The following is a 67,454-nucleotide window of genomic DNA, read 5'->3' as shown; positions in this document are numbered from 1 at the left end:
TGCCTGAGTAAGGGAGTGATCCAAGCTGGATGCAGAAGAGTCATCTTGATTTCTCTCCTATTTTACTTCAGATGACACCTATTGGGTGTTGGTTTCTTAAAATTTGGATCTAGGAGGTGGCCTCTCCCTTTGCTTCTGGTGAAAGCACAGTAGTGCAGCAGGAGTAGAAGACAAAGAGGTTTTCTTGGTGACAGCAACACCAATTATTTGATTCAAATGTAGAACTGTGATGAAGATGGTGAAGAACAGATCCGCCTCAAAGACATGCTTGATCACATAAGGAATGAGCATGTGATCCAAGACAGTCAGCGTGGCTTTAGCAGGGGAAGGCCATGCGTAACCAATCTGGTGCTCTTCTATGATGGAGTGACGGCATTTGTGGACAAAAGGAAGGAAACTGATGTCATTGACCTGGACTTGAGCAAGATCTTTTACATGGCCCTCCACCACATCCTTATCTCTAAACTGGAGGGATGTGGATTTGACAGGTGGACCACCTGGTGGATAAGGGATTGGTTGAAAGGCCACAGAGAGAGGGTGGTGATTCATGGTTCGATGTCCAGGTGGAGGCCAATAACAAGTGGTGTCATCCAGGAGTCTGTCTTGGGACCAGTGCTTTTTTACATGGTTATCAGTGACACCAATGATGCAATGGAGTGCACCCTCTGCTGTTTGCTGAGTGGTGCGGCTGATGCAGTGGAAGGAAGGGATGCCATTCAGAGGGAGCTCAACCGAGAGGTTGGCCTAGGTGAATCTAATGAGGTTGAACACAGCAAAGTGCAAGGTTTTGCACTTGGGCTGGAGGAATCCCAGGCATCTGTACAGCCTGGGAGGAGCAGTCCTTAAGAGAAGCCCCGCAGAGAAGGACCTGGGGGTCCTGGTGGATGAAAAACAGAACGTGAGCCATCAGCGTGCTCTTGCAGCTCAGAGAGCAAATGGTCCCCTGGGCTCCATCAGAAGAGGGGATGGCCAGCAGGGACAGGGAGGCGATTGATCTTCATGATCCTTGAGGTCCCTTCCAGCCCGGGCCATTCTATGATTCTGTGATTACACTCGCTGTCAGAAATAACGGCAGCTGTACAGAAGCTTGTTTTTTCTTTCTTTTTCTGGCTTTGAAAGAGAAGGGGTGGAGCAAGGGGAGACCCACTGGTCATTTGTCACCTCATGAACAGGATGGATTCTGCATTGACTGTGAAAAACCTGGGCTAGTAGCATGGGCATGTTTCAGGCTGGACTCTTCTTTTGCTGCTTGGTTTCCTTTTGGCTACAGGGAGACAGCTGTCTAAAGGTGTGTTTTCAAACCCACTCTCCAAAACCATGTTTCATTGTTGCAGGTGGTTCAATGAGCTCTTGCAGTGCAGATGCTGTAGTTTGCTGTAGAATCTGAATGGTTTCTGTTCCTAGGGGAGGACTGGGAGGAGGTAGTGAGAAGAGAATTCAATGCCTAAGGGGAGGGGAGATCGGGGATTGGTGGGAGAGGGAGTCAATAGGAGGGAGAGAGGAGTTGGGCGCAGGGTGATGGTAACACCCCTTTGTGATGTCATAATGCCCCTTTGTGACGTCATAATGCTTCTTTGTGATGTCATAATGCCCTTTGTGATGTCATAATGCTCCTTTCTGACATCACAATGCCCCTTTCTGACGTCACGATGCCCCTTTGTGATGTCATAATGCCTCTTTGTGACGTCATAACGATCCTTTGTGACGTCATGATGCCCCTTTGTGATGCCATAATGCCCTTTGTGACGTCATAATGCTTATTTGTGATGTCATAATGCCCCTTTTTGACATTATAGTGCCCCTTTGTGACATCATAATGCTTATTTGTGACGTCATAATGCTTATTTGTGACATCATATCACCCCTTTGTGATGTCATACTGCCCCATATGAAGTCCAGGCAGAGTCAAAACTTATGGACCTGCACGAGGATCACTTTCAAGACAGTGGCTCTGTTGCTTCAAGCTTATTTGCTTCGTCCTGCCACCACTCTGTTACCAAGTATCAACAACCTCTTGCATGATTCAACTTGCAAACGTTTGACACTAACCCTTGTGTTTCTGTGCCTTCCTAGATAATTCGAGCCTTTGTCAACCCCAAAGATCCAAACCAAGTAGTGATGTGCAGTGTGTTTCCATCAATGGAGAGTTCTTATTAAGCACAAATCGCTGCAATTCGGGTGACAGCCTTCCACATGGTAACAGTGATGGACACAAGGGGCTCATCCACGTTCATGCTCTCATATCTCCTGGCTCTGCTGAAGCTCCTGACCTGAGCCTGCCAGACACAGCAGTCACCTGCCTGGATTGTGACCCAGCGCCTTTGCAGTGCTGCCCATCCCAAGCACAGCCCGAGTGCCCCAACAGCAGCACCACCATGCAGGAGCAGGGCAGCATCAGTGAGGTGAAGCTGAGCATCTTAGATGGGGACTTAGAGTCAGGCTGCCAGTCCCAGGCACCAGGCAGCAGCACCAGCTCTGAGCCACTCTCATCTTGACAAGAGGAGTCCCATCTTCACCCTTGACCTCTCAAGCCCTCCTGTCTTTTATTGAATAAAGTCACTCTCATGCTCAATCATCGCCTTGGCTGCATTCCGAGTCTTCATTCACAGGGATTGGGATGAATGCAACAAACAGCAAGGCAGCTCAGCTTGCAATGCTATGGCTGTGGGGTTCGTGCAGGCAGAGCTCTGGGTTCCCATTTTGCCTGGCTTTGGGATGTCAGCAGCAAGATCTCTACCATTTTGTATGGCAGCAAATAATCTCTAGCATCCAGGTTGCTGCTCATGATAATCCCAGTCTTCCTGGCTGTCGCTTTGTGATACCTCTTAAAGCCTTTTGATACTCTTTGATGCCTTGGCTGCTCCCTAACACCTCTGTCCTCCTGCCATGTTAACTCATATCTCCCACTTTGAAGCTGGCTTTGCAGATCATCTCCAGCCCTGTCATCATCACGCTGCAGCAGGAGGTGCTCACCTGGCCCAGTGTCTGGCAGTGCTGCTTGTTCTGCAGATGAGCAGCTGCCTCCTCATCTCTTCAGCTACAGTAGTTTTTCTCAGGGCAGTTAGATGCAGTCACGCTCCTCTGGATTTGGTGTGTTAAATCCATGCTGCATGGCAGCAGTCAGTGCAATACAAAGGTGTTCTGTGTGCCACAGCATTTCTCCAGGGGCTGCCAAAGGTAGAAGCACAACACAGCACCATCCTTCTGACAGTAATGTCTGTGAGTGTTAGACATATGAGCACTGCATCATCCCCAGCGTGTCAGTGCTTTTCCACACCAACCTGACTCTCACACTCTGCACTGAATGTAACTCTGCTCTTGTGGAGACAAATGCTTTCTGTCACATCCTCCATCCCTGCAACCATTTGCCGGTAGGCAGCTCTTGCAGAAGAATCAAGCAGCAGAACCTTTTGCTCACCCTACAGCATGCAAATGCTATGAAAGCAGAAATAACCTGGCGTGCTCTGGGTCTGCAAGGCTGCACAGATGGGAGAGGTAGATTGTGTTTTTGCAGTGGAAGTTTCCAGTATTTTCAGTACATAGTGTAGGCCCTAACTGAATGTATAACCCTCTTGTAAAACAGCTGTATAAGTAGTTTTTCCACCAAGAAAGTTGCTGAACAGAGTTAAGTTCAGACTGGGGGCATTCTGACATGGGTAGAATTGAGACAAGCACAAGATAAATACGCAGGGTGGGTAGAGCCCAGCACAGGACAGAATGAATGTACTGACTGTTGGAAACATTGCCCTTCTCTGTCCGCAGAAAAGTACAAGGCAGACCTAAAAACAAGAGGTTGGTAACTGACCTATATATTAGGTCAATTCAATTTCAATATATGGAAAGGAATCCTAGCAACAATCTGGAGGACTATGGCACAAGGCCATATTATATCAGGCTCTAGCAAATTTACAGGCAGTCACTGCACGAAGAGGTTGATTTGAGTTGCACATTATATGATTCCCACAAAGATTAATGAAATCTGAAGCTTTCAATATATTTTTTTTTTATTCTTTTTTCATTTCATTTTTTAAACACCTGACCCAGACCCCAACCCTCACAGGAGCTGTAAAGATAACAGCATTAACCAGCAATTTAACTCTAATCCTAACCCTTACCCTGATTCTAAAATCGTCTCTAACTCCAAATGTAACAACAAAAATGATGCTAGAAGTTTGTAGCAAAAGGAACCTTAACCCTGATCATAATCCAAAAAACAATCATTAAGGTAACAATAATCTTTACCTTAAGAGTAATATTAATCAGAGCCCAGATGATGCCTGCATCCAATCAGAAGCATGCTTTGCATTATTTAAGAGTTGTATTTTTTCCAATGAACTCTCTCTATTATCACTTTTATAAAGTAACAGAGTCTGTTATTTTTCTCCTGACACTGTGCCTTACTCCTGACATCCCCTGGAAATGACCCAGATAGGGCACCATCAAAGTAATGCTAATAGTAATGTCAATCCTAAGGGTATCTCTAGCCTCAGTGTTAATGGGACGCTAACAACAATCCCAACAGCCTTAAACATTCTGGTGGTGTGAAAGAGGTGCTGCCTTGCACATGCTGGGCAGTCCCATTGCCTGTTAAATGCAGGCGGCAGCGTAGAAACATGATGCCCGTGGTCAGAATGCCCTGTGGCAGATCCTGGCACCGGAGAACTGACCGGAGAACCATGAGAGAACTGACAACAAATCACGCGACATCAGAACCGACCCAGTGGTTATTTACAAGCCTTGGGTGACCCAGACAGGATCTCAGAGTGGTGAATGTAGGTACAGAAGTTGTTACTACTCTGTTTTCTTCTAAAAGCTGCTCAGCTGCTTTGCGTTTCAGACCATCCCTGGCTTCACTGTGTGCATCTGTCCAATTGATACCAGGTGTTTTTTCATCTCGGAAGTTGGGGGGGGCGGGGGAGAGGGGAAACAGACATCAATTCAATTACTCATTTATTTATTGACAGACATTCACGTTTGCTACGTTTGGAGAAGATTTATTTGTTTGCTGTGGTTTGATTTTTTCTTTTTTTCTTTTCCCACTCCTCCTCCCCCCCCCACCCCCCCCCTTTTTTTTTTAAATTAACCTTTGTGTTCTTCCCCTATAAAGAGAACGGATCCCCAGGGTCTGTCCCACAGACGTTCTTTCCGTGGTCTCTGCTGCCACCTGCTGGCCAATACACGGAACTGCCACTGTTGGGCGTTTGGTGCCGCAGGAAGCACAACGCAGATCTGAGTTCTGACCGGTCTACGCAGCAAATCCGCCAATCTTTATTGCGATAAGCCCTCCACATGGCATCGCGCATGCACTCGAACACGCAGCAGGCATAGATTTCTCCTAACTCCTTGAGGAGCAGGCAAGCAGAACAACTGAGCGCACCACTGCTTGTGATTGGGCCACCCCCATCATAGAGATGTGTGTTAGATCTTTTACCCACCCCTGGACTGGCCTTGTTGTTTAACAATAACCTCTGAAATCTGAGTTACTGGATCTACCACCTGTAGTGTAGAATAGGTAGCCAATAAATGCTTTTCAACTGTGATGTATCTTTATTCTGCTCCATGCCAAACCTGTGACCAAAACCTCATAGGGGTTCACAAAGAACTCTGGCTCTGCCAGAGCCCCCATCCAGACCCTTCTTGAGTTACATTCACATCTAGTTTGGCTGAAAAGGTTGGACTATAAATACTCAGTGCTTGGGCCTGTTTAACAGATATTTTTTCCTGATTATGCTGTCCATCGATCTTTTTAAACTGAACTCCTGCTCTAATCTGGTCTTTAAACATTTGTTGTCTCAAGACCCTAATGGGTCCAGGCTGGATTACCTTAGGGGCTGGACGCCTAAGTCATGGCAGCAGATGGTTCTCTGACCTTTCCACCACCATTCAGAGCCTGCATCTGGCCATAGGCACTCTTGTCTCCCCATCAATTGGGCAGCCTGTTGTATTACAGCACCTGAGGGCCACTGGGGGGTTCAGTATGGATAACATAGACCCATACTGATGTAAAGGTGATGGCTGTAGGATGAGATCCCTCGTTCCTGATGAAAAATTTATTGACTGGGCTCTCAAAATCATCTTCATAGATTGCCTCTTTCATGCCTAATTCTCTAATATAATTTTGTTAGTCCTCCATAGAGGACCACAGGCTGATATTTAATGGTATGTCATTCTTATTTGGCAATGTTATATGACACACAGCCATAAATCATTCACTGATCAAATGGCTATCCTCATTATGTTGGACAGAGCATACAGTCTTTGCCTGAGGGCAGGGTGAGTAGTAATGGATGTCAGTTTTGAAATTTCCAGTCCATTCACCACAGCGCTTTCTGCCTCCATGTCCCATAACCAGAGCAGCTATGCTGGCATGCTCTCTTGGTTTCTGTCTAAACCACTGTACTATATCCAACAGTTCAGCTGCTGTATTATGGGCAGCAGGGTTTGGGGGGTTGGACACTGGTCAGGGCACTCCAACCAGCCTATCCTGCATTTTTTTTTTCATTTTTTGGTTACAATCAGTCAGATCTCAAATAGATCTAGTCCAAAGGGAACCTCAAAATCTGACCTTTTAGTGCCTTCATTTACAGAGTCCATTTTATACAGATTCCCTTGTACAGGGTCCCCATGGTCTTCCAGAGAGATGTCCCTGATCTTCCATAGGAGAATGATTGAATTAGGTTTTTTCCCCATCAAAACTGCCACCTGTCTTTCCAGTTTTTCAACACTGTCATTCAATAGCTGATTTGCATCAGTCTGAGCCTCTTCAGTTATGTTCAGACAGTTCAAGGCCATCAGCAGTGGCCATGCCACCATGAACGCAGCTAACTGTCATTCTCAAGTTGTAAGTATGTCTTTGCTAAGACCATGGAAATACTCAGTCAGGTGGGCCAGGGACTCATGGACCCTCCCTCCGTCCCACACAGGGCCCCATTTTTCAGTGACAGAAGCAGTGCTGCATTTTGAGGATCCTAGGAATCCCAGGACATGCCCTGACAAAAGGTCATTCAAAGGGGTAGTCTTTCCCCATCCAAACAACTCCATGATATTCACAGAATCACAGAATTGTAGGGGTTGGAAGGGACCTCCAGAGACCACTGAGTCCAGCCCCCCTGCCAAAGCAGGTTCCCTACACCACGTTGCACAGCTCGGAATCCAGGCAGGTCTTGAATATCTCCAGAGAAGGAGATTCCACAACCACCCTGGGCAGCCTGTTCCAGTGCTCTGTCACTCTCACCATAAAGAAGTTATTGCACACATTACTGCAGAACTTCCTATGGTCCAGTTTCTGTCTGTTTCCCCTTGTCCCGTCTCCACACACTGCTGAAAAGAGTCTGGCCTCACCACTTTGCCCCCCACACCTCAAATATTTATAGACCTGGATCAGGTCCCCTCTCAGCCTTCTTTTCTCAAGGCTAAACAGACCCAGTTTGCTTAGTCTCTCCTCATAGGGGAGATGCTCCAGGCCCTTCACCATCTTTGTGGCCCTCCACTGGACTCTTTCTAAGAGATCCCTGTCCTTTTTGTACTGGAGAGCCCAGAACTGGACACAATATTCCAGATGAGGCCTCACCAGGGCAGAGTAGAGGGGGAGGATCACCTTCTTCGACCTGCTGGACATGCTTTTTTTAATGCACCCCATAATGCCATTGGCTTTTTTGGCTACAAGGGCACACTGCTGGCTCATGGTCAATCTGTCGTCCACCAGGACGCCCAGGTCCCTCTCAGCAGAGCTCCTCTCCAGCAGCTCTTCCCCCAGCCTGTACTGGTGCATGCAATTATTTCTACCCAGGTGCAAGACTCTACACTTGCTTTTGTTAAACCTCATCTGGTTTCTTACTGCCCAGCTCTCCAGCCTGTCCAGGTCTCACTGAATGGCAGCTCAGCCTTCAGGCGTGTCAGCCAATCCTCCCAACTTCGTGTCATCAGCAAACTTGCTGAGAGTGGTCATTGATGAAGATGTTGAACAAGACTGGACCCAGCACAGACCCCTGGGGGACGCCGCTAGTTACAGCCCTGCAGCCAGACACTGCACCGCCAATGACAACACTCTGCACTCTGCCAGTCAGCCAATTCTCGACCCACTTCACTGTCCAATCACCTATCCCATACTTCCTCAGCTTTGTTATAAGTATGTCATGGGAGACTGTATCAGTTATAGAGGTTATAGAGTTCAATTCCTGTAGTCAATTTGGCGGCCCAGGTGGGACCAGCTCTGTTCGCTGCAGGACCAGCTGAGAGGGAGACACTTTTGGCGCACCCTGAGATTTCTCTGAAGGACTCCCTTCCTCACCTGATCACTGCAGGGACAGACAAGGACCACCCATAGGTGGACCAGGTATGTGTATGGTAAGTGGAGCCCATATGTCTTGAGGAGACATCCTACACAGTTTACAGCCATATGTGCTGCTCCCAGGGAGGTGAGCTCATGGCTTTGGTTGCCAGCTGGGTAGGAAGGCTCCTTGGGTGAGTTCCTATGAAAGGGAACTGTATGTCATATGAATGGAAACAAGAACAAATACTCTCTCCCAAGTAGTTGACAATAGGAGGGACCTAGGTTGGTCTCTCCTACGGGTATGGGATATAGTGGATAGCCTGTCAAATGGTAGCCTGGGTTCTCCAAGTTGTAATCACGGGGCTTATAGGTTGTATGTTCAATATTATCATCTGCTTTAAGTGTTTGGTACCGTGTGTCAAGCTGACTCTGGGAAAAACATTAACGTTTGCAACTGGTCGACCAGAGTATGAGTGTTATTAAGATTCCAGCTAGAAAACGTTGTCAGCATTGTGTAGTATGAATAAACCATGGTTTTTGATCTAAATGTCAGAGTGAGTGTGGTGTGAGTGAGACACAGAACAGCTGCAGGGTGAGTGCTGAGTCCCGATCCATGTTTCCTTCCTCCTGTGAGGGAAATGGCCAGACACGGACAAAGTGAAAGACTGTGTTTTCTGTCCACTCATATGTACTTTCTGCTTGTGTGTAAGAAGATGGGGGTTTGCACTCTGTAGATTAGTAAGATTGTCCTGAGGAGAGGTGTACATTCCACCCGACCAATGAGTGTCAACCCATTTATGTAATACTATGTACTGCTTGTGAGGAAGTGTGTGAGGGAGGTGGTTCAATCAGTGCTGGTTCTGTGGCACAGTGTTTATAGCTGAAGAATACAGACTGTATTAAGGGAGTTTATGTGAACTGAAGAACTGTACTGTTTGACAAACTGTTTTGATTGTACAAGAAAGTGTAATTGTTAATGATATATGGAAGTGTACTTGAGGGAATGTGGAAGTGTATGTGAGCATAGAAATAGAGGAAGCATTTACAGAGGAAAAAGGATTAAAGTGAGTTTACTTGCACTGACATGAGAGCAACACCCTGCACCGCTGCCCTGTGAGCTGAGCAGAGCAGAGCAGAGACACAGTCCCCATGTATCAGGTAGTGTTATTCTGCTTACCAAATGAATGAGTTCACTACAGAAGAGGCAAATCTTCCCCTCTGCTCCATCTGTGGCATTCTCTGGAGTTCAAGGCATTGCAAAGCTATGGCACATCTACTTTCTTTCAATGATGACGCCTTTGTGTGCTCTGGGCTCTCATTTCAATTGCATCTATAGAAGTCTAGGGTCATGCCAGCTGACAGGAAGCTGGCAAATGTTGTCTCATTGTAAGGAAGAGCAAGAAAGATGACATGGGCAATTATGGACCTGTCAGTCCAGAGCCTGGTAAAATTATGGAGAAAATGATGGTGGGAGTTATGGAAAAACAGCTGAAGGACAATTCTGTCATTGGTCGCAGCCAACACAAGTTTGTGAGGCGAAGGTCCTGTTTAATTTAAGCTCATTCTGTGACACAGTTGTCCGCTTAGTTGACCAAGGGAAGCCAGTTGATGTAATCCTTGAGGATTTCAGTGGAGATTTTGACACTGTTTCTCACAACAACCTTCTGGACAGAATGTTCTGCATATGGCTAGACAGAAACACAATGTGGTGGGTGAGCAGTTGGCCAGTAGGTCAGTCCCAAAGGATTATAGTCAGTGGGTTCCATCAGGCTTGTAGATGGTCACTGTCGGGGTCCCCAGGGTTCCATTTGGGGGCCACTTTCCTTTCATGTTTATGCAGATGACTTGCATGCAGGACTAGAAGACGTTCTGAGCAAGTTTGCTGATGAGACCAGATGAGGAGGTGCTGTTGCCTCCACTGAGGGTGGAGAGGACTTGCAGAGAGATGTGGACAAGTCAGAGAAGTGGGTACCAGTTGGTACTAAGCACCAAGTGCATAAAGTATAACAAGAACAAGTGCCTGATTGTGCACCTGGGTAGGGGCAACGCTGGACATACACACTGACTGGATATGGGACACTGGAGAGTGGTCTCACTGAAAAGGATTGGGGGTCCTGGTCTGCATCAAATTGAATGTGAGTCAGCAGTGTGCCAAGGCAGCCAGGAAAGACAACAGTCCCCTGGAGTGCATGAAGCAACTTATTGCCAGCTGGGTGAGGGAAAGGATCATCCCTCTCTGCTCTGCATTGCTACTGCCTCACTAGCAGCACTAGGTGCACTTCTGGGCACCGCAGAACATAAAGGACATTAAACTCTGGGAGAATGTGCAAAGGAGGGCACTGGAACTCAGAGATTTGAAGTTCAGAGTTTCACAGGGATTGACTGCTTGTTCACACTGGGCCCTTCTCACATCCCTTCTCAGATCCTGCAATGAAACATAGGTCTCATATGGGACATGAACCTCACAGCGTCCTTGCACCACATGTAGAGCCTGGGATCTTCTGTCCCCATGTCTTTCATTTAACATCATACAGACCTCCAACCCATTGCCCCAGGAAATGCCAGGAGCCAACATGAGATACAGGATCTCTCTACCACTGGTCTTGTAATCAGGGCTTGACCTGTCTGCTTCGTAAGGCAAAGGAGAGGTTTCTTAGCATGCCAGTGCCTTTGCCTGCCTGTAGTCATGGCTTCCAGTAATCTTCTCTAACAAGTCCCTTGGGAAGCTTGCTTGGTAATGGCCCTCACTGGGCCCATTAATACTCCAAGAAACTTCACTGTTACTTGTGACTTTGTCTTGTTGAGCACTTTGTGCAAACTTCTCTCTGCACTGGAGGCTGACGAACTCAGCATCAAATGCGCCCTGGGACCATTATAACCTAAAGAATCTCCTGTGCCTTATGCCATCTTGTTATCTTCTTCAGGTTATCAGAACTTGTTCAGCAAAAAGGAGGGATATCTGGAGAGAGCTTAAAGAGAAAGAATCCATTATAAATTTATTGTCTCTTTATTTATAGCTGGGTTTAAAGCAGCACTGTGCAACTGATACCAATCCACGATGTCCCAATGAGTTCTGTACTGTTACTGTGTTGACAAATGTCCTTCTCAACCTCCCCACCCAATTTCTGCTGACAATGGACCTATGGGACTTGCTTCACTTTTCTTCACATCTCTCTTCTCCTCTGCATTCATCCGCTCAGTGTTAAAACTGCTTTGCACCAACTCCCACTGGCTTTCCTCAGAGAACCATCTGCACATGGAAAAGGAAAGATTTCTCTTTTTTATCTGGCCAGCAAACGGAAGGAAAGGTGATGCAATTGAATGAACAGTAAAACACAGTGATCAACTGCATGCCATGTTCAAGCTGCATCTATTGAAGTTTGTCTTTCATATGGAATACTTTTAAAAGAAATGATTTATACTGAGGTAGGATAGGATAGATTGAATCACAGTGAAGGAGTTGACAACAGAGGCCATCAGACTCTGGGAGATGGAGCAAATTCCAGTAATCTCCCTGGGATAGATCAGCCAGGTAGTTGAGAGGTATCAACTTAAAACTGAACAGGACATGTGAGTATTTCACACATTGAGAATGTTTAACACATTCTCATTTATTTATATCTTTGTCTTCAACTCATATTTTTAACTTTTACTGACATTAATGAACATCTTTTAGACATTGTGCTTTAAAAAAATTAAAAAGAAAGACAATAAGAAAAAGAAGTAAAAGAAGGAAAAGAAAAAAAAGATAAAGAAAAATTAAAAAAAAGTAAAAGAAACAGAAAAAAAAAGAAAAAGAGAAAGGAAGAGGAAAAGGAAAAAGAAAGAGAAAGAGAAAAAGAAAAGGAAAAAGAAAAAGAAAAAGAAAGGGAAAAATAGAAAGAGAAAGAGAGAAAGAAAGAGAAAAAGAAAAGATAGGAAGGGATAGATAGAATTATGGTGAAGGATTTGACAACACAGTCAATCAGACTTTGGAGAGACAGAGCAAATTCAAGTAATCTCCTTGAAAGTCAGAAACCTGACAGATAATTGGGAGGTATCTGACTGAACAAGGATGGGGAAATATGGCAGGCAGTGGGAGGAGCGTGAGTCCAAATGGCCTGCTGAAAACATGCCCTTAACCACGGCCATTTATTCAGGACAGCTCCAGACACCTGAAAAATGAGTGACATCAAATAGGCAGCAGGGAAGAGCAGCGGTGGACGCTGGGCTTTAGTCGCAGGGCAATAGCAATGGCACCACTGATGGTGTCTCTGTACCCAAAGGCATTTGAAATATAGGAAAAAAAAAAAAAAAAGAAAAAAAAAAGACACAAAATCCCTACAAATTCTCATATTTACAACTAAAAATGGATCAAGACTCATGAGAATTTCTCATGATGAGAAGAGTTAAAACATTTTCATTGAATTCTTTGTCTTCAATTCTTTGTTTCAGTTTTATTGACATGTATGTTCATCTTTTAAGCTTACAGCCTCAAAACAAACAAACAAACAAATAAATAAATAAAATTAGATCCATTTGTCCTTGTGTACATCGGAGCTGAACCAGAGGAATCCCAATGATACTGTGTGTCCATGAGGAGTTGAATCCCATTTCAGCCCCAGGGTTTCCAATTAGGGATGTGACGCCTGCACTGCCTCAGTGAAATCACTGCCCTGCACAGGGGAAGTCCACCTCTCTCTGTCCTTGCCTGTATGCCCATTTTGTTTCATCACAGGATCTCAGGTATCAGGTCTGGAATCAGTCACTGACCACTGTACATTTGGTATTTAATTCATCAGATTTCAAAGTACAATCATGATGTGGCTGTTTTCCAGGATCTGATGGCAAAGAGGACACAGGGACATCTCAGGGGAGACGGGTGGGAAGGATAAAGTATGACATCCTCTGCTGCTGAGCTGGGCCGGGCTCCTGGGACACATGGAGCTCATACAAGTGGGCAGTGCTGCAGAGAGACAGCTGTGCCCAGGAGCAGCTCTTGTGCACAGCACAGTCTACAGGTGACAGAAGGAGAGGAGAGAAAGGGGAGAGAGCTTACAGGATGTGCACGGTGTGAGCAGACTGTGGGCACACAGCAAGAGCATTCCACGCAGACCATGAAAAGGTAAGTCTCACTGCAGACCATGCAGCTTCTTTTCATAGAGGGTTAAACAAACCAGGGACATCCCGTAGAAGATCTGGCTGCAGGCACTGCATGTTTCTTTACTGTGGAAAAAGCCTTCTGCTCCACCCGAGGGCTTCCATGCTGCAGTGTCAGAGCACAGCCCTGAGTGTCTGCACTCAGCCTGCCCGGGGAGCTGCCCAGGGTGCTGCGGGGAGATGTGTGGGGGGAAGGAGCCCCCCGGCAGGGCTTGTGCTGCCACAGCTGCTGCCTGGGGCAGGGGATCACAGCTCCACTGCACAACTGAATGTTTGTGAAGGCCCTTTGCAAGAGGAGAGCCAAGGAAGGGATTTTCCATATCTTAATCTGAGGGAAGGCAGAAAGGACTGGAGGTGGAAATCTAATAGAGGCTGTAAAATTTAAAACACAGCTATGTTACTCCCAAATATTTCTTCAATCAATTGCTTGTTTTGTGAACAGCCACACAGGTTGTGCTTTCAGCCTCTCGTTTCTAAAAGGAAAGAATCAGTTCATGTTTTTCTTGTTTTCTGCAGACTTCAATAATGCACTTATCCTGCAAACAGGCATATTTGACTAAAACATATTGAAGTGCAAAGAGGCTGGGGTTGGGGGCACTAAGAACAGTTGAAGTGAAGATATGAGACATGTAAACAGTTACCAAGAGGAAAATATTCAGGAGTCTGGGATATGATTATGAAATGAGAAAAAGTAAGAGCTCCTTAATCTTCTAATTCTTTAGGGATGGTGAAGCTCATGAATATAAATTCAAGTTATGGAGTTAAATGAAAATTACCCAAAGGTAAATGAAAACATTTCACAGTACAGCAGGAGGAGTGTCTCTGAGAATGGTCTGGACTTGTCATTACCTTCTGCACTCTGAACAGGACTCCAAGCCCAACAACAGCAGATGCCCAACAGCAGCTCCATCAGTGAGTTCCTCCTGCTGCCGTTGGCAGACACGCGGCAGCTGCAGCTCCTGCACTTCTGGCTCTTCCTGGGCATCTACCTGGCTGCCCTCCTGGGCAACGGCCTCATCAGCACAGCCGTAGCCTGCGACCGCCGCCTGCACACCCCCATGTACTTCTTCCTCCTCAACCTGGCCCTCCTCGACCTGGGCTGCATCTCCATCACTCTCTCCAAAGCCATGGCCAACGCCCTCTGGGACAACAGGGCCATCTCCTACACAGGATGTGCTGCACAGCTCTTTTTCTTCTCCTTCTTCCTCTCAGCAGAGTTGTCCCTTCTCACCATCATGTCCTATGACCGCTACGTTGCCATCTGCAAGCCCCTGCACTACGGGACCTTGATGGACAGCAGAGCTTGTGCCACCATGGCAGCAGCTGCCTGGGGCACTGGGGTTCTCTATTCCCTGCTGCACACTGTCAATACGTTTTCACTGCCTCTCTGCCAAGATCAAATCTCATGGAAGTTGTGTTCCTCAATTTTAGTATCGGTTTAGTTTTTGGGTGCTTTGTTTTCATATTTGTGTCCTATGTGCAAATCTTCATTACTGTGCTGCGGATGCCCTCTGAGCAGGGAAGGCACAAAGCCTTCTCCACGTGCCTCCCTCACCTGGCTGTGGTCTCCCTACTTACCATCACTGGGTTTTATGCCTACCTGAAGCTACCCTCTGTCTCCTCTCCATCCATGGACCTGATGGTGGCAGTTCTGTACTCAGCTGTGCCACCAGCAGTAAACCCCCTCATCTACAGCATGAGGAACAGGGAGGTCAAGGATGCTGTGAGGAAAGTGATTACCAGATGTTTTTCAAATGCAGTGAATTGCCTGTCTTTTGGAATTTATGACTTGTAATGCAGCTTTTTACAGAATCACTCTCTCTCTCATTGTTTGTTTGTTTCATGCCACTTAGTATGTGTAATTTATTCTGCTTATTATTATGTTTTTAAATACTGTAATGTTTTTCACTAAAACTTCATTATTAAAACCAATTCTTATTCAGCGTTTACCTTTGTATTGTAGCCCAAATACACTGTGCATAATGAACCAGGCTCTCTGTGAACCTTAAAAGAATAAAGGACGTGCAGTTACTCTGTCTGTCCTCCTTCTTGTGAGGCATTTCTGGAGCTGTTGGGGTCGGATGTTCTCAGAAACCCACAATCCAGCAGGAAGCGCACAGCTGTTCATCAAATTGTGTGGTGACTTCAGCCTGCAACAGTTTCCAGCTGGTCCCTTGCCCACTGTTCCCCATAACGCTGACAATGGAGTTTCAAAATATTCTTTTCTTATCTGATCTGACATCCTGCTTACCCAAGCCCCTCTGCAATAGTTGAGCCTTAGATTGTCCCCTTGTTCGAACTCAATCCCCCTTTTCTTAGACTTTGCAAATACTTTTGCTAGATTACTACATTCCGGGAAAGGGAAGATTTCAAATAACTTCCGCTCTCCACTTTCTGTTTTAGCTTGTGCTTTTTCTATTCTTCACAGCTATTCCCACTGGTTTTACACTGCCGTAATGCACATCTCATTTCAACATACATTAAAACAAGCAAGATGACTGCAGTAATACAAAGCAACAAAGAGCTGCTTCAGCCATGCAAACTGTGGTAGCCAAGCAGTAGGTTTTTCCCACAATTTGGTAAATCCAAATAAAGTATCATCTATCGATACTTGATGAAGTACTTTAGTATGTTCCCATATTGCCTGTAGACCAGATTCTCTCTTTTGTTGTTTTAAGAGATGTAGTTAATCCAGTCCACATTGTTGTTAATTGTCACCCACCAGAACAGTGATTCAAACCTACAGCAATTGGATTTCTTGCCTTAAATTTATCACAGAGACCTCTGAGCATTCCCATCAAATCTATATCTATATACAGCATTATCAAATGAGAACCCTAAGCTCCTTTTGTTCCTTCTGGGGGTGTGTGACATCCCCTTCATGAATGCCAGGGTGAATGGTAGAGCTCGTTGAGCAAGCACACAGGTACCTCCCCAGTAAGATGGGAGAGTGGACTGTAAGATCTTCCCACAGGCCGCAACAGCACCAGAGATCTGCTCTACAGATTCCCAATCTCAAATAGTTTCCTGCTGAATCTTCCATGACATTCAAGGTCTCACTGCATAGGGAGAAATTCCCTGTATGCCTGGTAGCTCTTACACCCTGTCTTGAGAGGCAAACTGTATGGTTACCCGTGGCCATGGGGAATGCAGGAGGGGTTTTGGCATCCACCTCAGGCATTGGAGAGAGCAGTAAAGATAGCGATTTACAGGCTCTGTTTCCCTAAGCGGCTTTCTCCTGATACAAGAGACAAATGGTGGCAGATGAGCAGAAGGTGGATTGCCAAATGGTTTAAGACCCCATCACTTGTGCATGGAACCCACTCTATATTGTACTGGTCAGGACAACAGGGGGAGATGTCTGGGGGAGATGAGCTGTGCAAAAGGAGGTGAGCTTGAACATAGAGCTGCATCTCCCATGGGAATGGTTCCATGGCAGGCTGGGAGCAGGGTGCAGTGGGCGGCACATTGCTGAGTGGCTGCTGACAGAGTACTGCACTGAGATGGGGGCACCTGATGTCTCCTTTCTTGTCAGGTAGAACTAAAAACTCACTGGGGAATGCATTCTGTCCATCTGGCGTAATAGGAAAGTGCAGCATTGTCACATCCACAGGCAGCAGGACACCAGCATCCACAGTTTCTTTCTGACTGACAGCTGAGAATTTGACAGCCTCTACGACCTCATCACCCACCACCGGGAGACGCTGCTGTCATACAACAAACTTGAGATGAGGCTGACAGAGCCGGTGCCTCAGTCCAACCCTTGCAGCAACACAGTCTGGGTGCCATGGGATGGTACAAGAGGGACCATGCCAATTCCCCTGATGATTTTGTAAGCGGTGTATAGGGATATGCTACCAATGGATATAAATCCTCCACAATTCTGTTGATAACCCTTGAATCTTGTAGTATCTGGTAGTTCCTGTACATTTTTCTAATCATGAGGATGGGTGAGTTGTATTTTTGACTCACTCCACCAACATCCAGAGTTTCTGAAAATGATCAATTATTGGCTGGATTTCTTTCCTGTCTTTGAATATGAGGAAGAACTGTTTAATCCAAACTGGCTGAGCTCCCTGCTTTATTCTGAATGCCATTGGTGCTGCAGCCTTAGCCCTTCCTTGAGTTTGCACAACAAACACCCCAGGGTGAACATGATCACTTACTTCATCTGAAATCCCAGTCCCTGCAGGGGTAGTGATCAGTGCAAAACTAAGCAGTTCTATTAACTGTTCTTCTTTTACTTCAGACTCCAGTTTTCCTTTAGACTTTATTTCAACTTCCATTTTTTCTAGTAATTCTTGCCCTAGCAAAGGCTTTGGTGAATGTGGCATCTACAAACCTTTGTGTATTCCTACCTGTTTACCTAGAATAAATTGTAAAGTCTTACGAAAGCAAGACTTTTCACTTTGGGGCAATAGTTTCTGCTGCTGTTAAAAAGCCATTTATGCATAGTAAGAAGCACCCATATCCACCAGGAAATAAACCACCTTATCCTGCTTCCCTAGCTACAGTTTCACCAGTGGATCTGGTAGGGGAAACTTTGAAATCAGAGAAGGTTCCCTCTCACTTAGCTTGGTAGGATTTCTCCACCAGTGTCCCACTGCAGTTTGCACACTGCTTTCGTTCCAGTTGGGCAGAGAAATCTTGGGGTGAGCCGAAAGTGTTCCCCCTCTCAGCTGGTCCAGCAGCCGAACAGAGCAGGTCCCATCTGGGTCACCAAACTGACTTGTGGAATCAAACTCTGAAACCCAGAGTTAGGTTATAAAGCAGGGATGTGTTTATTCAGAGCAGGGTACAAAGGGGAATCACTCCTCCTGTCTTGCACACAAGCATGCAGAATCATTACATATTTCAAAACCAAGCTCATACATATTCAACAAATCTACAGGAACTCATCTACATATTCATAGGCAGTAGATGCATGTTTTTGCTACATGTTCTGCAGTTGCTCCATGCTCTGGACAGCTCCCGCTGTCACTCCACCCCTCATAATGAGCTCTGCAGTCACTCCTGCTACAGGTCCTGTACCTGTTCCAGGTATTGTGATAAGGAAATGAAACAAATTCCTCCAAAGGGAGGTGAACTGTGCCAGGAGGTTCAGCCCTGTGGTCACTCCAACCCCTCCAAAGAGCCCAATGGCTGCTCCAATTCAGTCACAGGTCCTGTGGTGATTGCAGCTTTGGCAATGAGCTCTGCAGTTGTTCCAGTTCCTGCAATACCCCGACAGCCGCTTCAGCTCCTACAGTGAACCCTGTAGCAGTTAAAACCCCTGCAACAAGTCCCGGACTTGCAAACAGCTTTGCATACGTATTATTATCTGTGCATATATGTTTGCTAATTCATATGTTGTATATATGAGAAAATATTCTAAATATATTATGTATATATAAATACATTTGTCATAATTATTATCATTTTCTTTTTCTCTTTATCTCAACCCATAAACTTTAAACCACAGCACTGCCCTGAGTCCCTTACAGATCTCCTTGGGACTCTTCAATCTGACCTAGTCATGCAGTAAAGAGCACCAAAACATCTCAAAGCATTCTCAGGGAGCAGCTCCTGAAATATATTCCTTACACCAGCACTGGAAGAGGCCTCCAGTTCTCTGGTCCTTCTCTGAAGGGGCCCTGTTGTTATGGCAGTACCAGGAAGGAGACCAGCTCTGACACAGCCGTTCGTATTGCTGGCTACTGACTGCTGTGCTGGAGTGCTGCTGTAGAGACAACTGGACTGTTTTGAGATACATAGGACCTTCAGGCCTGCACAAATGAGAGGACTTCAGAGCATTGTGGTAGTGCAAATAGAGCAGGATTTAAAAGAGCACTATGTTCTGCTGTCTGCGGCTGTACCTCCCTAAGACCCAAAAAAGGTAGCAAGAGAGAAGGGCTAAGGAACAGTCAATTTTGAAAGCTTTTTAGGTATCTTTTAACCTATTCAGGAGATCTGTTTACATGAGCTCTTGGAGTGAGAAAAAAGAAAGTGGGTAGGAAAGAAGTGAAATAATTTGCAAATTTTTTTTCCAACATATTACTGTACCATTTACAATCAAACAATGATGTATCAATAAAACATAAAGAACCATCACTGGGAACTATGTGAGGAAGATGTGCACATTATTGAAGCTGGAAGAGTGCGTATTGCAACAACTTCCAGAGAGCCTGCTTGATCTCTCTGTTCCTCATGCTGTAGATAATAGGGTTCAGTGTTGAAGGCACTACTGAGTACAAAAGTGCCACCACCAGGTCCATGGATGGGGAGGAGATGGAGGGGGGCTTCAGGTAGGAAAAAATGCCAGTGCTGACAAATAAGGAGACCACAGCCAGGTGAGGGAGGCATGTGGAGAAGGCTTTGTGCCGTCCCTGCTCAGAGGGCATCCTCAGCACAGCCACGAAGATCTGCACGTAGGACACCACTATGAAAACAAAGCATCCAAAGACTAAACTGGCACTAAAAAAGAGAAACACAACTTCCCTGAGACTTGATTCTAAGCAGGAGAGCTTGAGGATCTGGGGGATTTCACAGAAAAACTGGTTGACAACATTGCCTTGGCAGAGAGGCAGTGAAAACGTACTGGCAGTGTGCAGCAGGGAATTGAGAACCCCAGTGCCCCAGGCAGCTGCTGCCATGGTTGCACAAGCTCTGCTGTCCATCAAGGTCCCGTAGTGCAGGGGCTTGCAGATGGCAACGTAGCGGTCATAGGACATGATGGTGAGAAGGGAACACTCTGCTGAGGCAAAGAAGACAAAGAAAAAGAGCTGTGCAGCACATCCTGTGTAGGAGATGGCCCTGGTGTCCCAGAGGGCGTTGGCCATGGCTTTTCCCAAGACCTGGAATGGACTTCCCAGTGTGGGGGGGTGAATTCACTGACCCTGGAGGAGTTCAAGGAATGACTGGATGTTGTGTTGAGGGACATGGATTAGTGGGAGCTATTCGTGATAGGTGACCAGCTGGAGTGGATGATCTTTTAGGTCTTTTCCAACCTTGGTGATTCTATGATTCTATGATATCCTGTCCTTGTATGAGTGCCTTCTTTGAGCAAACACTCTCTGGGAGGACTCAGCACATGTCTGGAATTAGTCACTGACCACTAGAAATCTGGTGTTTAATTCAACAGATTTTAATGTACTGTCATGATGCTGTTGTCTTTCAGGAGCGGTTGGCCATGAGGACCCCAGGACACCACAGGGGAGATGAGTGGGAAGGATAAAAAATGACATCATCTGTTACTGATATGAACTGGGCTCCTCTCTTTACTGCATGACTAGGTCAGATTGAAGAGTCCCAAGGAGATCTGTAAGGGACTCAGGGCAGTGCTGTGGTTTAAAGTTTATGGGTTGAGATAAAGAGAAAAAGAAAATGATAATAATTATGACAAATGTATTTATATATACATAATATATTTAGAATATTTTCTCATATATACAACATATGAATTAGCAAACATATATGCACAGATAATAATACGTATGCAAAGCTGTTTGCAAGTCCGGGACTTGTTGCAGGGGTTTTAACTGCTACAGGGTTCACTGTAGGAGCTGAAGCGGCTGTCGGGGTATTGCAGGAACTGGAACAACTGCAGAGCTCATTGCCAAAGCTGCAATCACCACAGGACCTGTGACTGAATTGGAGCAGCCATTGGGCTCTTTGGAGGGGTTGGAGTGACCACAGGGCTGAACCTCCTGGCACAGTTCACCTCCCTTTGGAGGAATTTGTTTCATTTCCTTATCACAATACCTGGAACAGGTACAGGACCTGTAGCAGGAGTGACTGCAGAGCTCATTATGAGGGGTGGAGTGACAGCGGGAGCTGTCCAGAGCATGGAGCAACTGCAGAACATGTAGCAAAAACATGCATCTACTGCCTATGAATATGTAGATGAGTTCCTGTAGATTTGTTGAATATGTATGAGCTTGGTTTTGAAATATGTAATGATTCTGCATGCTTGTGTGCAAGACAGGAGGAGTGATTCCCCTTTGTACCCTGCTCTGAATAAACACATCCCTGCTTTATAACCTAACTCTGGGTTTCAGAGTTTGATTCCACAAGTCAGTTTGGTGACCCAGATGGGACCTGCTCTGTTCGGCTGCTGGACCAGCTGAGAGGGGGAACACTTTCGGCTCACCCCAAGATTTCTCTGCCCAACTGGAACGAAAGCAGTGTGCAAACTGCAGTGGGACACTGGTGGAGAAATCCTACCAAGCTAAGTGAGAGGGAACCTTCTCTGATTTCAAAGTTTCCCCTACCAGATCCACTGGTGAAACTGTAGCTAGGGAAGCAGGATAAGGTGGTTTATTTCCTGGTGGATATGGGTGCTTCTTACTATGCATAAATGGCTTTTTAACAGCAGCAGAAACTATTGCCCCAAAGTGAAAAGTCTTGCTTTCGTAAGACTTTACAATTTATTCTAGGTAAACAGGTAGGAATACACAAAGGTTTGTAGATGCCACATTCACCAAAGCCTTTGCTAGGGCAAGAATTACTAGAAAAAATGGAAGTTGAAATAAAGTCTAAAGGAAAACTGGAGTCTGAAGTAAAAGAAGAACAGTTAATAGAACTGCTTAGTTTTGCACTGATCACTACCCCTGCAGGGACTGGGATTTCAGATGAAGTAAGTGATCATGTTCACCCTGGGGTGTTTGTTGTGCAAACTCAAGGAAGGGCTAAGGCTGCAGCACCAATGGCATTCAGAATAAAGCAGGGAGCTCAGCCAGTTTGGATTAAACAGTTCTTCCTCATATTCAAAGACAGGAAAGAAATCCAGCCAATAATTGATCATTTTCAGAAACTCTGGATGTTGGTGGAGTGAGTCAAAAATACAACTCACCCATCCTCATGATTAGAAAAATGTACAGGAACTACCAGATACTACAAGATTCAAGGGTTATCAACAGAATTGTGGAGGATTTATATCCATTGGTAGCATATCCCTATACACCGCTTACAAAATCATCAGGGGAATTGGCATGGTCCCTCTTGTACCATCCCATGGCACCCAGACTGTGTTGCTGCAAGGGTTGGACTGAGGCACCGGCTCTGTCAGCCTCATCTCAAGTTTGTTGTATGACAGCAGCGTCTCCCGGTGGTGGGTGATGAGGTCGTAGAGGCTGTCAAATTCTCAGCTGTCAGTCAGAAAGAAACTGTGGATGCTGGTGTCCTGCTGCCTGTGGATGTGACAATGCTGCACTTTCCTATTACGCCAGATGGACAGAATGCATTCCCCAGTGAGTTTTTAGTTCTACCTGACAAGAAAGGAGACATCAGGTGCCCCCATCTCAGTGCAGTACTCTGTCAGCAGCCACTCAGCAATGTGCCGCCCACTGCACCCTGCTCCCAGCCTGCCATGGAACCATTCCCATGGGAGATGCAGCTCTATGTTCAAGCTCACCTCCTTTTGCACAGCTCATCTCCCCCAGACATCTCCCCCTGTTGTCCTGACCAGTACAATATAGAGTGGGTTCCATGCACAAGTGATGGGGTCTTAAACCATTTGGCAATCCACCTTCTGCTCATCTGCCACCATTTGTCTCTTGTATCAGGAGAAAGCCGCTTAGGGAAACAGAGCCTGTAAATCGCTATCTTTACTGCTCTCTCCAATGCCTGAGGTGGATGCCAAAACCCCTCCTGCATTCCCCATGGCCACGGGTAACCATACAGTTTGCCTCTCAAGACAGGGTGTAAGAGCTACCAGGCATACAGGGAATTTCTCCCTATGCAGTGAGACCTTGAATGTCATGGAAGATTCAGCAGGAAACTATTTGAGATTGGGAATCTGTAGAGCAGATCTCTGGTGCTGTTGCGGCCTGTGGGAAGATCTTACAGTCCACTCTCCCATCTTACTGGGGAGGTACCTGTGTGCTTGCTCAACGAGCTCTACCATTCACCCTGGCATTCATGAAGGGGATGTCACACACCCCCAGAAGGAACAAAAGGAGCTTAGGGTTCTCATTTGATAATGCTGTATATAGATATAGATTTGATGGGAATGCTCAGAGGTCTCTGTGATAAATTTAAGGCAAGAAATCCAATTGCTGCAGGTTTGAATCACTGTTCTGGTGGGTGACAATTAACAACAATGTGGACTGGATTAACTACATCTCTTAAAACAACAAAAGAGAGAATCTGGTCTACAGGCAATATGGGAACATACTAAAGTACTTCATCAAGTATCGATAGATGATACTTTATTTGGATTTACCAAATTGTGGGAAAAACCTACTGCTTGGCTACCACAGTTTGCATGGCTGAAGCAGCTCTTTGTTGCTTTGTATTACTGCAGTCATCTTGCTTGTTTTAATGTATGTTGAAATGAGATGTGCATTACGGCAGTGTAAAACCAGTGGGAATAGCTGTGAAGAATAGAAAAAGCACAAGCTAAAACAGAAAGTGGAGAGCGGAAGTTATTTGAAATCTTCCCTTTCCCGGAATGTAGTAATCTAGCAAAAGTATTTGCAAAGTCTAAGAAAAGGGGGATTGAGTTCGAACAAGGGGACAATCTAAGGCTCAACTATTGCAGAGGGGCTTGGGTAAGCAGGATGTCAGATCAGATAAGAAAAGAATATTTTGAAACTCCATTGTCAGCGTTATGGGGAACAGTGGGCAAGGGACCAGCTGGAAACTGTTGCAGGCTGAAGTCACCACACAATTTGATGAACAGCTGTGCGCTTCCTGCTGGATTGTGGGTTTCTGAGAACATCCGACCCCAACAGCTCCAGAAATGCCTCACAAGAAGGAGGACAGACAGAGTAACTGCACGTCCTTTATTCTTTTAAGGTTCACAGAGAGCCTGGTTCATTATGCACAGTGTATTTGGGCTACAATACAAAGGTAAACGCTGAATAAGAATTGGTTTTAATAATGAAGTTTTAGTGAAAAACATTACAGTATTTAAAAACATAATAATAAGCAGAATAAATTACACATACTAAGTGGCATGAAACAAACAAACAATGAGAGAGAGAGTGATTCTGTAAAAAGCTGCATTACAAGTCATAAATTCCAAAAGACAGGCAATTCACTGCATTTGAAAAACATCTGGTAATCACTTTCCTCACAGCATCCTTGACCTCCCTGTTCCTCATGCTGTAGATGAGGGGGTTTACTGCTGGTGGCACAGCTGAGTACAGAACTGCCACCATCAGGTCCATGGATGGAGAGGAGACAGAGGGTAGCTTCAGGTAGGCATAAAACCCAGTGATGGTAAGTAGGGAGACCACAGCCAGGTGAGGGAGGCACGTGGAGAAGGCTTTGTGCCTTCCCTGCTCAGAGGGCATCCGCAGCACAGTAATGAAGATTTGCACATAGGACACAAATATGAAAACAAAGCACCCAAAAACTAAACCGATACTAAAATTGAGGAACACAAATTCCATGAGATTTGATCTTGGCAGAGAGGCAGTGAAAACGTATTGACAGTGTGCAGCAGGGAATAGAGAACCCCAGTGCCCCAGGCAGCTGCTGCCATGGTGGCACAAGCTCTGCTGTCCATCAAGGTCCCGTAGTGCAGGGGCTTGCAGATGGCAACATAGCGGTCATAGGACATGATGGTGAGAAGGGACAACTCTGCTGAGAGGAAGAAGGAGAAGAAAAAGAGCTGTGCAGCACATCCTGTGTAGGAGATGGCCCTGTTGTCCCAGAGGGCGTTGGCCATGGCTTTGGAGAGAGTGATGGAGATGCAGCCCAGGTCGAGGAGGGCCAGGTTGAGGAGGAAGAAGTACATGGGGGTGTGCAGGCGGCGGTCGCAGGCTACGGCTGTGCTGATGAGGCCGTTGCCCAGGAGGGCAGCCAGGTAGATGCCCAGGAAGAGCCAGAAGTGCAGGAGCTGCAGCTGCCGCGTGTCTGCCAACGGCAGCAGGAGGAACTCACTGATGGAGCTGCTGTTGGGCATCTGCTGTTGTTGGGCTTGGAGTCCTGTTCAGAGTGCAGAAGGTAATGACAAGTCCAGACCATTCTCAGAGACACTCCTCCTGCTGTACTGTGAAATGTTTTCATTTACCTTTGGGTAATTTTCATTTAACTCCATAACTTGAATTTATATTCATGAGCTTCACCATCCCTAAAGAATTAGAAGATTAAGGAGCTCTTACTTTTTCTCATTTCATAATCATATCCCAGACTCCTGAATATTTTCCTCTTGGTAACTGTTTACATGTCTCATATCTTCACTCCAACTGTTCTTAGTGCCCCCAACCCCAGCCTCTTTGCACTTCAATATGTTTTAGTCAAATATGCCTGTTTGCAGGATAAGTGCATTATTGAAGTCTGCAGAAAACAAGAAAAACATGAACTGATTCTTTCCTTTTAGAAACGAGAGGCTGAAAGCACAACCTGTGTGGCTGTTCACAAAACAAGCAATTGATTGAAGAAATATTTGGGAGTAACATAGCTGTGTTTTAAATTTTACAGCCTCTATTAGATTTCCACCTCCAGTCCTTTCTGCCTTCCCTCAGATTAAGATATGGAAAATCCCTTCCTTGGCTCTCCTCTTGCAAAGGGCCTTCACAAACATTCAGTTGTGCAGTGGAGCTGTGATCCCCTGCCCCAGGCAGCAGCTGTGGCAGCACAAGCCCTGCCGGGGGGCTCCTTCCCCCCACACATCTCCCCGCAGCACCCTGGGCAGCTCCCCGGGCAGGCTGAGTGCAGACACTCAGGGCTGTGCTCTGACACTGCAGCATGGAAGCCCTCGGGTGGAGCAGAAGGCTTTTTCCACAGTAAAGAAACATGCAGTGCCTGCAGCCAGATCTTCTACGGGATGTCCCTGGTTTGTTTAACCCTCTATGAAAAGAAGCTGCATGGTCTGCAGTGAGACTTACCTTTTCATGGTCTGCGTGGAATGCTCTTGCTGTGTGCCCACAGTCTGCTCACACCGTGCACATCCTGTAAGCTCTCTCCCCTTTCTCTCCTCTCCTTCTGTCACCTGTAGACTGTGCTGTGCACAAGAGCTGCTCCTGGGCACAGCTGTCTCTCTGCAGCACTGCCCACTTGTATGAGCTCCCTGTGTCCCAGGAGCCCGGCCCAGCTCAGCAGCAGAGGATGTCATACTTTATCCTTCCCACCCGTCTCCCCTGAGATGTCCCTGTGTCCTCTTTGCCATCAGATCCTGGAAAACAGCCACATCATGATTGTACTTTGAAATCTGATGAATTAAATACCAAATGTACAGTGGTCAGTGACTGATTCCAGACCTGATACCTGAGATCCTGTGATGAAACAAAATGGGCATACAGGCAAGGACAGAGAGAGGTGGACTTCCCCTGTGCAGGGCAGTGATTTCACTGAGGCAGTGCAGGCGTCACATCCCTAATTGGAAACCCTGGGGCTGAAATGGGATTCAACTCCTCATGGACACACAGTATCATTGGGATTCCTCTGGTTCAGCTCCGATGTACACAAGGACAAATGGATCTAATTTTATTTATTTATTTGTTTGTTTGTTTGTTTTGAGGCTGTAAGCTTAAAAGATGAACATACATGTCAATAAAACTGAAACAAAGAATTGAAGACAAAGAATTCAATGAAAATGTTTTAACTCTTCTCATCATGAGAAATTCTCATGAGTCTTGATCCATTTTTAGTTGTAAATATGAGAATTTGTAGGGATTTTGTGTCTTTTTTTTTTCTTTTTTTTTTTTTTTTCCTATATTTCAAATGCCTTTGGGTACAGAGACACCATCAGTGGTGCCATTGCTATTGCCCTGCGACTAAAGCCCAGTGTCCACCGCTGCTCTTCCCTGCTGCCTATTTGATGTCACTCATTTTTCAGGTGTCTGGAGCTGTCCTGAATAAATGGCCGTGGTTAAGGGCATGTTTTCAGCAGGCCATTTGGACTCACGCTCCTCCCACTGCCTGCCATATTTCCCCATCCTTGTTCAGTCAGATACCTCCCAATTATCTGTCAGGTTTCTGACTTTCAAGGAGATTACTTGAATTTGCTCTGTCTCTCCAAAGTCTGATTGACTGTGTTGTCAAATCCTTCACCATAATTCTATCTATCCCTTCCTATCTTTTCTTTTTCTCTTTCTTTCTCTCTTTCTCTTTCTATTTTTCCCTTTCTTTTTCTTTTTCTTTTTCCTTTTCTTTTTCTCTTTCTCTTTCTTTTTCCTTTTCCTCTTCCTTTCTCTTTTTCTTTTTTTTTCTGTTTCTTTTACTTTTTTTTAATTTTTCTTTATCTTTTTTTTCTTTTCCTTCTTTTACTTCTTTTTCTTATTGTCTTTCTTTTTAATTTTTTTAAAGCACAATGTCTAAAAGATGTTCATTAATGTCAGTAAAAGTTAAAAATATGAGTTGAAGACAAAGATATAAATAAATGAGAATGTGTTAAACATTCTCAATGTGTGAAATACTCACATGTCCTGTTCAGTTTTAAGTTGATACCTCTCAACTACCTGGCTGATCTATCCCAGGGAGATTACTGGAATTTGCTCCATCTCCCAGAGTCTGATGGCCTCTGTTGTCAACTACTTCACTGTGATTCAATCTATCCTATCCTACCTCAGTATAAATCATTTCTTTTAAAAGTATTCCATATGAAAGACAAACTTCAATAGATGCAGCTTGAACATGGCATGCAGTTGATCACTGTGTTTTACTGTTCATTCAATTGCATCACCTTTCCTTCCGTTTGCTGGCCAGATAAAAAAGAGAAATCTTTCCTTTTCCATGTGCAGATGGTTCTCTGAGGAAAGCCAGTGGGAGTTGGTGCAAAGCAGTTTTAACACTGAGCGGATGAATGCAGAGGAGAAGAGAGATGTGAAGAAAAGTGAAGCAAGTCCCATAGGTCCATTGTCAGCAGAAATTGGGTGGGGAGGTTGAGAAGGACATTTGTCAACACAGTAACAGTACAGAACTCATTGGGACATCGTGGATTGGTATCAGTTGCACAGTGCTGCTTTAAACCCAGCTATAAATAAAGAGACAATAAATTTATAATGGATTCTTTCTCTTTAAGCTCTCTCCAGATATCCCTCCTTTTTGCTGAACAAGTTCTGATAACCTGAAGAAGATAACAAGATGGCATAAGGCACAGGAGATTCTTTAGGTTATAATGGTCCCAGGGCGCATTTGATGCTGAGTTCGTCAGCCTCCAGTGCAGAGAGAAGTTTGCACAAAGTGCTCAACAAGACAAAGTCACAAGTAACAGTGAAGTTTCTTGGAGTATTAATGGGCCCAGTGAGGGCCATTACCAAGCAAGCTTCCCAAGGGACTTGTTAGAGAAGATTACTGGAAGCCATGACTACAGGCAGGCAAAGGCACTGGCATGCTAAGAAACCTCTCCTTTGCCTTACGAAGCAGACAGGTCAAGCCCTGATTACAAGACCAGTGGTAGAGAGATCCTGTATCTCATGTTGGCTCCTGGCATTTCCTGGGGCAATGGGTTGGAGGTCTGTATGATGTTAAATGAAAGACATGGGGACAGAAGATCCCAGGCTCTACATGTGGTGCAAGGACGCTGTGAGGTTCATGTCCCATATGAGACCTATGTTTCATTGCAGGATCTGAGAAGGGATGTGAGAAGGGCCCAGTGTGAACAAGCAGTCAATCCCTGTGAAACTCTGAACTTCAAATCTCTGAGTTCCAGTGCCCTCCTTTGCACATTCTCCCAGAGTTTAATGTCCTTTATGTTCTGCGGTGCCCAGAAGTGCACCTAGTGCTGCTAGTGAGGCAGTAGCAATGCAGAGCAGAGAGGGATGATCCTTTCCCTCACCCAGCTGGCAATAAGTTGCTTCATGCACTCCAGGGGACTGTTGTCTTTCCTGGCTGCCTTGGCACACTGCTGACTCACATTCAATTTGATGCAGACCAGGACCCCCAATCCTTTTCAGTGAGACCACTCTCCAGTGTCCCATATCCAGTCAGTGTGTATGTCCAGCGTTGCCCCTACCCAGGTGCACAATCAGGCACTTGTTCTTGTTATACTTTATGCACTTGGTGCTTAGTACCAACTGGTACCCACTTCTCTGACTTGTCCACATCTCTCTGCAAGTCCTCTCCACCCTCAGTGGAGGCAACAGCACCTCCTCATCTGGTCTCATCAGCAAACTTGCTCAGAACGTCTTCTAGTCCTGCATGCAAGTCATCTGCATAAACATGAAAGGAAAGTGGCCCCCAAATGGAACCCTGGGGACCCCGACAGTGACCATCTACAAGCCTGATGGAACCCACTGACTATAATCCTTTGGGACTGACCTACTGGCCAACTGCTCACCCACCACATTGTGTTTCTGTCTAGCCATATGCAGAACATTCTGTCCAGAAGGTTGTTGTGAGAAACAGTGTCAAAATCTCCACTGAAATCCTCAAGGATTACATCAACTGGCTTCCCTTGGTCAACTAAGCGGACAACTGTGTCACAGAATGAGCTTAAATTAAACAGGACCTTCGCCTCACAAACTTGTGTTGGCTGCGACCAATGACAGAATTGTCCTTCAGCTGTTTTTCCATAACTCCCACCATCATTTTCTCCATAATTTTACCAGGCTCTGGACTGACAGGTCCATAATTGCCCATGTCATCTTTCTTGCTCTTCCTTACAATGAGACAACATTTGCCAGCTTCCTGTCAGCTGGCATGACCCTAGACTTCTATAGATGCAATTGAAATGAGAGCCCAGAGCACACAAAGGCGTCATCATTGAAAGAAAGTAGATGTGCCATAGCTTTGCAATGCCTTGAACTCCAGAGAATGCCACAGATGGAGCAGAGGGGAAGATTTGCCTCTTCTGTAGTGAACTCATTCATTTGGTAAGCAGAATAACACTACCTGATACATGGGGACTGTGTCTCTGCTCTGCTCTGCTCAGCTCACAGGGCAGCGGTGCAGGGTGTTGCTCTCATGTCAGTGCAAGTAAACTCACTTTAATCCTTTTTCCTCTGTAAATGCTTCCTCTATTTCTATGCTCACATACACTTCCACATTCCCTCAAGTACACTTCCATATATCATTAACAATTACACTTTCTTGTACCATCAAAACAGTTTGTCAAACAGTACAGTTCTTCAGTTCACATAAACTCCCTTAATACAGTCTGTATTCTTCAGCTATAAACACTGTGCCACAGAACCAGCACTGATTGAACCACCTCCCTCACACACTTCCTCACAAGCAGTACATAGTATTACATAAATGGGTTGACACTCATTGGTCGGGTGGAATGTACACCTCTCCTCAGGACAATCTTACTAATCTACAGAGTGCAAACCCCCATCTTCTTACATACAAGCAGAAAGTACATATGAGTGGACAGAAAACACAGTCTTTCACTTTGTCCGTGTCTGGCCATTTCCCTCACAGGAGGAAGGAAACATGGATCGGGACTCAGCACTCACCCTGCAGCTGTTCTGTGTCTCACTCGCACCACACTCACTCTGACATTTAGATCAAAAACCATGGTTTATTCATACTACACAATGCTGACAACGTTTTCTAGCTGGAATCTTAATAACACTCATACTCTGGTCGACCAGTTGCAAACGTTAATGTTTTTCCCAGAGTCAGCTTGACACACGGTACCAAACACTTAAAGCAGATGATAATATTGAACATACAACCTATAAGCCCCATGATTACACCTTGGAGAACCCAGGCTACCATTTGACAGGCTATCCACTATATCCCATACCCGTAGGAGAGACCAGCCTAGGTACCTCCTATTGTCAACTACTTGGGAGAGAGTATTTGTTCTTGTTTCCATTCATATGACATACAGTTCCCTTTCATAGGAACTCACCCAAGGAGCCTTCCTACCCAGCTGGCAACCAAAGCCATGAGCTCACCTCCCTGGGAGCAGCACATATGGCTGTAAACTGTGTAGGATGTCTCCTCAAGACATATGGGCTCCACTTACCATACACATACCTGGTCCACCTATGGGTGGTCCTTGTCTGTCCCTGCAGTGATCAGGTGAGGAAGGGAGTCCTTCAGAGAAATCTCAGGGTGCGCCAAAAGTGTCTCCCTCTCAGCTGATCCTGCAGCGAACAGAGCTGGTCCCACCTGGGCCGCCAAATTGACTGCAGGAATTGAACTCTATAACCTCTATAACTGATACAGTCTCCCATGACATCCTTATAACAAAGCTGAGGAAGTATGGGATAGGTGATTGGACAGTGAAGTGGGTCGAGAACTGGCTGACTGGCAGAGTGCAGAGGGTTGTCGTTGGCGGTGCAGTGTCTGGCTGCAGGGCTGTAACTAGTGGCGTCCCCCAGGGGTCTGTGCTGGGTCCAGTCTTGTTCAACATCTTCATCAATGACCACCCTCAGCAAGTTTGCTGATGACACGAAGTTGGGAGGATTGGCTGACACACCTGAAGGCTGTGCTGCCATTCAGCGAGACCTGGACAGGCTGGAGAGCTGGGCAGTAAGACACCGGATGAGGTTTAACAAAAGCAAGTGTAGTCTTGCACCTGGGTAGAAATAATTGCATGCACCAGTACAGGCTGGGGGAAGAGCTGCTGGAGAGGAGCTCTGCTGAGAGGGACCTGGGCGTCCTGGTGGACGACAGATTGACCATGAGCCAGCAGTGTGCCCTTGTAGCCAAAAAAGCCAATGGCATCCTGGGGTGCATTAAAAAGAGCGTGTCCAGCAGGTCGAAGGAGGTGATCCTCCCCCTCTACTCTGCCCTGGTGAGGCCTCATATGGAATATTGTATCCAGTTCTGGGCTCCCCAGTACAAAAAAGACAGGGATCTCTTGGAAAGAGTCCAGTGGAGGACCACAAAGATGGTGAAGGGCCTGGAGCATCTCCCCTATGAGGAGAGACTGAGGGAACTGGGTCTGTTTAGCCTTGAGAAAAGAAGGCTGAGAGGGGACCTGATCCAGGTCTATAAATATTTGAGGTGTGGGGGGCAAAGAGGTGAGGCCAGACTCTTTTCAGCAGTGTGTGGAGGAGGGACAAGGGGAAACAGACAGAAACTAGACCATAGGAAATTCTGCACTAATGTGTGCAATAACTTCTTTATGGTGAGAGTGACAGAGCACTGGAACAGGCTGCCTAAGGGTGGTTGTGGAATCTCCTTTTCTGGAGATATTCAAGACCTGCCTGGATGCTGAGCTGTGCAACGTGGTGTAGGGAACCTGCTTTGGCAGGGGACTGGACTCAGTGGTCTCTGGAGGTCCCTTCCAACCCCTACAATTCTGTGATTCTGTGAATATCATGGAGTTGTTTGGATGGGGAAAGACTACCCCTTTGAATGACCTTTTGTCAGGGCATGTCCTGGGATTCCTAGGATCTTCAAAATGCAGCACTGCTTCTGTCACTGAAAAATGGGGCCCTGTGTGGGACGGAGGGAGGGTCCATGAGTCCCTGGCCCACCTGACTGAGTATTTCCATGGTCTTAGCAAAGACATACTTACAACTTGAGAATGACAGTTAGCTGCGTTCATGGTGGCATGGCCACTTTTAATGGCCTTGAACTGTCTGAACATAACTGAAGAGGCTCAGGCTGATGCAAATCAGCTATTGAATGATAGTGTTGAAAAACTGGAAAGACAGGTGGCAGTTTTGATGGGAAAAAAACCTAATTCAATCATTCTCCTATGGAAGATCAGGAACAACTGTCTGGAGGACCATGGGGGCCCTGTACAAGGGAATCTGTATAAAATGGACTCTGTAAATGAAGGCACTAAAAGGTCAGATTTTGAGGTTCCATTTGGACTAGATCTATTTGAGATCTGACTGATTGTAACCCATAAATGAAAAAAAATAAATGCAGGATAGGCTGGTGGGAGTGCCCTGACCAGTGTCCACCCCCCAAACCCTGCTGCCCATAATACAGCAGCTGAACTGATGGATATAGTACAGTGGTTTAGACAGAAACCAAGAGAGCATGCCAGCATAGCTGCTCTGGTTATGGGACATGGAGGCAGAAAGTGCTATGGTGAATGGACTGGAAATTTCAAAACTGACATCCATTACTACTAACCCTGCCCTCAGGCAAAGACTTTATGCTCTTGTCTGGAGGGCTTATCACAATAAAGATTGGTGGATTTGCTGCGTAGACCGGTCAGAACTCAGATCTGCGTTGTGCTTCCTGCGGCACCAAACGCCCAACAGTGGCAGTTCCGCTTATTGGCCAGCAGGTGGCAGCAGAGACCACGGAAAGAACGTCTGCGGGACAGACCCTGGGGATCCGTTCTCTTTTGATTATAGGGGAAGAACACAAAGATGGAAGAGGAGGGAAGGGGGAAAAAAAAAAGAAAAAAAAAAAATCAAACCACAGCAAACAAATAAAAACTTCTCCAAACGTAGCAAACGTGAATGTCTGTCAATAAATTAATGAGTAATTAAATTGATATCCCTTTCCCCCCCCCAACTTCTGAGATGAAAAAAAAACACCTGGTATCAATTGGACAGATGCACACAGTGAAGCCAGGGATGGTCTGAAACGCAAAGCAGCTGAGCAGCTTTTAGAAGAAAACAGAGTAGTAACAACTTCTGTACCTACATTCACCACTCTGAGATCCTGTCTGGGTCACCCAAGGCTTGTAAATAACCACTGGGTCGGTTCTGATGTCGCGTGATTTGTTGTCAGTTCTCTCATGGTTCTCCGGTCAGTTCTCCGGTGCCAGGATCTGCCACAGGGCATTCTGACCACGGGCATCATGTTTCTACGCTGCCGCCTGCATTTAACAGGCAATGGGACTGCCCAGCATGTGCAAGGCAGCACCTCTTTCACACCACCAGAATGTTTAAGGCTGTTGGGATTGTTGTTAGCGTCCCATTAACACTGAGGCTAGAGATACCCTTAGGATTGACATTACTATTAGCATTACTTTAATGGTGCCCTATCTGGGTCATTTCCAGGGGATGTCAGGAGTAAGGCATAGTGTCAGGAGAAAAAGAACAGACTCTGTTACTTTATAAACGTGATAATAGAGAGAGTTCATTGGAAAAAATACAACTCTTAAATAATGCAAAGCATGCTTCTGATTGGATGCAGGCATCATCTGGGCTCTGATTAATATTACTTTTAAGGTAAAGATTATTGTTACCATAATGATTTTTTTTTTGGATTATGATCAGGGTTAAGGTTCCTTTTGCTACAAACTTCTAGCATCATTTTTGTTGTTACATTTGGAGTTAGGGACGATTTTAGAATCAGGGTAAGGGTTAGGATTAGAGTTACATTGCGGGTTATTGCTGTTATCTTTACAGCTCCTGTGAGGGTTGGGGTCTGGGTCAGGTGTTTAAAAATGAAATGAAAAAAGAATTAAAAAAATATATTGAAAGCTTCAGATTTCCTTAATCTTTGTGGGAATCATATAATGTGCAACTCAGACCTACCTCTTCGTGCAGTGACTGCCTGTAAATTTGCTGGAGCCTAATATAATATGGCCTTGTGCTTTCCGCTAACTCACCTTCATTTCATTTTCATTACATTTGCTTGGTAGTCAGATTTTGGTGTGTGGATATTTTAAAACAATCTAACTGACATTAGCAAAAAATTAAAAATAAAATTAAAAAAAATGCACAACAGCATCGTATCAATTTTTATAGATAAGATAAAGAAGAGCAGTTTCCCTTAGTTTTCTGTGCCTCTTTCTTACCCTCTCCCCTTATGTGAGAAACTCTCAAAGTCAAAGATTTCTAGTTAGGCAAAGATGGCAGCGATAGCAGCAGTGCTTATTCATTATTGCAATACTGCGCGCACATCCCCTGTTGGCAAGGGAGAAATTGCACACCAGTCAGTGACATTAATTCTGTTCTGTGCCCTAAACCCAATGCAGGTGATGCTCTCATGGCTCTCATTGGTTGAGCATCTCAGGCTCACACACTCCTCCAGACTGTTGCTAGGATTCATTTCCATAGAAGGTCAATTACCAACCTCTTGTTTTTAGGTCTGCCTTGTACTTTTCTGCGGACAGAGAAGGGCAATGTTTCCAAAAGTCAGTACATTCATTCTGTCCTGTGCTGGGCTCTACCCACCCTGTGTATTTATCTTGTGCTTGTCTCAATTCTCCCCATGTAAGAATGCCCCCAGTCTGAACTTAATTCTGTTCAGCAACTTTCTTGGTGGAAAAACTACTTATACAGCTGTTTTACAAGAGGGTTATACATTCAGTTAGGGCCTACACTATGTACTGAAAATACTGGAAACTTCCACTGCAAAAACACAATCTACCTCTCCCATCTGTGCAGCCTTGCAGACCCAGAGCACGCCAGGTTATTTCTGCTTTCATAGCATTTGCATGCTGTAGGGTGAGCAAAAGGTTCTGCTGCTTGATTCTTCTGCAAGAGCTGCCTACCGGCAAATGGTTGCAGGGATGGAGGATGTGACAGAAAGCATTAGTCTCCACAAGAGCAGAGTTACATTCAGTGCAGAGTGTGAGAGTCAGGTTGGTGTGGAAAAGCACTGACACGCTGGGGATGATGCAGTGCTCACATGTCTAACACTCACAGACATTACTGTCAGAAGGATGGTGCTGTGTTGTGCTTCTACCTTTGGCAGCCCCTGGAGAAATGCTGTGGCACACAGAACGCCTTTGTATTGCACTGACTGCTGCCATGCAGCATGGATTTAACACACCAAATCCAGAGGAGCGTGACTGCATCTAACTGCCCTGAGAAAAACTACTGTAGCTGAAGAGATGAGGAGGCAGCTGCTCATCTGCAGAACAAGCAGCACTGCCAGACACTGGGCCAGGTGAGCACCTCCTGCTGCAGCGTGATGATGACAGGGCTGGAGATGATCTGCAAAGCCAGCTTCAAAGTGGGAGACATGAGTCAACATGGCAGGAGGACAGAGGTGTTAGGGAGCAGCCAAGGCATCAAAGAGTATCAAAAGGCTTTAAAAGGTATCACAAAGCGACAGCCAGGAAGACTGGGATTATCATGAGCAGCAACCTGGATGCTAGAGATTATTTGCTGCCATACAAAATGGTAGAGATCTTGCTGCTGACATCCCAAAGCCATGCAAAATGGGAACCCAGAGCTCTGCCTGCATGAACCCCACAGCCATAGCATTGCAAGCTGAGCTGCTTTGCTGTTTGTTGCATTCATCCCAATCCCTGTGAATGAAGACTCGGAATGCAGCCAAGGCGATGATTGAGCATGAGAGTGACTTTATTCAATAAAAGACAGAAGGGCTTGAGAGGTCAAGGGTGAAGATAGGACTCCTCTTGTCAAGATGAGAGTGGCTCAGAGCTGGTGCTGCTGCCTGGTGCCTGGGACTGGCAGCCTGACTCTAAGTCCCCATCTAAGATGCTCAGCTTCACCTCACTGATGCTGCCCTGCTCCTGCATGGTGGTGCTGCTGTTGGGGCACTCGGGCTGTGCTTGGGATGGGCAGCACTGCAAAGGCGCTGGGTCACAATCCAGGCAGGTGACTGTGGTGTCTGGCAGGCTCAGGTCAGGAGCTTCAGCAGAGCCAGGAGATATGAGAGCATGAACGTGGATGAGCCCCTTGTGTCCATCACTGTTACCATGTGGAAGGCTGTCATCCGAATTGCAGCGATTTGTGCTTAATAAGAACTCTCCATTGATGGAAACACACTGCACATCACTACTTGGTTTGGATCTTTGGGGCTGACAAGGGCTCGAATTATCTAGGAAGGCACAGAAACACAAGGGTTAGTGTCAAACGTTTGCAAGTTGAATCATGCAAGAGGTTGTTGATACTTGGTAATAGAGTGGCGGCAGGACGAAGCAAATAAGCTTGAAGCAACAGAGCCACTGTCTTGAAAGTGATCCTCGTGCAGGTCCATAAGTTTTGACTCTGCCTGGACTTCATATGGGGTAGTATGACATCACAAAGGGGTGATATGATGTCACAAATGGGCATTATGATGTCACAAATAAGCATTATGATGTCACAAAGGGGCACTATAATGTCTAAAAAAGGCATTATGACATCACAAATAAGCATTATGACGTCACAAAGGGCATTATGACATCACAAAGGGGCATTGTGACGTCACAAAGGATCATTATGACGTCACAAAGAGGCATTATGACATCACAAAGGGGCATCGTGACGTCATAAAGGGGCACCGTGATATCACAAAGGAGCATTATGACATCACAAAGGGCATTATGACATCACAAAGAAGCATTATGATGTCACAAAGGGGCATTGTGACGTCACAAAGGGGAGACATTATGTCATCACAAAGGGGCATTGTGATATCACAAAGGAGCATTATGACATCACAAAGAAGCATTGTGATGTCACAAAGAAGCATTATGATGTCACAAATGGGTGTTATGATGTCACAAAGGGGCATTGTGATGTCACAAAGGGGCATTATGACGTCACAAAGGAGCATTATGATGTCACAAAGGAGCATTATGACGTCACAAAGGGATGTTACCATCACCCTGCGCCCAACTTCTCTCTCCCTCCTATTGGCTCCCTCTCCCACCAATCCCCGATCTCCCCTCCCCTTAGGCATTGAATTCTCTTCTCACTACCTCCTCCCAGTCCTCCCCTAGGAACAGAAACCATTCAGATTCTACAGCAAACTACAGCATCTGCACTGCAAGAGCACACTGAACCACCTGCAACAGTGAAACATGGTTTTGGAGAGTGGGTTTGAAAACACACCTTTAGACAGCTGTCTCCCTGTAGCCAAAAGGAAACCAAGCAGCCAAAGAAGAGTCCAGCCTGAAACATGCCCATGCTACTAGCCCAGGTTTTTCACAGTCAATGCAGAATCCATCCTGTTCTTGAGGTAACAAATGACCAGTGGGTCTCCCTTTGCTCCACCCCTTCTCCTTCAAAGCCAGAAAAAGAAAGAAAAGACAAGCAGAAGAAACCCAGACGTACCTTTCCACACACAGAGCAGAAAGTGGAACAGCAGTTGTCTCCTTCCTGAGACATGGTGGGGAGCATCCCAGAGGAAGCCCAAGTTCTTTGCTTCTCTCCACAGGGACTTCAAGCACTCTTGGCAAGAGCTGCTTAGGTTCTTTCTTCAACTGCTTCCAGCACCAGAATCTCCTTTGGAAAAGGATCCCTAAAGAAAGAATCAGCAAATGAAAAAGAATGAGCAATAACCACTTTCCCAGTTTTCTTCTGACATGCAATTTAGACTCTCAACTCTGGCAGGGTCTTAAAATCATCTGGTTACAAGAACTGTCCCACAATATATCCAGCTTCTGTACAGCTGCCGTTATTTCTGACAGCTAGTGTAATCACAGAATCATAGAATAGCCCGGGCTGGAAGGGACCTCAAGGATCATGAAGATCAATCACCTCCCTGTCCCTGCTGGCCATCCCCTCTTCTGATGGAGCCCAGGGGACCATTTGCTCTCTGAGCTGCAAGAGCACGCTGATGGCTCACGTTCTGTTTTTCATCCACCAGGACCCCCAGGTCCTTCTCTGCGGGGCTTCTATTAAGGACTGCTCCTCCCAGGCTGTAGAAATGCCTGGGATTCCTCCAGCCCAAGTGCAAAACCTTGCACTTTGCTGTCTTGAACCTCATTAGATTCACCTAGGCCAACCTCTCGGTTGAGCTCCCTCTGAATGGCATCCCTTCCTTCCACTGCATCAGCCCCACCACTCAGCAAACAGCAGAGGGTGCACTCCATTGCATCATTGGTGTCACTGATAACCATGTAAAAAAGCACTGGTCCCACGAACTGGTCCTGAACACCTCCAGGGATCCCACCACCTCCCCGGGCAGCCTGTGCCAGTTAATTCTGTGGGCAGAACTGCCAGTATGAAATATTATGCTATCGTGACAAAGAAAGAGAAGAAAAGCAAAATTAAGACTAGCTGACAAGCCTTGGCAGGGTGTTCTGCTCTCCTTAAATTTATACCCATTATTCAATTCTCTTTGGAGCTGTCTCCATGCCTCTCTGGAGTTTGTTCTTTGAGAAGAAGCAATTAAGTAAGCTCTCCAATGCCAAAGTGCATACACTACTCTAGGGCTTTCTCGTCTCTCCATGGATCAACAAGGGTGACAAGCCAGCAGAATATGATGAAGAGCCTCGTGCATACTCAGTGTAAAAAAAAAAAAAAAAGGCAATTGTTGCTGGGAAGAATGTGCATTTGCATTTGTGTCATCTGCAGAGGGTACTGCAGAAATGGAAAGTCTTCCACTGGAGCAAACAAAGGGCTCTCATTTATTGCAATCAAGGCCCAGCGTGTGGATCTCAGAGATCAGACCTACACCCTGCAGCAAAACAGAGACCTATCTCTACATCTGTGTCAGAAAAAGCCCACCATGGAATGACAGCTAAGGAAACATCCCCGTGACTCTTCACAGGTCTCTTCTACACTTGGGATCACTGCTACAAAAAGAGCTGTTGACATCATCTCTCGTGGCCAACCTGAGAGAAGAGCAGGAAGGCTGTGATGCTCTTTTTCCTATCTTTCCCTTGATTTCCTCTATATCTTAGGGACGAATCACAGGACAGAACACAGAAATCAAATGGCTCTACAAAGCAGATTGGCCAGTTCAAGTCAAAACAGCCACTGAAAACACCCCAGATGCTGTCTGACAACAGCTGGACTGTTGGGGAGTCAGGTGAATGCAGTCTGCTGGCCCTGGGCAGGAAGAGGACAGCCCAGACTGTCACATACCTTTCACTGAAAGCTGATAGAGCATTTTATCCCCCTCACAGATGCACTGACAACTTCCAGCATCATCCATTGAGACGCTGTGAATTTTCAGGGTGTGTTTCTTCCCCACAATGTGCAGTTCATAATTTTCACTGGCCTTGAGCTCCTTCCCATCCTTCATCCACCCCACAGTAGCGCCTGTGTCTGAAAGCTCAGCCTGCAGTTTGGCTTCCTCATGCAGCCGAGCGGAGATCTTTTCTACATCTTTGCTCTTATTGGTAAATCTCACTGCAGCACCTGTCAGGAGCAAAGGCCTAGTTATTTCAATTGATATCAGGCTAACGTGGTCAATGCTTCCTGCAACATCTATGAAAAAGTATCACCTTCTGTTCCTGCACTCATCATTGTGTCACTGCTGAGCTATTCAAGTTATTTCATTTGGTCTTCTTGCCGGATTTACTAAGTAAAAATCAACCAAACATCTCCTTCTACTGATTAAGAATGCTCTAAACATGCTTCTGCAGAGGTTTCCACCCAATGACAAACAGGTCCTCCCATAATGAATGTTTATTTGTTCTATTTGGTCATGCAAAGCTGATTGATAGAGATATTAATGGAATGATTGCTCCCCTACTTCTAAACTATTCCAGTGCAATCAGAAAGGCTGTCTGAACCTGGAGCTGAAAGTACTGCTCTATGGTGATGCAGTGGTAAACCTGCTGACTGAATGCACTGGCCAATACCTGTGAACTGCAGACATTCATCAGCTGGCATGAAGCAATCTGGTTCAGATACCAAGCAGCTGGGTAGATTGGCTTACCCTACACTCAGTGCTATCATGTTTAGGTCATTACCAGGATTCACGTCAGTCCATGGGATGCAATTTCAGGTATTTGGTACAGGCAATGAATGCCTGCAGCCCCAGTTCTAATCAACAGATCACAGCAACTATGCCTTGACTGTAAGATGAAAGGAGAAGGATCAAAGCAAATACCTCTCACTCTCATCTTGCTGCTGACATCAACATTTTCGGCAACAAATTTCACTTCTGCTCCATCATCGTTCTTGGTGACGTTCTTTATCATTAGGCTGTGAGTAGTTTGGGTTCTCTTGATGATGCAGGTCTCAGTTTCTTGTAAGACTTTACCATAGAGGTACCAAGTGCTGCAACACGTTGTTATAAGGTCAATAGTAAACATGGCATCCCCTCCAGGTACAGCTTCCCCAGTTGTTAGGGGGGATTTCACAGCCAGGACTGGTTCTGAGGAAGAACAACATGTATGTCTTAATGCTCTTCGGAGGGGACCATGCCAGCGTCACTGACGTTTATGTTTTATTTTTCACCACGGGGTCAGCTGGGGGCTGGGTGGGAGGTTTTCTGGGAGCTGAACAGAAAGAAATACAGAAATATTAGCATAAGGTCATTTAGGCTGGAAAAGGCCTTCAAGATCAGCAGACTCAACTTTCAGCATGACCTACTGAGTCCCACCATTAACTACTGTGGTACCTGAGGACATACATGACAAGCTTATTCCTGCAGGTATTTGCATAGTGAATATATTCACCCTCTGGCTGATTCTGAACATTTTAGAGGTTAAAATCCCATCAGACTTTTTCACCGTGTGCAGCCACTGATACAGGCAGGAGGCTGGGAATTACCTGATGGGCTCTAGTTACAGACTACTGACACAGTAAAGGATTGAGTTCATTTCATTTTGGCCATCAGAAAGTTTGGTGTCTGGTTTAAGTCATCCATCTAGACTCCAATTATAATCATATGGAGAACAGCGCATTTAGGAGAACTCATCTCATCTTAATAAACCTGAATGAAATCACAGAATCATAGGATCACGGGAGGGCTTGGGTTGGAAGAAACCTTCAAGATCATCCAGTTCTAAACACCCTGCCATGGGCTGGCTGCCCACTAACCAGCTCAGGCTGCCCATCACCCATCCAACCTCGCCTTCAACACCAAGGACAGGCATCCACAGCTTCTCTGGGCAGCCTGAAATGGAAGCAATGAGCCACATGTTGAAGATACTCAAACATTCATGACTGTAGAGAGAGCCAAATACTCCATACATATTGCCTGCCTGGTCAGTGGTATTAAAATGCCAACAACAGACTCATCCAGCTCATTGAAAATGGTGTGAACATGGCGTACAGTATTCTTCCAGCAGCTAGTTAGATCTGCAAAGAGCAAAGACAGGAAATCTCAATGCCATACAATTTTCCCTCATAACATAAATAGAAACGTAACTGTTTTGGGGTGCACTGTTACCAGCCTGTCAGTTGCTGTTGGTCAGTGCTAGATGCCAAAGGTCCCACTAACATAGCATGAATCCGAAAGCTAGACGCTGGAATCAGGTCTCCTGACCTTACCATCAGAAATCGAGATGTCATATTTTGCTCAGAGGTGCCTGCTTGTAGGAGGGACAGCTTCCGAGCTTTTTCTGCTCCAGGAACCAGCTCGAGCTTCAGAATTTAAACAGCAGTGAGAAATTAAACTGAGCTTTGTCACCTCCATCAAACAGAAGGAGTGGTTGGGTGGTACAGCTTTCCAAATCACTTAGAAACTGTCACAACAATCAGATGCCTACCTTTTCTTTTTGAACTTGTTAATACATAGAGCTTAATAGCATCAGAATGCCCCAAGCACTTCAGATAACACGACAGCTGTAAACCCTTCTTTAAGGATTCCTTTGTTTAACCACTGAGTAACTGTAATTCAGTGGTGCTGGTGGGAGAAGGGAAGTCCTAATCTTCCCAGATGGTGAATAGAGTTGATGTTCACATGCAGACTGGTGCTGCAGCACAGCCAGAAACCACTCATTTGGGAAACACAGCACCAAGAAAATAATGGGAATAGCTTCATAAAATCAGGCAGCTTCACCCAAATTTCATGTCAGGTCCATTATTCTTCCTATTTTCAGGAAGAAAGGTTTTCCCTTATTCTTGTAGTTTTATTTTCTTTTCCTTTCATGCAAGCAGCTTTGTAGCTTACAAATTGTTTTCTAATCACCTCCTGGTGTGGACAAATCACACAGGTTTGACTCCATGTTTTACATAGTTACTATTTTAGTTACCATTTGTTCCAGTATGGAACTGTACAGTCATAGAATGGCGTGGGTTGAAAAGCATCTCAAAGATCATCCAGTTCCAACCCCCTGCTATGTGCAGGGTCGCCAACCACCAGACCAGGCTGCCCAGAGCCACATCCAGCCTGCCTTTGAATGCCTGCAGGGATGGAGCACTGCAGGGCTGGGCTGAGGGCACAGCCCTTCCACTGCAGGGTCACTGGGGAGCCCTGAACGAGGGCCAGGACTGGGGGCCTGGATGGGGTGCTTGGGCTCTGCACACCAAGCAGGGCACACTGCACCATCCCATCCCATCCCATCCCATCCCATCCCATCCCATCCCATCCCATCCCATCCCATCCCATCTAGCTCAGCAACAGCTAGAAACACTGCTGCGTTACCAACACTGTTTTTCTCCTAAAGCCGAAACAGAGCACCAGATGCCAAGAAGGGAAAATCAACTCCGTCCCAATGGAGACCAGAACATGGTTTAATTTGACAGGGGGGGATGCGGGGATGGACTGAAGAAGGACTCCCGGATCCCAACACTGCAGCTATGGCAAACACACACAGTGAATACAAGGGCTCCTTCCAGACCAAACCTGTCCAAGGACAGGGACGGCTGTGGGGCTCTGGGGCGAGCCCAGGGCAAGGGAGGGGTTCTATGTGGAGGCGGATGGAATGGGGTGAGATCACAGCCCCGTTACAATGGGCTTTGACCACCAGGAGGCAGAGCTGGAACACGAGGCTCATTCGCCGCTGTTCCTCGCTGCGAGATGGAGCAGAGACCCCCACTCCGAGTTCGAGAGGCTTGGCCAGAGAGGCGCGGAGCATCCCGCACCCCCACGGCCCCGCAGGGGCCCGGCGAGGTGCATGGGGTGCAGCCCCAGCAGGGGCCCGTGGGCTCAGCTGAGGATCCTTTTGCCTCCATCGTGTCACCTCAGGACGAGGATCCCCTGAGCTACATCGACGCCTGCTGTGCATGCAGACCGCAGGTAGTGTGCACTCTGTGCTTCCATGGCTGCCCCTGCCCGGCTGTGCCCAGAGGGTGCCGGGGTCCCCCAATGCCAACCCCTGTAACTCCCCTCCTGTCTCAGACACAGGAACAGAAGCTGCGCTTTCTGGCCTGCGTCCGCACTGCCTGCACAGCTGCCATCACGGACAGCGTGGTCCACAGCCAGCTGTGTGACTACATGCTGAAGGTGGTGCTGTGCATTGAGGTAATGGAGCACTGCAGGGCTGGGCTGAGGGCACAGCCCTTCCACTGCAGGATCACTGGGGAGCCCTGAACAAGGGCCAGGACTGGGGGCCTGGATGGGGTGCTTGGGCTCTGCACACCAAGCAGGGCACACTGCACCATCCCATCCCATCCCATCCCATCCCATCCCATCCCATCCCATCCCATCCCATCCCATCCCATCCCATCCCGCTGTGCCCACAGGCGCTGCTGCAGGAGGAGCCCGCCGAGCACCTGGACACGGAGCTCCGGCAGCAGGCCATGAGCACCATCGCCGCCATGAGGTACTGCCCCAGCACGGCTTTGCCAGCGTGGAGGCATCGGTCCCAGCCGGGGCCCTGAGCGGGTCAGGCTGCAGGGCACAGGGTGCTGAGCAAAGCATCACACCTCTGTCCTCTCTCCCCTCGCAGTGGAGCATGGCTGCTTCCAGAGGAGAAGAACGGTCTCCTGCGTGCCTGCCTCGGCAGCGTCCTCCACCTCCCTTGCTACGAGGACGACGCGGACCTGGATGCGGCACTCTACGTGGAGGTGCGCATCAGCTGAGCCCTGGGGACGCTTCCTGGGCACCAGCACCCGGGATGCCCCTCTGCTGCCAGCAGGACGCAGCAGGGCAGGCCGCCCTGACCCCTGTCCTCCTTTGCAGACCATGGAAGCCCTGCACCACCTGCTGCAGGTGCTGGTGAGCAGCGCTGGCCGCTTTGTCCTCGTGGAGCTGCAGAACATCATGGAGGTTCGGATGTGGCAACGCTGGGGTTTGCGGAGATGGTTCAAGGCCACAAAGGAGGGATCCACACGAGGTCCCCCCAGGGCCTGCTGCGGGCAGGGGGTGCTGGCCCAAAACTAGCCCGTGTGGTGTTAGAGGGATGGGTGGGGAGCAGCGGGAAGATGGCAGGGCTGCAGCAGGACAGGGACGCAACCACCCACCCCGCTGCAGCTGGGGAGCAAGGGGAAGGACGAGTGCCCCGTGCTGTGGGCACAACAGCAACTTTTCTCTCCACAGCTCCTGCTGCCCTTCACCACGTGCCAGCTGGCGGCCGTGGAGGAGAGGGCTGTGGTGTGCATTGCCAGGCTGCTCGCCTTCAGCAACACCTGCGTCTTGCCTGAGGTAGGGAGTCCCGGCACGCTCAGCTCTGGGACCACATCCTGGCTCCCCAGCCAGAGCCCACCTGTGTCCAGGCTTGCACAGAGCCTGGGCTGGGCCCTGCTGCCCACTCAGCCGTGCTGCCTCTCTCCCCAGCTGTGCACCTGCTTCGTTGGAACCGCGGTGTTCCAGCACAAGTACCAGGAGAACCAACGCTTCCCCGTGCTGGGAAAGCTGGTCGGACACCTCATCCTGTCCTGCACTTCCACGGATGACAGGACCAGAGATGAGGCGATTAATGCTGTTCATCAGCTTTTCATCTTCATCGCTGCCCCAAGTGAGAGGAGTTGTGTTGGGCTAGGTCCCTCCAGATGCCCAGACCCCTCACTGACACCGTGTGTGCTCCTGTCCAGGACTGCCATGGCAACCGGAGGAGCGCACAGTACCACAGCTCTGGGACAGCCAAACTTCGCTCCACCAGGAGGTTTCCCGTGAGGACAGAGCCAGAAATATCTTCGAGGTACAAAGAGCAAACCCTGAGCCCACAGGAGAACCCAGGCCTGCAGTGTCAGGAAGAGTGCACGCACTGTCCCCTAGCAGCCCTGGTGCCTTTGGGGCCCTCACGCTTCATATCCCTGGCATCACCCAGCACAGCCTCTGCTCCCAGTTCTCCTGGGACACCTGCACAGCTGAGCAGCCAAGCAGAGGATAAGTCATCCCTCCTCTCCTCCCTCCCACAGGTCCTTCTGAAATACCTCCTGTACCCTGAAAAGGTCAACATTTTACTCACAGCCATTGAGAGCATGAAAGCACCGAGCCTCCACAGCACCCAGCTGGCTGCCCACATGGTGGATGTGCTCGCAGGAGAGGCTCGCTTCCCTCCACAGCAGGTGGGAACCTGCTGCTGCCTCCGCTCCAGCCCTGGGGGCTCTGCTCCATCCCTGGCACTGCGCTTGGCCGGCAGGCAGCAGTGGGGATGGCAGCAGGGCCCTGCTCTGGTGCCATCCCATTCTCACCCATGCTCCCCCCCTCCAGGTGCAAAAGATTGTGAAGGCAATCCACAGCAGCCTGCCTTCCATCAAAGCCAAGCCAGCTCTTGAAAGCCTGAGCAGGGCCTTGCTTGTGCTGGCCAGCAAATTCCCAAAGGAGATGGTCAGCAGCCTGCTGGTCTGCTCTCTCACCTGCTCCAGGTATGGGGCCACAGCCCTCAGGGCTCCTCTCCCCCCCCCTCCCCACCCCACGGCCGTCAGCCAGGCAGGAGCAGCCACGCTGACAGCCCTGGGGACCTGCAGAGTTGCTGTCACCATGTGGAGGGAAATGCTCTCGGAGTCTTCAACCGTGAAGACGGTGCTGCAGGAGGTGTTCCAAGTGCTCATAAACCACACTCTGCAGCACACCTCCCCATTCATCAAGGAGAGGCCACGTGTCCTTGCCCTGGCCGTGAGTTCCTCATTCACCCAGCTGAACCCCAGCTGAGTCCCCACTCCCCTTCCCTGTCCACCCCCGAGCCTTCTTCCTGCCCTGGGATGCATCCATAGACCGGCCTGGGGCTCTGGGGGTCTCCCTCCCCTTCCCTCCCTTTCTCCATCCCTACACTTCTAAAGACGGGATGGAAACCCAGGGGACAGGGCAAGAATCATATCCGGGTGCTTTCTGCAGGCAGCAAGGATCCTACCAGAGATACTCCAGCTGCCTCTGGTCCTCAAGGAGGCTGAAGCCATCTTCCCCCAGCTCTTCCCAGCCCTTCTCCTGCAAGTGTCCTTCACCACGGAGCTGACGCTGCAGGAGGTGGAAATCTTCTGGGAGGGGCAACAGCAGCACCAGCTCACTCCCATCAGGTGCCACATCCCCGTCCCCCTGCTGCACCCAGGGACCCGGTGCTGGGGCTCCTGATGTGACTCGCACCCTTCTCCACCTGCAGGTCCGCGGTGCAGTCCTTGAAGGTGCTGCTCTGCAGCGTGGGCCTCCAGAAGCAGATGGAGGCCATCCAGGAGCAGGGGGGCTGGGACGCGCTTCTCAGCACTGTGACCCACCTCCAGGGTGTGCAGGTGGTGGCCAGGTGGGAGCCCTTCCTTGTGGTGTCACGGGGGTCCCCAGTTCTCAGCCAAACTGCAGCCACAGCACCAGAGCCTGTGGCCCCTGCAGCAGTGGCAAGAGGGCTGCACAGCCAGAGCTGCGTCTGCCTGGTTCAGGGCTCACGGTGCCTTCTTATCCCTGCAGGGTGATGAGGGAACTGCCTGCTGCTCTGCGTGACCCCATCTTCCAGCAGCTGGTTGAGCTGCTCAGCACCAACTTCTACTCCTGGGATATGGTGGCCATGGTCTTCCTCATTGAGGTGAGCAACAGCTGCAGAAGCAGAGAACACTGGAGGCTGCAAGGCCACTGGCAGCACGAGCCCTGCTGCCTCCCTCGGGGCCTGCTGTCTTTCCCCAAGCTGACTGTTAGATCCAGCACTAAGAGCCACGTGTGTTGTTGCAGATGCTGGAATGCATGGACCTCAGCAAAGAGCTGCACCGCATCATAGGAATCTTTGCCCACTATCTGCAGAGCAAGAGGGTGGGCATGCAGCAGCTGGTGCTCAGGGGCATCCTGCAGCTCAGCAAGAGGCAGGACACGGTGAGCAGGGGTGGCCAGGAATGCCACAGGTTGGGCTGGGCCTGCCATGGGGCTGTAGCGGGGCCATGTACAACTCGGCAACTCTTCAGGCAGTGAGGAGCTGGTGCGCTCTGCCCACCCCATCACTGCCTGCTATTCAGGGCTGGTACTGGAGTAGCCTTGCCCTCATTACGCTTGCTGCCGTACCTAAAGGATGGGGTGTTTTTCCCCACAGGCAAGGACAATGATCATCTTCCTGCCGTGCATCATGGAGCAGCTGCAGGATGCAGATAGTGACATCCGTGCCACGGCCCTACCAATATTCAGCAACCTGCTGCACCTCCTGAAGGAGGTTAAGCTCAGCGTCATGGCTCTGGAGCTGGCCGGCAAGCTCCCAGCTCTGCTTAACGATGTAAGGATGATAGGGAGTCCAGCACACGAGGGATGTGGCTGCCAGCCCAGCGTGCCCATGCCTGCTGCCTTGTGACAGCGCACCAGGGGACTTTCCTGGCCGCTCACCAGGTTCAGGCACTGCGTGGTCCTGGGCAGACTTTCCGCTGGGCAGAGCTTGCACACTTTGGAGCAGTTCTGAGGGCATCCTCAAGATCTGCATCCTCTCAGCTCGGAGATTTTGCCCCCACTTCACTGGTGGTGCTGTCCCTGCTTGCCATGGACTTGGAGCTGCTGACACAGATGTCCTTCCTTCCTCCTCCACAGGAGTCCGGCACGGTGCGTCAGCTCTCCATCGACTTCTTCCTCAAAACGCTGAGCTTTGTGGAGGGCCAAGAAAAGAAGAAGATGCAGAAGACGGTGTGCAGGAACCTGGTCCTGCTGTATCTACACCTGCACGATGAGGAAGAGAACGTGTCCAAGGTGGGAATCAGGTTCATCTGGGGGAGGGTGATGCTGCTCCCGTGGTGCCCCCCATACATCAAGAGTACTGCAGCCCACAGCAGCATCAGCCCCTGCTGCTGCATCCTCCCTGCAGAGGGGCTCTGGGGACACGGGCTCTGCGGCTGCTCGGGCTGCGGTGCTATCTCAGCTCTTTGGCAGGCCTCCCAGAAAGCCCTCCTTGGTGCTGCACGGTTCCTGCGCTGGAGGAAGCTGGAGCACCTGGTGCAGACAGAGCAGTTCTGGCAGATCAGCGACTGCATGGTGTGTATGCGCAACAGTATGCCCATTCCCACACCCCAGGACAGGGTCGGGACCAGCCTGCACTGACCTCACATTCTTCCCTCTTCAGCTGACCAAGAGGAGGAGACAGAGTGCAGCGCAGGACTACCTGGGCGACTGCCTGCTCTACCTGCAGAGCCTGCAGGAAACCCTGCGACTGGAGGCCGTGAGGTTCATCGGTGAGCCACGAGGCTGAGCTTCCCCCATCCCCGGCCCTCCATGCTGCACCCACGGAACAGCGGGGGTCGCTGACGGGGCTTTGTGTTCGCAGGGCTCTTAGGGCGGCACATGAGGGATGAGCAGCGGGCTGACAGAGAGCACATCTACCAAAGTAAGCCAGGGAGTGGGATGTTGGGGCAGCCAGCAGGTGACATGCCTGTCCCTCGCTCCCTCCTGCCAGAGGGGAGAGCTGGGTCATCATGCCTCTCTGTTCCTCTTATCGCAGGCCTTCAGGGAATGAAGCATGACCCCAGTCCAGCTGTCGCTTCCTTGGCCCTTCAGACGCTGAAGATCCTGAAGGAAACGAGGCCACATCCACAAGGAGCCATTGGGCAGCTCTCCACCAGGCTCCGTGGCACATGGAGGAGGTGGCGCTCCTCCCGGGCAGACAGCTGAGCGCCCTGCAAAGCTCCCAGCATCTCCTGCCTGCTGCTCAGCCCCACTCCTCGGGCACATCACTTCCCTTTGCCGTGCCGCTCCTCACCCTGCGCTGCCATCTCCTTCAGCACCATTACCTCTCTGTGGGAAATGGGAAAACAGGAGATCAGCACTGCCCTGAGAGGAATGGGACGTGCAGTGCTCCCTGCCGCTGCCACACGCTTCCCACCACTGCCAGTAAGCACCAGCTGCTTTTCTTCCTTTCATGTGTTAAATGGACCAACACATGTGTTGTCATCAGTTCACCCCTCCGTGTGTTTTCTTGGTTCAGATTGCTCAGCAAAGTGAACATCGCAGGGAGCCTCTGCAAGGCTGAACAGAACTGATGAGCTGCAGAAGCTGCTGTGAAGGATGAGGAGAACGGCTCAAAATGAAACAAGTGAGTGTTGTAGGAAACACCTGGAAGAGTTTGGATGGAATCTTCAATGAGCGTCAGAGAAAGGGAAGTTGACGAAGCAAAGCAGCCATTTTTAAAAGCACTCTGGGGATGATCTAAAGAAAAAGAGACTAGAATCTCAGGCTCCCACAGCAGGGAGACTGCCAGGGGGGTACGCAGGAATGAGATTTTGCTGTTACAGACAGCTCTGTTTTACAGCAATTCAGTCTTCAGTAGCAGTGGGAAAAAATATCCAGTGGTAGGAGTTGTTAAAAAAGTTTTTCCCCTCTTTTTCTCCCCACTGCACAAGGTGCCCAACTAGAAGAAATACGGAAGACAGCAAAGGTAGCCAAAGAAGTGGAACTGCTTCCGTTCAGAGGAACAACTGAATGTGTCGAAGCTGTGCGATGAAGATCCTAAAAGATGGTAGAAGCTGAGGGAGAGGCCGACAGGAAACAAGTGTTCAGTAGCTTTCACAACACAAGAGCTACGGGATATCAAATGAAATTGCAACCAGTAATTGCACCGGAGAATGCACTGCCTCGGGATATGAAAGTTTACAAGGTTCAGAGATGAAGCAGAACACGAGGCAAGAAGAAAATGTGAGCACATGCTTATCCTGTTGGTCAGTGCATTCCCAGGCACCTGCTTGCACACCATCATAAAGAGGCTTGAGGATTGGGAAACAGTGAGAATTACACCAGACCAAACATGGACGCCACAGCCCACTTCACAACACGTGGGAACTGCGTCCTGTAACAAGGCCCTTTGGTCTACACCCGGTACCATCTGGGTGTGATGAGGATGCCCTCACGTATGCAGAATGAGGAAGATACAGTAATGGACCAGAGTACCAAAGTAAGCTGGTAATGAGACAGATAGCAGCTAGTCATAACAGGAACTTCTTTTGCTTGTGCTGCAGATGTGCTGCTCGAGCCCCCGGACGTCACTTTGCCTCCTCTGCAGCCGGAGGCAGGAACAGAGCCCAGCGCTGCCCCAGCGCCCACGGAATGGACGGCGGCTGTTGGACAGACGGACCAGAAGACAGACAGGGAGAAGAGGATGCGTCTCCTGCGCAGAGCAAGGTACAGCTGTGCAGAAAGGCAAAAGCTCGCTTGATCTTGATTTTCAGTACGAATACAGACACTGAAAGCGGGGCCTCACCATCCTTCCAACTTTCTGGGATTATGAGGCCTGCTGGCTGGAGGGCCGTTCCCAGCAGATGAGCCCGGGCAGCGGAGGATGGCCAGAAACGCTCCGCATTTTCTTTTCTTGCCAAGGGCACTTCTCAGCTGGGAACACCAGCGGGGTTTTTAGATTCCCAAAATGCTCAACCGCAGCTGGAGGCTGAAACTGAACGACAGACTTTTCCAGAGCCGCCTTTCACTTTCTTGATATAAAATCTCATTTCTCTTGTTATCATTTCCTTTCTTGACTTGGCAGCAGCTGACTCTTCTCCTTTGCATTTGGTTTAGTTACTCTGCTCCCACAACCTCAGCACGGACAATGCCCGCCTGACCCAGGATGAGAAAGGAAGAACTGGATGGAAGAGGAGAGCACAGCTGGCACTGCCCGTCTGAAGCAGCACGTGGGAGAAGAGCCTGGGCAGGCAGAAGACACACAGGAAGCGCAGGGACATCAGTGACCTCCAAATGTCTGACAGACAGTAGTGTTAGTGGTGAAAATCACTGTGAACAATCCCTTCATAGAATCACAGGGTTGGAAAGGACCTTTCAGATCATCTAGTCCAACCGTCCTCCCTTTACCCTACCTACAGAAAACCCCTAAACCATATCTCCTAGCTCCCTATCTATATCGTCCATATCCTCCTTATCTGCTGTTATTTAAAACTATGTGAACTCACAGACTGCTACTTCTGAAAATAAATGTAGGAATCACAAACGTTGCCCACTTGTCTGGTTTGTTCTTTTTTAAGGTGAAATCCCTGACTGATGTTAAAGTTTGTGTTGTACAAGCGAGTAGAAAGTGATGTTCAAGCAGTTGCTTACCAGCTTTTGTGACTGATGAGCTCCAGATTCTCGGTCACAAGGAGCAAAAGGCAGAATAATGTCTGCAGGACGTGCTGAGCAGTTTGCAAGGAATGAGCATAGAAACCCAGAGGACTCTCAACACAATGCTCTCATCCTCTCTCATCCTCCTGGGTCTCCTTCTGGTGGAAGCCCTTTGGCCTACACCCAGTACCAACAGGACGTGATGAGGGTGCCCTCATGTATGCAAAGGGAGGAATATATGGTAATGGACCAGAATACCAAAGTAAACAAAAACCCTGACAGGTAGGACCCGGAAAGAGTAGAACTGGTTGGCTTACGGCTCAGCTTTCATTTTATTTGGATTTTCCATTAGAATATTTCTAGTATTTCTACACTTTGGCTTTCCTGAGATAATTTGCCCATCACCCAATTCTCATTTAGATGCTCCTGGCTGTACAGCTCAGAGGTGTAGAGCTGACAGGTAAACATAGGTTAACTAGCTGTGTCGTACAAAAGACTATCGTGATAGAAAGAGAAAGGGAAAAGGCTCATCGATGGTGAAGGTTCGCAGAAAACTCCACAAAGGAGCTGATCCCCAAAGAGATGCTGCCTTAGTGCTGGTCGGCCCTTAAATGGGACCTGGGAGGGGGTTTTCCATTAACCCTAGGTCGTTAGCTCAGGCAGTTCAAATTCAGGCAGTACAACAGCAGCGGCAGCTCGGCTCAGCAAAGCCTCCTAAAGATCCAGTGGACAATTGGTATCTAACCGTTAAGAACTGCTCGCTTCAAGGAGATCTTATCTTTCAACCATTAGAGGGGGGAGCGCTGCTTGTAGGCCCCGAGGGCCGGGATCCTGCGGGCCGGCCCACCTGGGAGCCTTTGGATTGGCAGCTTGTTAAGGAGTGAAGATCGGTAACGGCCACGTCAGGCTTGGCAAGTCCCGCCTGCCGAGCTCTATTGGCCATGATACAGATGGAGCTCAGCACCCCCTTTGATTGGCATCGTGTGGCCAGGGCGGCCCCATCGCCCGCACAAATGGTGCTACAAGAAACTAAGAGAGCTCTCTAACTCGACTGAGCACCGACATGACTAAAAGCCCTCTCTTCTAAGGCTACCTGGCTGCAATCAGCTAGTGCAGATACAGCACACGACAGAAGCAGTTAGGGACCAAGTCCCTCAAGTTCAACAGACTAAAATCCTTTCTAGAAATGTCCCTGGTAACCTCCTCCTCCTCTCCTCACCCTTTGCCTCTTCCATCATTCTGTCGCCTCCATTTTCACCTGTTATACAGGTGCTGTGATGTGCAGCTGAATTGGGCTTTCCTACCTCCTCGTGGTTTGCTGCTGTGCCTGTGCAGAGCTGCAGCTGGGTGGAGTGAGACGCTGTGGTTAGGCTGCTACATGTAGGAGGTGCTAGAATCTCTTTGTTTAAATTTATGATGTTTTGAGAACTTGTAATTGCATAATAATCTGTGCCTGCTATAGATGAAATAAAAGAATGGATTTCCTTTGTTTTTCCTGGAGGATGAGATGTATAAGCCAGGCAACCCATGTCCTGTGGCATGCTGAAAGAGGAAAGCATGCAGATTTCTACATATTTGTGTCTGCAACTTACAGCAGAGTGGTTTTGGTTATCAGATGTTAGTCTTAAAAACTGAGATTAAATTAATAGCATAATTAAACCACCTCTCACAAGAAGTGTGTTTTGGGGGAATATTCATATGGAGTCGAAAGGAGCTGGCTGTTCTATCCAATCAAGAATGGGAAGGCATATGACCTGTAGATTAGAAGATAATCCAAATATTTTACAAGAAATCTCTCCATTTATTTTAACAGCTCACTTGGAAGCTGTGGAAGAATTATCACCTATTTACAAACAAGACAGTGAGAGATAAAATTCCATTGTACAGTGAAATCCATGAGATAACAAAGACAGAAAGTCAGTAAGTCCATCTGCCACAGCAAGCAGCACTCACCAGGTGATGGGGGAGTTCCTCAGTTTTCTGACATCAAATCTGGATGCTGTAGTGGGTTTAGAAATCAGCCTCCTTGAGGTACTTCTTTATTTGGATATATTCGGAGCTTAAAGTAACTTACTTTAAGAGGAAAATAGCACCAGCTGAGTCCTGGCAGATGGTGATGTGTCTGGGTGGAACAAAGCAGCAGAACAGTCCCTGGCCACTTTTCCCTCTTGCAGTTGAACTCTGTGTTACTTTGTACATTTCTTAGGCCAATTTTAGTGGTTGGGTTTTTATTCCAATTTTGGTTTTTGCCCGAAAATAAGAGTAAGGTTTGTATGTGTTGGAACAGAACAGCACTGAATGAACTGCAATGGAACCAAACTTTAAATTGCACACCTTGCTTCTGAAATTTGAGGAACTTGATGTGCAGAAGCAGCTCGTGAATGCTGAGTTTACAACAGCAAACCTGAAACTACTTTGAATGAGAGGGAAGAAGCAGAAGCTAATTGTGGCAGGGTGATTCTCTTCATTTAATGCTTCCATTTTCTGTTTTGCCAGGGTTCACTGGATTTCATTTAACGTGAGGTTCTTAATGACTATTATATGTATCCATTTAGAGTGTCATTTAGCCAAAGTCTTTCTGAAACAGACAGGCCTTCCTGTTCTGGACTGTGAACACCGTGTAAGTTTTGCCTCTTCTGCCTTTGCCTGGTCTCTCAGTGGGTTCAACTTCTTTATTCAGTCCTAACTAAGTTTGGCCTGTAGGAAATGGAGAATATTCTCATCTGCTAGAGAAAGATGGCTTTAGAAACTTGGGATGTTTCACGGCACTGAGAGACCCTCCTGCTGCCTGCTTATCTTCTGTGATTTTGCTTCTCATAGAATCATAGAATCACAAGGTTGGAAAGGACCTACAAGATCATCCAGTCCAACCGCCCTCCCATCGCCGTTGCTGCCACAACCACATCTCATAGCTCCTCATCCAGACACCCAGAGCGTATAGTAAAAAGGAAAGTGAGAAATTAAAATTTCCTCAGCAAAGCTTCAGTCATACCAATAGTGGAGGGTAAGACCAGCTCCCGTGGGGCTTCACAGTCAGATTAGTACAAAACTATTCTCAAAAAGGATGCCATCACCTCTTGTAGGCTGAGCTGCCATATCTGCGGCACCTGCTGTGATTCTGGTGGTGGACAGCTGATTGATTCAGAGATGGCTATTTGTGCCAAAGCATTATTTCCATTTCTATGACATGCAGAACAGAAAACAATCATGGCACTCATTGCCAACTTCTTTTTCATAGAGCAGTGCTTATCAGAGGACTTCACTTGTCTCTCCTTCCCGAGCCTTGTTTCATCTGTTCTGCTTGTGGCGGGGCTATGAAAAACTCATCTGATTGCTGTCCGCTTTTGGACTGATGCCCTATTGAGACAGGAGCTCACCTTCCTTTTCTAAAGTCCTGAAGCTTCAGAGATTCTTTTGGTAGCAATATGAATCAGTTTCTACAGATCGTTTTAGCTTTTGTACTGAGGAAGGATTCCACCACTCTGATAGTCAGCACGCCAGTTACTGTGATGTGCAGCTGAATTGGGCTTTCCTACCTCCTCGTGGTTTGCTGCTGTGCCCGTGCAGAGCTGCAGCTGGGTGGAGTGAGACGCTGTGGTTAGGCTGCTACATGTAGGAGGTGCTAGAATCTCTTTGTTTAAATTTATGATGTTTTGAGAACTTGTAATTGCATAATATTCTATGCCTGCTATAGATTAAATAAAAGAATGGATTTCTTTTGTTTTTCCTGGAGGATGAGATGTATAAGCCAGGCAACCCATGTCCTGTGGCATGCTGAAAGAGGAAAGCATGCAGATTTCTACATATTTGTGTCTGCAACTTACAGCAGAGTGGTTTTGGTTATCAGATGTTAGTCTTAAAAACTGAGATTAAATCTGAGATATACGTTATGTCCCAACTGCTCTGCAGCTTTACTTATCTGAACAAACTTTTGTATTTGGCTTGATAACAAATGAGGGAAGAAAACGCCTTCCTGGCACTCTGAGATTCCTGCCTAGAGAGCTTTGCTTATGTTTGTTTTTTAAGGCCTGTGTGCTTGAGGTAGATTTAAACTATGTGACAATCTTGGGTGCTTTTTCCCTCTTAAAAAAAAACCTATTTCACACGCTTTTATAGCAAACTTGCAAATGTGACCTACATTTCCCCCAAAATTGGGCTGCAAATGAAAGGAACCAGGGAGTCTCTGAAGACTTTTATCAGTATTCCTCCTGCCTCCTTGTGCTGCGGATAGCAGGCTCATAACTGATTCTTGAACATGTGAGGCTGTCACATAAACCTGTTCTTTCAGAAGTATTTATGTTAAGAATGACTTTGCACACATCCCCTTAACACCCAGGTCCAACACTCTGGCTGTCAGTGTTCATTCTGAACAACCTAAGGAGGTTCTGCTTTCCTTTATGATAGGTTTTCTTTGCAATCATTTTCAGATTAATGCAGACATAAGTTATTAACTAGAATTTCTTCTATTGGTAAAATGTGCGAACCACGAGGGTATTAGTATTATTTGTTCTATTAAATGTGCTTTAACCACTGTCAGACTGTGCAAACAATAACATGAATCAGTCTCACGGTGTGACTGGAACAAGGCTTTGTTTGCAGAAAGAAGAAATGTGCCCTACTGCAGCCTGGTGTGAGGACGTGGGAGCACCTGATTCCTGGTTTCGTTGTCTGCTGGCGTCATTTTGAAGTGTAGTTTGACCACTGTGAACAGACAGCTCACTCTTGGCAGCTGGTGCCTCTAACATTTAATTCTCGTGTATCGGTTCTTGTCTGCTTGGGTATTTTTCCCTGCTATATGGATACTTAACAATGTTGTTCGTAGGTTTTCACATTCTTCTAGGCTGTACTCCTTCATCCTTCTATTTGCCTTTACTCTGGCAAGTACTAGTTAGACCATAATTGTGTTGTGATAATTGCTTAGTTGGATTTATTTTTATTGGTACAGCAACTGCTGGTATCAAAAGTTGAGCACAGTATCGTTGAAACAAGGTAGCATGTGAGATAACTCCCAGTAAACCTTTAAAATGAAAGTAAATACCCATAATTAAACTATAGCTTGTGTGTGTTTGCACAGGACGAGGGTGGAGTGGCAGACTGGAGTTGCCCTCCCCAGGCACGTCATGGTTACGCTGAAGCACAGAGGGAAAGTTCCATGTCCTGGATGGCTTTACAGTGTCACAACATAGTTGTTGAGTCATGCAGCTTCACAGAGAGATGGCAAAATGCTTCTCCTTCCCAACTGTGTCATGCTGAGAGAGCGTTTGTTGGGAATAGCACTTCTACGTTGATCTTGCCAAATAATAAGTGGACCAAACTCCTGCTTGTGCTCATAGCAGAGTTGTCCCTTAACAAAGTTGCTTGTAGGCAGTTGAGCTGAGGGTCCCCCCTGAGTTGACATCCTGAGGATAATCTGGTAAAGGTGGCATGTGGGAGCCCTGAGCATGGCGTGCTCTCCGGGGGGTGTTTTCACTGACAAGAAAAATTACAGCCTCAGGATAAGCAGAAAGAGATGGAAGATGTTTTCTTGAATTGTCACAGCTGAAATCTGGCTAAAATCTATACTCCCTTTGCAAGGTTTCATTTGTTCTGCTATCTTGACAGGTAAGAGGCTTGGGCATTTTTGCATCTTGTTTTTTGTGATGTGAATTTGTTTTGCATTTTTTTTAGTATCAATAAATTACAGGTTTTCAGTCTGTTTTCTAGAAGACCAGGAGGGAATTGCTCGTCTTAGTCATCGTAGAGTCATACACAAAACAAAGTTTCATCTGGTTGTGAAGCTTAAAGCGTGCCGCTGCACAATTAGAAAGCAATTGCTTTGTACTGGGACTGTAACAGCACTCCCAGTTCTCACTTCATGTCTGCCTGTAAAGTACAAAGTTGTCAGTGCTGTTGGAGGTGCCCTGAGGGATGATGCTGACAGTTGTGTTGATGTTCCCTAGCAGCTCTGAAAAAAAGCATTCAGCGCTCTCTCCTTTATTTTTAATACAGTGATGTCACGTTCATGTATCGGTGTTTAAATGCCTTTCATGTTGGGAAGTGGGATGTAGGGATATATTCAGTTTCAGGTTCCTTTTGATGAGTAATTTCATAGGCTTCTTTAGAAAGCAGGGCTTCTTTACTAGCAATTTAGAGCACTTGACCAAGACTTCTCTTTTGACTCATCTGTAGCGGACTGTGTTTCTTTGCACTTTGTAGAGGGACCCAAAAGCAAATGGTGAGAAGACCTCATGGCTGCCATAGGGAGAAAAACCAACCAGCGCCACCCCGACCACACCTGAGCTTTTTGTTACCAAATGTCTGTAATGTCAGTTTCATTGGACTGACTGGGAGCAGCCAGAAAGTCTGAGCAGGGCCACTGCTATGTAGACAAGCACTCTGTATGCAGGACTGCCACAGCTGAAGGTGAGACCATGTGTTTGTGTAGGTGCTGATTTCTGACGTGGATCCTTGATGTGGACAGCTGAGCAGAACTTAACTAATGGGGTGCTTTTGTGAAGTGGAAGGAAGAGCTGCACAAGCAGCACAGTGCTGCACCAGAGCAGGTTCACACTGGATTTGGGGAGAAATTTCTCTCCAGCAGTGTCCAGGAGGCGTTAGGACAGTGTCCTCAACGTGAACTGACTTGTGCTCAGCCCTGAAGCTGTCATGCAGTTAGACCTGATTATCTTTGTAGGCCTCCTCCCCCGATCTGCTATAAACACGATGAATTTTCTTCCTCTTTTCTTCAGATTACATAAGCTCAGTGAAGGGTTTCTGTGCTTGAGAGAGATGCAGGATAAGAGCACAACAGCACAAGGTCTGCCTCTTGGCAGCTGGAGCTGTGATAATTCCAACATGCATGAAATGGCCTGATGTGCAGCGATTTAATTAATTGTGATTGCAGTCACATTTGGAGTTCAAGAGTTGCAGTTTGCATTTTGTCTGTGTCTTTTCTGGACCACGTGCAATTAAGTTTGAAATATTTCAGCATAATGTATGTAAGTGTACGATGAAGGACACTGCAGTTGCTCTTTTGAAGGTAAACATGTCTGTGTGTCCCCGTGTGTAGGTCCTGAAGCTGATCAGACATACTGTCAATAGTAACATCTTACAGATCAAGCTTGCTTGAGTTCTGATTCCAGTGATGTGGAGATGGGAGGAACAAAAGATATCAAAGCGCTGTTGCTATTCAGAAACATTCAGGTCTTGATTTTAGAAGTACTACTTCAACTTCTTTCTCTGTAAGATGAAAATAAAACCAGTTACCTGTTGTTTTAAGTTCACTGCTGTCTCTAGGGGAAATCTTTCCTTACTGTTATATATTAATAGATTAAGTTCATCTGCAGGGCAAGTAGAAAGAACGGCAAAGACAAAGAAACCACACCTGGGTCTGCAGGAGCTGAATTAGTGGAGGTTCCCAGCTGCTGCTGCTCAGGAGGCATCACCCATAGAGCACAGGCTTGCAGGATATGATGCCTAATTGCTTGTTCAGTTTGTTTCAGAATAGCCTGTTATGTTTGAAGGACTTTTGTAGAACATGAAGTAAATTGATATTTTCCTTCTTGTTTGCATAAGTCCTCAAATTCTTGGCTTCCCAGGCTTTGATTGGAGGAGGTGCAAGACAAAGGAGCAGCATCTGAAAGGCACAGCTTTGTGGAAAGGCTCTTACTATTCTGTCAGGACCTTAATGCAGCACTGCACAACACTGCAGAGCACTGCAGTGAAATGGCTGAGGTACTTGATCAGGCTTTACCTTCAAGGGTCAGTGTTCCTCATAATGAGAAACAGAAGGGTTTTTCGCTGTGGGAAAAACACTATAAAGAGCAATTAGAGCACAGAACCCTGAGCTGCATCTGCTGCAGGCTTCATTCCAAAGTGTTGAAGTCTGGAAGAATTCACTAAGTTACTGTGCGGTGTCAGCTCAGACATATGTAAAGTACAGGTAAGGATCTTCAAATACAAAACCACTCACATTAATAATCCCCAGGGGACATGAAGGAATGCAGGTCTCGGTGAAGGCAAACAGCATCTGTAGGCAGAAGGCCACGCATCAGAGACCTTTTCTTGTTGTTTGCTTGCATTGTGCAGTTGTTTGCTTGCACAAGGCAGTGGTGCACAGGCATGTATTAAAGTGCTCTTAGTACTTGTAAACACAATCAAATCAGATGGAAACATAGTGCAGAGTTCACTTCCAAAGGTCTTGAAGTTTGTTATTTTTCAGGCAAGATCTGATTGCTCAGGGTGTCAGTTTCATCACTATCAGGATGATTCCCCTCCTGAAGCAGAATCTGTTCGTCCCAGTCTCACAGGAAGGCTGAGGCTCACAGTCCTCATTTCCACATAGGGAAAACGGTCTTGTATTTTGTATTTTGCAAGTGTAGCTGCAGGAGAAAGTAGATCAAGTCTGTCTTTGATGCCAGGAATGAAGTACGAGGAACTGTGCTCGTTTCCCAGTTAAGGGCCATCAAGGTAATTAGACATCTTGAAGTGCATTATACTTGATAGATCAGAATATTGCATCTCATTTAAATGTCAGTGGGGTCTTTTGGTGTTTTTTCTGCATCCATATTATTTTGTTTCCTTGTCTTTTGTTCTTTTTAGGGCTCATGTGCTTCTGTTACTGTCTGATTCCTTTCTCTGCTGTTGTTGTTTAAGGTTTTCAGGTATCAGGTGGAATATTTTCCATGAGTGAGTCCACAATAATAGTTTAAATGTCTGTGGGATTTTTTTCCATGGTGCACAGCAGAGGTTAAAGCAGTTCATCTGTCCTTGCACTTGAGGCCTGATTTATGCGTCCTAGCCTTCCACTCGTGACCAGCTGCTGTTCTGTAAGGTGCTTTCCTAAATAGCTCAAGTAAAATCTGAGCTTCATAAATAGGGAGCAAGACGATTGTTTAACAAGGAATGCTACTGTTTTCCGAATCCTATTATGTTCTTTATCAAGTACACTTGTCATGTGAGCCCTTTTACTTTCTCTTGGTGCTTTACTGTAAACAGAAGAAGTAGATTTGAGAGACCAGAGGAGGAAAAACATCAGGATGTTGTGTTCTCACTGGGTGAAACTTTGCAGAAGTGTGGAAGAACACATTGTTCATCATGTGATTCTTCCCTGTTGTGTTTGCTCTCATGCTCACATCGAATGACCGTCAAATTCCAGCTTCAAACCGGCACAGCATCACAGCTGATGGTTTTGCTGTTCAAGTTATTGGAAGTCTTATCTGAACTATGAAAAGTAGGGATTCTTTGCTTTCTGAACATATGGAGTGTGTTTGAGTCACAGCTCGATGCTTTTGTCCCTCAGCTGTGGCAGCTAGAAACTTCTCTTACGTGATAGCTGCCATTCTTATGCAGGCATCTGAATTTGACACCTCAGTTTTCAGGAGAAAAGTCTTCAGTTATTAATATTGCTTACTATGATTATAGCTGATAAGGAGCCCTTGTCACCAACCCTGCATGGATTCAGAAAATGAATGATCTGAAAAAAAACAAACATGACAGCCATAAGGGGGAAAGAAGAAGTAGAATGTATGACTGAATAATGTAGGCAGTGGCACAGAGTAGGTGGCTTATTACTGTAATTTCTTAAATGTTGGTTGTGAGCTTATTTTGGGAGAGGCTTACGTAAATCAAAAGGGAAGGATGGTCTTTGATCAATCAACAGGTGAGCAACTGTGGGTGAGGGATGCTGGTGAGGAGTCAAGCTGATTGAAGAGATTGATGAGGGTGTAGGAGATATTTAGCATAAAGAAATCTTTGGACTAGGACAGAAAGTCCAGCCCAAGTTAGAATGATCGCAGTCTGTAAGTTCCTTCCTTAGTGGATTTTGCTGGCTAGAGATTTCAGATGTTTTCTTCCTGGCAATAAAATAGTTTCCTTCTAGGGGAAAAAAAAACCAAAACATAACTGTAAACCCCACAGGATTATGATATCACAGATGTGAGAACTACTGACAGAGACTGCTGGATCTCCTTCATGGAATGGCTTTTAAACAGAACCAGGCGCAACCTTTTGTTTCTTTACGCTGCCCGTGGTTTGTCCTTTTACTCTGGGCTCCTTAGTACTGAATGTGCAGCTCCAGGGTTCTTCAGGAATGAATCAAGTGAAATGATGGATAATTCTCATGTTCTCTTTAAACGGCGAATAACAGAATTTTCATTTCTCCTAAATATTTCTGAGACAAAATAGTTAAGGACAGTGGAAGTGGTATTTCAAGTTACACTGCCAAAACATATCACAGTACAGTGCTACTGGCCTGGTTTTCCATTCTGGTCACCATTCCAATCACCAACATGCTGATCCTGTCTCCAGTGTCAGTCTTTGTGCAGTGCTGTTTTGCGCACTAAACAGGCAGTGTGCTGCCCTCCACACCACCCACGAAGGAGCTATGTGTGTGCATCAATGTGCTTCTGACACATTCTGTGATGGAAGTCACTATGCCTTAGGCCATTAAATAGATTTTTTGTACTGATAAAGTTAGTGTTTCTGTCACTCTATGCCAGTAGTCCGGTGACTGGACTTAGAAAGCATGTCAGTTTGCTCCTGTAATTGCACCTAACTTTGAAGAATAATTGATTTTCAATACCATTGTTCCATAGCGCTCCTCAAATATTTCACAAATTAAATTCCATTTGAAATGCTTCAGGCAATCTGAAAGAGGAAACTCCCCTTAAAAATACCTGTTATGCAGAGTTTTCTAACTTCCTTGTTTGTCTGGCAGTGATTCAGCCTGGTTGATGCTGACTCAGTTATAACTCTTGTATGTGACTCTTTATGTTCCTGTTTTCATGCTTTTGTTTTATTGAGGGACTGGTTCTTCTGGTCATGGGTTTACATACTGTGACTCAGGTGCAATGCAGACAACACGGCAGTTACAGGAGAAAGCCTGTTAATATCAGGTATGTTAGTACTTACGTTTTCCTTGTGCCTTTAGCTGAGAAATTCATACAGTCATAGAATGCTTTGGGTTGAAAGGGGCCTTAAATTTCCAACTCCCTCCAACAGCTGGTTGTCTCCCACAAGGACAGGCTGCCCTCATCCAGCCTGGCCTTGGCCATCTCTAGGGTTGGGCACCCACAGCTTCTCCAGACAACAGTGCCAGGGCCTCACTGCCCTCTGAATAAAAAGACACACGAGGGTTGAGCAGGTGATCCAAGACAGCTGGCACAGCTTCACCAAGGGTAGATTGTGCCTGACCAACCTGGTGACCTGGTGACCTATGATGGAGTGTTGGCATCACTGCACAAAGGGACAGCAACTAATGGCATCTACCTGGGATCCTGCAAAGCCTTTGGCACGGCCCCTTATGCTCTGCTCTTGTATGGCCCCAGCTGGGGTAGTGCGTCCAGGTTTGGGGTCTTTAACGCAGGAAAACTGTGAACTTCTAGCGATGGTCCAGAGGAAGCCATGAGGATGCTCGAGGGCTGGAGTGCTGCTGCTATGATGACAGGCTGAGGGAGCTGGGCTTTTCAGTCCGGCTTCAAGGAGACCTCGCTATGGCTTTACAATACTTAAACATAAGTAGGAGGGGAATAACATTTTTACACAAGTGATAGGACAAGGAGGAACTTCCTTTGTATGCCCAGCAGAGGCAACGCTTCGCCCGCCCGGTGCCAGCCCTTGGTGCTCCTTGTGCCCCACTCCGCTCGCTCAGAGCTGCGTGCCGCTGCCGACTTGGAGCGGTGTCAGACGCGCCGCGGATGCTTTGTAATTTTAATGCTAAAACGGAGCTGTGCCCGAGGGCTTGCACGCACGTGCCAGGAGGTGGAAAAACAGCAAGCAAACAAACGCGGCCTTTCCAGCAGTGTCGGGGCTCCCTCAACTCTGCCGCAGGCAGGAGCCGCCTTCTTTGTTTTACTCCGTGTTTGGCTTTTCAGATGTTGGAGCGCTCTGCCTTTCATTAGTCTTGGATATGGTGAGGACAGGCCATATCTGTTGGCTCCCAAGGGCTAAGAACCAAATGTTTAGCTGCTCTGGATAAACCTGGCATTGAAAGTATGTTTGTACAGCTGTCACCTTTGTCCCTATGGCTATTTATTGTCTCCTGTGGTCAGTGGGTGTTTCTCGTGCATCTTTCGGAGGACAGCCCGGGAAGGGACACACCTTGTGGGAAAGGTTCTTGAAGTCTGTGCCCTTTTGACACTGTCCCGAGTGGAGCAATGTCCTGAAAACCTGCATTTTCCTCAGCCAGCATCTAAAGTTCAAAAGTACAGTTGAAAGTTAAGGACAGAGAAGTCGGGTTTTTTGAATTCCTTCTTATAAATGCATCAGTGTAGGTGTGTGCTGGAAGGGATTCAGAACGAATGCTGTCTTTCTCAGAGCTCTGTGCACAGCACAGATTCAGTGCAGCCGCCTCAGGTACCTTCCAGCATTCTGTCAGTCCTGCTTTCTTTCTGAACAGCAGCTGTTTAACACTGACCTGTTTGCCTTGGGGATTTCTGCAGAGGTGCTTTTCACATCCAGTGAGTTCACTTTTGCTTTGAAGACTGCAAAGCCATGTTTTGCTGTTGACGCTGGGTGAGTGTACAGTAAGAATGAAGTGACACAAAAGGCTCAGCTGACCTCACCTCTGCCTTATAAGAACGTGTTCTGCTCGTTGGGGGTGCCAGGAAAGCAGTTCTGTCAAGTGCATTTGTCAGCAAGAGTTACCAGCCCTCGTTTAGAATCAAGGGTTGCGCAGATTAATTGCGTAGTAGTTTAGCTGTGCTCAGTGCAAGGAGTGCAGGAGTTGAATATCACTGAGTAACCGCAGGGGAACCCCGAGTTAATCAGTGTTCCTGCTGATGGTGAGCAGTACTGCATCACTCAGCAGAGCTGCTGCAGGAGTCCTTTGCAGCCTCCTATTTTTAGACCTCGGAGGAGGGCTGTGTCCATCGTCACACACGGTGACTAACCCTCCTGGAGTGCTCTGTGGGCCTATAAATACTGGGTGTGCTATTTCAGTCTCAGTACCTGTGAGGCAGATCGGTGCGTGAGGGCAGCTCTGTGCTGCTGAGGGCAATGTTCCATCCCACACCTGCCCTCAGGTTACAGCTGGGCTGTGCTGCTGGGCTGTGCTCACACACAGAACCAACCCAGGCGGCTCTAGTTTCTGAGCCCTTGTAAGACAAATCTTGGCCAGTGAGAGTTTCTAAGGGAGATCTGCCCAGTCTGGAGGCGGAATGCTTCCAGCTGTTCATTGCAAACAGCAGACCTGCACTGAAGGATGTTACTGTTCTTAGCACTGTATATTGTGTGCGGTCTCATTGCTGTAAAATAACATATATGTACATATGTTTTAAGATATTGGAGTATCCCTACTGTTGTGGAAGTGTGTACTTAGGCAAGCATTATAAGTGCGAATGCAGCTATTTAACATGCACATGTAGCACTTCATCACTATTGTGATCCTATAATACAGCTGGCTGGTCTTTTTAATTCAGCTGGAGTACTTATCAGGAAAAGAGCTGAACTGGACTTGTATCTCACTTGCTGCTGTCTTGTAATATTGGCCCTTCTGCTTAAATTTAGCCCATCTGTATTCATATTCTCAACCAGTGACCAGCCTCTTCCTTTTGCTGTGTATGCGGCAGTGCCCAGCTACAGGCAAGGTAAGTGAACTTATAGGGCTGCTCTGTCTTTCTGTTCTTATTAAAGTACAAGCTGGATGAAGATTTCAGGGCTGTTTTGTGAGCTCTGACAACTTAAATGTGCTTAATGTTGCCAGGGAGAGCAAAGGAAAACTGTTCTTTTTATGTAGGTGTTGAGATGAAGATTTGCTGTGATGCTCTCAGCTTTGCGGAGGAACTTCTAAAAGTTCCTAATGTAGATTGCACCAGGTGAGCAACCTGGAAATTAAAAAGCCTTTGTTCCCATCTGCAGCTTTGGACAGATCACGTGCACTGCAGCAACTTACAGATCCTGAAACAGGCAAAGAAATAGAAAAAAAAAATAGTTCAGTCTTTTGCTGTAGTCACTGAGCTGCATTGGATTCCTTCTGGCAATGCTGTATAGCAGCTGCTCTGTCAACTGCAAGACAGCAAAGTTGTGTCTTTTTAAAGATGGGGCTGTGTCTGTATGTCGGGTCTGCACGACGAGGGTGTGATGGCAGCTGCAGCAGTGACCTCTGGTGGTCTCCAGCAGCTGCCCCAGCTCAGCTCAGAGCCAGATCCACCCAGGACTAGAAGGGTGGTGCTGGTGGCCTGAGCTGAGCCTGAGCAGTGCTGTCTATGCTCTGGGGATGTGGGGAAGGTGTTTGCATTTGCTTTAGCTCTCACTGCTCTGATTTGTTACCAGCCGGTAATAAATTACAGCAATCAGTCTATGCTGAGTGTTTTGACGGTGACAGTAACTGGTGATTGACCTCCCTGTCCTTACCTCAACCTGTGAGATTCCTTTTCCTCCATCCTATTTCCCCCCTGTTCTGTTGAGGAGTGGAGCATGGTGTGGTGGAGCTGAGCTACCTGTTGCTGGATCACAACAGTGTGTGTGTGCTGCTGGGAACCTGTGTGAGGATTCCACCATCATTTTAAAAGAAATCTGAGCAGTGGGAGGACGTTTAAGGAGGGAGCTGAGGGGCTGCTGGGAGCGGCATTCTGACCAGCACAGCTGCAAAAACATGAAACTTTTTCCCTGAAGATTTGGAGGAAAATGTTGGTGTTTCCTGTTGCAGCAAGTCCTGGGAATGTGTAAATGGAGCAGAGAAAGAGAAGGGAGCCTTCATCCTGCCCAGCCGTATTTCTGAAGGTGGTTTGCAAAGCCTCTGAGTCATACAGTATTATCACAGAGTCCCCCCTCCTCCTTTTTTTTCCCTCCATTCTGACAGCTTAGATTTGGGTGGGAGAATTTTGCCCTCTTGCTCTCACCCTTCTTAATATTCTGCAGTAACTGGAATAAAAACATATAAAACTCATCATGCTCTTCTAATACAGAACAATGTGGCCTACAGCCTGCTGGAAGGAAAACTTGCATCGGCTTAGAGTATAAATGAAGAAGCTTGAGGCAGAAATTAAGAAGTAACACAAATCATCGGCATTTCTGATGGTACAGAAATGTGAATAGAAGGGCCGTGTTTCACTTGGAGATCATAAGCTCAGTCAGTGTGTCAGCGGGGTGACACGTTAGTGTGCAAGGTGTGCTCAGGACAAACGGGGGCTTCCATGTGCTTTCTTTTGTTGCATCTTTTGAGCGAGCTTTCTGCTTCGGGAGCTCTGTGAGGGGGCTTAATGGCTTTCTGCTGGTTCTCTGTTATATAGTCACGTAGCTCTTCCCTTTCTATCTTTTCCCTTGGCATTAGGGAGCAGCTTCTTGCTGTTTGCAGAGGTAATAACCAGCGGGTTACTTAGCACAGCACTTTCTATATAGTGAGAACATTCCACAGTGGGTA

The 67,454-nt window shown here is 47.2% G+C and overlaps 1 protein-coding gene and 2 long non-coding RNA genes across 3 annotated transcripts in view; all 3 read left to right on the top strand.

The window, feature by feature from the left end:
- LOC146754969 (uncharacterized) overlaps positions 1 to 2,572 on the top strand; it is a 4,106-nt gene extending 1,534 nt beyond the window's left edge. The window contains exon 3 of the long non-coding RNA XR_014938482.1: positions 2,074 to 2,572. This is a non-coding gene — a long non-coding RNA (uncharacterized LOC146754969). The remainder of the gene's footprint in view (positions 1 to 2,073) is intronic.
- Positions 2,573 to 43,691: 41,119 nt separating this feature from the next.
- Positions 43,692 to 46,401, top strand: LOC146754968 (uncharacterized). Its single transcript, XM_085526505.1, has 10 exons — positions 43,692 to 43,847; positions 43,928 to 43,978; positions 44,081 to 44,203; positions 44,329 to 44,504; positions 44,631 to 44,748; positions 44,864 to 44,950; positions 45,221 to 45,325; positions 45,458 to 45,638; positions 45,715 to 45,821; positions 46,042 to 46,401. Exons 1-10 carry the CDS (start codon positions 43,692 to 43,694, stop codon positions 46,399 to 46,401), a joined length of 1,464 nt encoding a protein of 487 aa, XP_085382631.1.
- A 3,390-nt stretch (positions 46,402 to 49,791) lies between these two features.
- LOC146754967 (uncharacterized) lies at positions 49,792 to 52,011 on the top strand. Its single transcript, XR_014938542.1, has 4 exons — positions 49,792 to 49,903; positions 49,998 to 50,105; positions 50,413 to 51,187; positions 51,578 to 52,011. It is a non-coding gene; the product is annotated as an uncharacterized LOC146754967 (long non-coding RNA).
- Positions 52,012 to 67,454: the final 15,443 nt, after the last annotated feature.

The sequence above is a fragment of the Coturnix japonica genome, chromosome 37 (assembly GCF_054131305.1).
Source record: "Coturnix japonica strain WE chromosome 37, WE-NBRP24, whole genome shotgun sequence".
NCBI lineage: Eukaryota > Metazoa > Chordata > Aves > Galliformes > Phasianidae > Coturnix > Coturnix japonica.
Note: the sequence above shows the minus strand (reverse complement) of the source record. Positions and strands in the feature narration are given on the sequence as shown.

Bases quoted from the DNA above. Each gene is read 5' to 3' on its own strand.
- LOC146754968 (XM_085526505.1), top strand. From the start codon at position 43,692: ATGGGCTTTGACCACCAGGAGGCAGAGCTGGAACACGAGGCTCATTCG. The intron at 43,848-43,927 runs GCGAGGTGCATG...GTGTCACCTCAG, and splicing joins CACGGCCCCGCAGGGGCCCG to GACGAGGATCCCCTGAGCTA. The intron at 44,505-44,630 runs GTACTGCCCCAG...CTCCCCTCGCAG, and splicing joins AGCACCATCGCCGCCATGAG to TGGAGCATGGCTGCTTCCAG.